General features: G+C 37.8%; 1 protein-coding gene across 5 annotated transcripts; it reads right to left on the reverse strand.

Moving 5' to 3' along the window:
• Positions 1-2,161: 2,161 nt before the first annotated feature.
• TMEM65 (transmembrane protein 65) lies at positions 2,162-49,962 on the reverse strand. Of its 5 annotated transcripts, XR_015140927.1 has the most exons (9): positions 48,370-48,797; positions 19,138-19,233; positions 17,900-17,944; positions 14,549-14,616; positions 13,636-13,661; positions 9,740-9,794; positions 8,815-8,857; positions 6,380-6,485; positions 2,162-4,818 (listed from the first exon to the last, which is right to left on the reverse strand). XR_015140927.1 is itself a non-coding variant. In XM_086337108.1 (8 exons), the coding sequence occupies exons 1-8, from the start codon at positions 48,659-48,661 to the stop codon at positions 4,717-4,719; spliced, it is 807 nt and encodes a 268-aa protein (XP_086193234.1). In that variant the 5' UTR covers positions 48,662-49,149; the 3' UTR covers positions 2,162-4,716. The 5 variants fall into 5 exon arrangements, 3 of the variants coding, with proteins under 3 accessions (XP_086193234.1, XP_086193236.1, XP_086193235.1); XR_015140928.1 differs by lacking the exon at positions 19,138-19,233 and having other exon boundaries at positions 48,370-49,148; XM_086337108.1 differs by lacking the exon at positions 13,636-13,661 and having other exon boundaries at positions 48,370-49,149.
• Between the last annotated feature and the right edge of the window lie 22,127 nt (positions 49,963-72,089).

The following is a 72,089-nucleotide window of genomic DNA, read 5'->3' on the forward strand; positions in this document are numbered from 1 at the left end:
GTGGCACATATATACAATGGAATATTATTCAGTCATATAAAAAGAGTGAAATAATGCCATTTGCAGTAACATGGATGGATCTAGAGATCATCATACTAAGTGAATTAAACAGAGAAAGACAAATATCATATGATATTACTGATACGTGTAATCTAAAGAAAAAGATACAAATGAACTTAAATAGACCCACAGACACAGAAAACAAACTATGGTTACCAAAGCAGAAAGAGAACAGAGAGGGATAAATTAGGAATTTGAGGTTAACATCAACAGACCACTACATAAAATAGATAACCAACAAGGACCTACTGTACAGCATGGGAACTATACTCAATATTTTATAATAAACTGTAAGGGGAGAGAATCTGAAAATATATATACATATCAATATATATATATAACTCACTGTGCTGCACATCTGAAACTAACATAGTATTGTATATTAACTACACTTCAATTTTTAAAAAAATATAAAGAAAAAAATCGTATAATGCATTCCAAAGTGAAATATGAAAGTATTTCATATAGTAGAGATTCTCTAAACATCAACTTTCTAGAACCTAGCATAATACCTCCTCTTCCCTGATAAATGTATTGTTTATTTCTTACTTCTTTCAGGTGCTCCCTGACCACTCTGTATAAAAATAACCCCCTACATATGACCACCGGTACTTTCTATCCTTCTCGTTTCATTTATTACTAAAGAACTTATCACCACTTATTTAAGGGTACAACTGCTTTCCTGTATTCTCCTCCCTCACTTCCGCTCCCCTACAGAATAAGTTTCCTAAGGATATATAGATGTTCTGGCTGTTCATTCAGAGATTTGAACAGTTCCCAGTATATAATATACAGTCAAAAACAAAAGATTTGTTAAATGAATTTGGAGAGTTTTAGTACAATTCCTTTAAGTTATAAGTGAGAAAATAACTCCATAAACACACAGGCAAAAAGAAGCCTGAGCAGAGAACAGCCATTACAGAGTCCATGCAACTGCTGTCCCGCCTGCATAGTAAGTAGTTAAGAACACAGACTGCATGCTTGGACAAAGCCAGACTTCAGTCCACCTATTAATAGTGACGTCCTGTGCAAACTAACCTCTCCACGTCTCCATTTGCTCAATATGAAATAAGGATAATAACAGTACCAACTTGACATTGCTATTACAGAGATTAAGTGTGATAATGTGTGTAAAATACTACAGTACAAAGCAACCAGTAAGTGCTTAACAAAAGGGAACTAACATTATATTTATCATCACCACCACTGCCATCATCATCTCACTTAGGCTCCATAGCCTATTTTCTAATATTTCTCAAATAATTTATGGTAAGACTGACTATCAAGTTTCTAAGTCCACACAGCCAAAAAACAGCAAATTAGAGAGAGAGCAATTGTCAGAAGAGAGAGCAGCAAAAAATGGGGGGAAAATGAAAAAGCTATAAAAACCAGATATATACCTAGTTTTCTGATTGTTTTTTTCACAAAAAAAGATGTATTTTGTCAAATCACTTTTCTGCAAGAATTGAGATGATCATGTGGCATTTTCTGCTTTGTTCTATTAATGCAGTGTATTACAATGACTGACCCCTTATACTAACCCACTATTGCATCCTAGGTAAGATCCCAATTGTTCAAGAAAAGATTATATTTAATATTAATGTAAAAAGATTATATTACATTTAATACACTCTTAAAATGGCAAGAAACTATAATTCTAAAACTGGGAAAATTTACTTCAAAATGGTTTGCACAAGTTTTTGGTATAAAAGATAAATTTTTATTACCTTCAAAATTCATTTTCTAGAGAAAATGAGTAAAGTAAATGATGCATTCTTATATAGAAGGCCTGGATATCTCTGCTGTAAATAAATAGCCATCAGTGTAATTTATGTCAATCTATCTAAAGTTTTTTTGACATCCTATTAAAGGTCAAATTGTCTCAATATGGGGTCATCCTGCTCTCATAATCTATAATGTATCTCAAGTGTGGACTTCAGGGAAACAGTAAATAGTTCCATTTTACTGTCTCAGTGACACTGGCAGAACCCTGTAACAAATCTGCATTTATTTATACTATTTCCTTTAAGCTACAGAATAACCAGGATTTTCTGAGATTAGAAAGAAAATCAAATTTCAAAATCAAAACCACATTCCAAAATTTCTTAAAAGGTATTTTTCTTTGTTCAATTCCTTTGTAAAAACATTGGTCACCATTTAACATACAGTGGCAACAAAATGCACCCAGTTTACATGCATAAATAAGTCAACAAATCATAATACACGGACAACATGACTTCAAATGAACAGTATTGACGCAGCTCATGTTGCATTTAACCATAGTTATAGTTGCTCCCAATAAAGAAATACTTAATGTGAGAAATAAGAATTCCAGTTTCAACCTGAAATAACATTCTCCATGACAAGTAACATTAAACAATGATTATATGAAGTCATTATCTTAAAGGGAACCATTTTTCAGACGTCACTTTGTGCAAAGCACCATACTAGAAAAAAACGTGTACCTTAGGTTAAGGATGAAAGGGCTCCATTCTTTTAAACTAATTACCTGAATTATGCAAATTGTATTGTGACCATAAATTAAAGCACTTTTCAATATGAAGGTTATATATTCCATATTTTGAAATCTTAAATAATTCTACAGATGCTCAGTTAAACTAAAAGATTCGGTAGGACTGTTATTTTCATGAGCAGAAAAAAAAAAAAGTAAAATCAAAAGCCCTTTCTAAACTCACAGGCAAGGTTTCTGCATCTAAGACTTAATAAAAAGAAAATTTAAGCACCACAAAAACATATATTTTTAGAGAACAAAAAGGGCTGGCAATATAAGTTAGGCACAAAAGCACTTAAACATTTACCAAAAAAATTTTTTTAAATAATCACTCTAATCCTATCATCTGAAATTAAAAAAAAAACAAATTTTGGTGTCTGTGCTGTTATGTGGAAGATACAAACCACAATTCTATTTAAGATGTTAAGTTTTATAATTTTAATTTGATCAAACGAGACTGTCACATTATTTGTACATAAGAAGAATGTTATATATTTATTTTTATAGCATATGATCTATTTTTCCCTCAAAAATCTATGATTACAGGATAGCTCTAAAATAATTTGGAAGTAAACAGAAAAGAATTTATCACAAACAGTCTTCTGAGAGAAACCAGCTCCTCTGAAAATAAGAATTCAAAGTAAATGTGCAAATAAAACTTTAAAATAAGGTAGCTGTAAATACAGCCATCTTTAAGTTTCCCTTCTTTTTCATCTATTTAACAAAGTAAATAGTTTCAGCGGCCCAAATAGTCATTTTAATTTGTTTTTCTCCTCTGTGATACATTTAAGTACTCTTATAATTAAGAATAATTTTTTAGCATGTATAACAGATCACATGCTAACAAACTTTACAGGTTCATAAAATTAAAATTTATGACTCACAAGTATAGATGTGAATTCTAGCTACACTTAAGTCAGATACACAAGACTGGACATAAGGAACTTCAATCTAGAATATGATTTAAACGCCACAAAAAAAGAAAGGGAACAAAAAATGGGAGAAAGAATTTCTCCTCATACATCTTTCGATTACTAGGCTATATATATATATAGCAAAAAGTAAAATACCAAATATTTATTTTTCACCTCAAAAGAAGTTATCCAGAAATAAAATCTGCTAAAGAAGATATAACATTAGGATTCAAATTCATTCAACTCAGATAAGGAGACAACATTTGGAGGGGAGGAGCATTCCCAAACAATATTATTTGTACTTATTAACCTTACGAACATCACCTCAACGTCACCAGTCATACCATAGACCTTCTTAACAGTTTCCATTTTATACTTCTGTGAAAAAAACATTTTTTTAGCCTTGTAACTTTCCAACTGTCATGCGAAACCTCTTAGTTGACCTAAATCCCACAATCCCCATTAAAAGCATTCTAATGACTTTCTTTCCAATAGGAGTCAAAAATCACTAGGTAATTATTCATAGTTGAGAAAATAAAAGTATAAAAACCAACTCAAAATAATGCAGTTCTTAACATATATGTTCTTATGTAGTAGGCAGACTAAAAATAATTGTTCATCCTAATTAATCTCTGGCTCTTGAGACTAAGAGGTCAGAAAATTAAAATGAGTGATAAGTACTTCATTTTGAATAGATAGGAGAGTTTTTAAAAAATGACTGAAACTATATGATTGTAAATGTTTACTGTGAAACAGTACAAAATTGATGTTGCCAAAAAGAGTAAAAAAGAAATATTCAACTGATATTAAACATCTTAAGTAATTTGGAAAAAATTTTAAGGTTGAATTGTAACTGTAGGGGACAACAACGACAGAAAATGCTTTCATGCGTGTACACATGGTAAGTAACAAACAGGCAAATCTCAAGTTAGCACAGTACATCAACAATTGATACTTAAACGGTATTTTGGTATATAAAGAAAAAGAAAAGGTAAAATGTTGACTGCCATTGATGAAAAAGCATTTTACCAATTTACACAAAAAATTTTTTTAAAAAGATGTCCTAAGAAAACCAAGCCACAATAAGTTAGTGTTTTCCATAATACATGCTGAATTATTTGATCCCGTTATCTATACACTGTTACTGTCTTAATTCCTAAATGCTGTTGACAGCATATTTGATAACTGAGGTACATTAGTTTACATCTTTTTAAAGGTATTCTATGTGAGTTAATTTTTCTTTTCCAGTTTTTCATCATCTTCACCTCCTCCAAAGAAGATCAAAGGGAACATTCCTAGAATGCAGCCAATAGTCACCCCGACAGCTTTACCCTACGGAAACAAAAGAAAACATTTTTTCAAAGTTATTTTATCCCTGTAAGAGGAACCTCTGCTTAAGTATCTATGATAAAAATTACTATGTACTATATAATTCAACTGTTACTATATTTCTTTTGATCATACTAACAAATTAAAAAATAACGTACAAAAAGGTTCTAGAACAAATAATATGTAAAGTTCAAGGCAATCAGGAAAAAAATTTAAAAATTTTTTCAAATTGTCATAAAAATAACATTAGAGAAGTTTTCAAAAAGAAAATACCTTAAAAATGTACATACATTTTAAAGTCAGAAGATAGAAAGGAATGAAAAATCTCACCCAGTACTCTCAATATATTTGGATTTGCTGTCCTTTGTACATATTCCTTTTCAGTATTTATCCCCATGTACACCTAATTATGAATGTAGGTCTAATCATTATGTAAACATAACTTTGTTTACTGCTTTCCTCCTGCCCCCCACCAGTCATATATGTTATAATAAACTCTTTTTCAAACTGTTTCATAAACTTAATACAAAAACTTCTAAATTCCACTGAATTGATGGGCCTATAATAAATGTAAAAGCTCTTCTTACCATTAAAAATCATCACTACTGTCAGTGATAGAACAATAAACATTTCGGTGTATAGTTCTTCCTCAATGATTTATTTAAAAATCAAATAAGATGAATATCTGTGCATAATTATACTGGTTTGCTGTCTATTCTAGACAAAACTGCAAATATATGTTTATACCCACTGCAATATATTTATATGTCTACATACACAGAATTTTTCTGTGACCTCACCTATATTATGAAAAATTTATTTAATTTTTATAAATGATTTTTAAATGTTGCATTCCTATGATGACTATTAAGGTTAAAATACTTATCAATTAAGTTTTACATCTTCATACAGACATTTATTGAGAATCTACAAAGTACCAAACTCTATGGTAGGTACCAGGGAGACAGAGATTAGTCAGATGCAGTCCCTCTCTCCACCAGGAACTTCCAGTTAGTTATCATCATACGTTTCTACTTGCTAATCAATATACTTGGAATTCTCTCTCCCACCTAATAAATGTTTCATCAATAATTTAAAAATAAGCTTAGATCTAATATGCACCAAGAAATCTCCCCGCTAAAAGAAATTTCTTTCCACAAAGAGTTATTTCTTCTCCTGGTGCTTCTGCTATATCCAGTGTACTATTTCTATTACTGAATATGTCACACTAAATTATAATTTGTTTAATATGTCTGATTCTTTACCTATACAATCCTCAAAAAGAACTATAGTTTATTACTCATTTTATGTCCTTCAGTCTCAGCACATAACTGATACTCCTCAACAGTAACTGAATCATATAAAGATTTTTTCAAAAATCTTTTTCAAGTATGCCTACAAAAAAAGTCAATGATTAGTTTTTCTGAAACCTACTAAGGTTTGGACAGTTTTTGTTAAAAACTCCACTCAGTTTTAATCTCAAATTTCTCAAGGGACTGAATTATATACAGTGTCTTGTTCTGGCTACCCAAATTCATTATCATAAACCACACAAAGTACTCACCAAATGTGAACTAACACGTGTTTGCCACATGTCAACTTGCTTTGGTGAGAGATCAGGAATTGATAGGCCTAACCTGGAAGCCAAAGCTTCAACATAGCCTGCAAGTCTTTAAAAATACAAGAGGACAAGTAAGTCAGAAAGAAAAACACCAATACAGTATATTAACGCATATATATGGAATTTAGAAAGATGGTAACGATGATCCTATATCAGTTCAGTTCAGTCGCTTAGTCGTGTCCAACTCTTTGCGACCCCATGGACTGCAGCACGCCAGGCCTCCCTGTCCATCACCAACTCCTGGAGTCCACCCACACCCATGTCCATTGAGTTGGTGATGCCATCCAACCCTATATGCGAGTCAGCAAAAGAGACACAGATGTAAAGAACAGACTTTTGGACTCTGTGGGAGAAGGCAAGGGTGGGATGATTTGAGAGAATAGCATTGAAACATGTATCTCATCATATGTGAAACAGATCGCCAGTCCAGGTTTGATGCATGAGACAGGGTGCTCAGGGCTGGTGCACTGGTATGACCCTGAGGGATGGGATGGGGAGGGAGGTGGGAGGAGGGTTCAGGATGGGGAACACATGCACACCCATGGCTGATTCATGTCAATGTATGGCAAAAACCACTAAAATATTGTAAAGTAATTAGCCTCCAATTAAAATAAATTTTTTAAAAATCAAAAAAAAAAAAAAAAAGAGGACAGAATATAAGTTTTTAAAGAGACACATACGAAAAACTATGTTCTCACATATGAAAAACTCATGACTATAACAAAGATAATTTTATATCTGTATACTCCAGAAATGGTGTAAACTTTCTTTTACAATTTTCATCTTTATTGTATATACATATATTTGGTTTAAAATTTTCCAGACTGACATATTTAATACACAGGTAAATTAACTGACTTAAGAGTAATTACTCTCTACCATTACTTTAAAAAGAACAATTTAAGGTATATAAAAATTTTACAATTACAATTAATGCATTTATTCCAAATTCAAAAGCAAAGCACTTTAACATATAATTTAATAACTGTCACCAGAAAAAAAGTTTTCTTAAAATTTATCAGACTGATATACTAAGAAAAACAGCCTATAATTTTCAGGGCAATTTCAAGTATCTTCTAAGTGGCCATTGCTTATTGGATACAGTCTTACTTAAAGAACTGGAATAAAGAAAAAAATTTGCCAATTAAATTATGCATACCATCAATTATAAGATGGATCCCAACATTAGATATGTTAAGTTCTAAAAACCTATGCAACTAAGACTGATAAAATGTGGTATTTACTACATAATGGTATTTTAAGGCAGAGGAGAGATAGTTCTTAGGTGGAAGAGTCCCAACAAATCTATAATATTATCATTATAAACCTTAATGTTGGAAACTGGGAAATGGAATGTTTAAGAGATAATATCACTACAGGTTTACATCAGAAATTCCAGGTTACAAAATTTCTGCTTTGGCCCAGAACAAAGAAACTGTGTTTTGAACAGTAGCTGTGGCCCCATACTCAAGTGCAGATGTCTAATATACAGAGTTAGATCATGTATAAAGCTGCCTTTCCCTAGATTATAGGGCTAAGTAGACTGCTCCTAGACCCAAATTCAAATCTCAAAACTTACCATCAAAATGAACCAAAAAAAAAAGAAGGAAGAAACAGAACCAAAGACTGAGCAAGATAGAGTATGTTTATCACAATAATTAATGCCAACTCTGTCTAATTCATACTTCCTAGGTTTCCCCAAGCTCAGGAAGCAGCCCAGGCCATCTGCTGCTTAGAAGAGAAAATGTAAAAACAGAAAGAGAGAAAGCTGGCCTTTTCTGAGTAGGCGCCCTCAGTTTGTTTCATCATTCCTTCTTGCCACATGGAATAAAAAGAGCAAAAATTAGCCAAGTCCATGTATGCTTTGGCCATTATTCGCTTTGAAAATTCCTCTCTCTAGAAAACATGCCCAGTCAGTGTCCTCACATTTGAGCCATATTTCTTATCTTTGGACTTAGTGGGAGGACGGGGTGGGGTATGAAATAATGATAGGGTTTCTTACTTTTAGTCCTGTCTCATCCCTAGAAATATTTATAAAATACATATAAACATTTCGGGACATGAAAAATTCAACTCTGCTTACCTTACGGTAGTTTTAGAAAAAAATTTACACATATCAGAATTGCTTGAGAAGATTCTTAAACTCAAATGTCAGGGCCCCATCCCTAGAGACACTAATTCTGCAAGACTGAGATGTGAGCTAGGCATCTATATTTGATGTACACCAAACATTTAGTGCTGCTGATTTAGAAACATTAATTTTAAAAATTTAGTTCTAAAACACACATGCAAAAATAAATGTCCCTTTTCAAAATCCTTCCCAATTAAAGGAAAATGGAGAATAGAGAGTAAGTATACACATGCACAAGTGAACCTACCCAAGACCAGCTAAATCTGACACAAGGTTTCCCAAAGCAGCAGCTAAAAAAATGAAAAATGGACAAGTGAATTACTACATAAAAGTCAGAAAAATCACTATAGTAGATCACCAGGTAATCAATAAAGCACTGGTCTGGAAGAGTTACCACCTTTCTAAGCTACAATGACTATATCCAAAGTAACTCATTGGATAGCTCTGAATTTCAAGATCTCAAAATAGAGATCTGAGATTATAGTCTTCTACCTCCATCAATTAGTAGTTTTTTTTTTTCTGATGTGGCAGCCAGTTTTCATTTTGGTTTCAATATTAAAAAATTTGCATAACATTCTGTAGTTCAACTTTCAGACAATATTTAAGGGAATTTGGATACTTGAAAGTTAAAGAGTAAAGTACAGCTAATGACATTCAAGAAAATCAAGGAGAGAAATGCCTCTTTCGTTACTCATCTACTTCACATGTTCCATAGTAATGTAACACAGAATTGTTCCCAAATTTCACCATCATGAAGAGTAGAGTGGTATTTGTGGGGAAAGAAGGAGACAGAACTAAATCAGATTTTTGATCTTGTGTTTCCTTCCTTGATTTTTCTTCCCAGCTTGAAAATACATAATTTGATAGAGAAATGGGTAGGAAGGTTTTAGGGTAACACTGAATTAAGAGAAAAAAAATTTTTTAACACAATCAATATAGCAGATTACTGTTACTCATTAACTAACATAAAGTACCCAAACATTCTCAGAAAAATGCATACTACATTTACCAAATTAAAAATTAAAGGACAGGATTAAGGAGATAAACTATTAATGACAGACATCTCAGTGAATAAATTCATTCAAATGAAGTATCCTCTTCTATACTTAACCTACTAAAATGTTTCATAAATATACAGACAATGGAATAATTACACTACTATTATTAAATACCTGCCATAGTTGAAATTCCCAAAATAATTCCAATAGACAATTCAATATGGGTTCCCTGAAAAACAATTACAAAGAAATTAATCTTACAAATTAAAACTGAAGTGGCTATAAAATAGTAAAGCATTAATTAAAACAGATAAAACAATTTTATTACAGCAAATTTATATATATAATATACATAAATATGCATATACTATAGCAAATCACTTATTTATTACATATATGCATTCATGCAGAAATAACATCAATATTTTATTCATTACAATTAAGCCTTCATAAAAATAAAAAATAGCAACACACAGAACAATACAATTCATCATTAATAATCTAGAATTTATATTTTCCTACTATGGAAAGGTGCTTTAATGCTTTTGAACACAAAGATAACCAACTCACCTAAATTTTAAATTCTGAATGATATAATTATATACTATTGGTATTTACCTTATAAAAGATGTAAAAGACTAGACCAGTTTCTAAGGACCCAAAAAATCAGACTTCAAAAATTATCCTTAAAACATTTAACTCTTTAATCACTAGATAATGAGACTATATAATTCATTTACAAGCAACAACAGCATTTAATACAATAAAGATACAGCAAAAATGAAGCTCCATTGAATTTACTTATTGAGAGTTTAAGACTCCCTCTAAAGAAAACAAGGGCTCATATTTTCACTTCTACTTTTAAAGATACGGAACTGAAGATTAAATGATTCTGATGGGTTACTACATTAAAAAAAAGAAATCCTAGAATCTATTGTGCTAATTCAGTTCTAACCCTTATGCAATGCTGCCAAAAATGGACTTTTCAAAAGTTCTCTTAAATATTGATGGTTGAAAATTTCTAAAAAAATTTTTTAAATCCCAATGATACTTGTGGAGGGAAAAAAAAACACCCTACAAATTTCAGTATTTGTTGAGGAAAAACAAAAGAGATGCCTTATCTGGTATACAGTTATATTGCATTACTCAATTATTTACAAAACTGAAGAGAAGTTAAATTTAACTTCCTCAATTTTCCTTCCCCTAGGCCTTTTGATTCCACTCCTTTCAAATATAATTCCTATAGAGTATGGACCAAATAGCCTGATGTAAAGGTCTCCCAGGCATTAAAGTTACAAGGTTGTAAAGGAACGCAAAGAAACAGATTTCTGAAGAAAAAGAAAACAGGCACAAAGAAATATCTTTATACATGGATGAAAAAACAGTGGAGTATTAATATAGGAGAGAAGCACCCGACAGCTACAATGTACAAAAAATAAATACAGCACCTTTAACAGCAACGACTCATTGGAAATTACCTAAAATGAATCTGTCTGCCAACACATGTATTTATAAAGCATTTACATGCTTAATCACTTGGTTGAATTTAAGAAACCTGAAGATGCTTCTAACAGCATGAAAGGCTTCATGTAAAGTCAAAGTTGGTTTGAAGGCAATAAAATCTCTCCTCTTTTCCTTTTCCCCATATTAACATCAAATTTCATGTTAACAGGTAGGGTAGAAATTATAAATAAACCTAGTACTAGTTGTCTTAAAGTTGTACTTGGTTCATCACCTCAATCTTATTCATCTATTCTAGAATTCTAATCAAGTCTATCCTAATTAAATTGTAAGAAGAATTCTGCCCCCTACTCACTAAAATATAAGTTATAATAAGCAATCCAACAACACAAAAATTAAAAAAAAACTATGAAATTAAAAGCTTAGTATGAACAGCAGCCAAGAATAAAGGTCAAATCTACTATGAGAAGTTATATAGGAATTTGTTTACATGATCGCAATTAGGGTAGCAATCAAGAGAGTATACCTAACAGGAAAAATATCAAATGACACGATACAAAAAAAAGAATCAGTTAAAAATTAAACATTAAAAAGAATGTTTTCTTAACTTACTATCTTCAAACAGTCACAGCTATCCTATAATGGCAATTAGTGTTTAACAAAAAAAGGTGAAAAACATTCTTAAGATAACAATGTTCACTTATTTTCCTTTTCATAGATTCTATAGTTATATTATTTATAGATTTTTAGTCTTAGCGGTCTATTAAAAAAGTCTCTCTGGAAAATTTAACTGTTTCTGAATTATTCTGCAATTATCACAGGCTATTTTAACACACCTTTTACTCTTAATCAGTTTTAAGCCAGTAGTTTACATACTTATTTCAGTACTATATAAATTAAAAATTGGTGATGTCTGTGAAACTGGATTTCAACATAAACCAGAAAAACAAATTTTACTGAGTTAGAGTCAATCATCTCAGGCCTAGAAAAACAGTCCACTCTAGTCACACTAACAATAAGACACAGGCCTGAGTAACACAAGATAGGAACATTACAATAATTTGACTTTAGAATGTGGCTGTAGTTGTTCTGTCTTAATTGGTATCTGTATTTAAACACAGATATCTGTTTCTTGGGGCTTCCCTGGTAGCTCAGCTGATAAAAAATCTGCCTGCAATGTGGGAGACTCCAGTTCAATTCCTGGGTTGGGAAGACCCACTGGAGAAGGGATAGGCTACCCACTCCAGTATTCTTGGGCTTCCTTGGTGGTTCAGATGGTAAAGTATCTACCTGCATTGATTGAGACCAGGGTTCAATCCCTGGTTTGGGAAGATCCCTTGGAGGAGGGCATGGGAACCCACTCCAGTATTCTTGCCTGGAGAATCCTCATGAACAGAGGAGCCTGGCGGGCTGCAGTCCATTGGGTTATAGAGTTGGGCACAAATGAGCGACTAAGCACAACACATCAATTACTTGAGATATTTATTTCAAAGAAATAGTAAGACCATACTGAAAGTTGATGAAAGTGAAAGTCACTCAGTCATGTCTGACTGTTTGCGACCCCGTGGACTATACAGTCCATGGAATCTCCAAGCCAGAATATTGGAGTGGGTAGCCATTCCCTTCTCCAGGGGATCTTTCCAACCCAGGAATCAAACAGGGATCTTCTGTACTGCAGGCAGTTTCTTTAACAGCTGAGCTACCAGGGAAGCCCCAAGACCATACTGTGAAGGTCTTATTCAGGATCTAAGAAACTACCCAGTTTCCCTATTCTGCTCCCTCTTCAAAATCTCCCTGCCCTCTCTCTTTAAGCAAAATATATCATCTCAACACTTCCCTTTAGGATAGCCTTTCATCATTTGAATATCTAAGGTTTGCTCAACTGAGGCAAAAAAAAAAAGATTTTTAAGATGTTAGAATGAGGGGATACCTGCTATCAATACAGAATTAAAATACTGAGTGTAAAATTGTAACAGAGAAGCTTTAATCCAATCTATTCAGGAATACACCAAGTCTTAAATGACAGTTTATAATTTAATCATAGTGTTTTTTTCTATAAATAGTAAATAAAATTAGACTTCATTTACACTAACAATTTAAATAATCTAACCAACTCAAGGCTTACTAAAGGTTTACTTCAGAAAAGGTAGTATGACATGGTTGAAAAAGTTTCTTTTATTCACAGATATATAAATTAATCAACTTGATTCTTGTATACATATTAGGAAATTATCATTATCAGCCAAAAAGCTAGCATTTTGAAATTATATTTTAGATGCTCTTACCAGACTACTCTGCTCAAGAATTATCCATCCAATGGGTGCTGATCACTTTCAAATTATGTGCATGCTACAGTATCTTCTATGACTGTTTACCAAGCGAGATACCTTCCTGACGTATAAACCTTGTGTTTCCTCAACCAGCTGAACGGCTAGAATTTCTGGATATCTGATCCCCATCAATCTGGACATAAAGTAAGACTATATAGCAAAGAAAACCATTCTTGAGCGAACCAATTTTAGATAGTCTTCAAGCAAATTTTATAATCTATACAATGTAAACTATACTTTCATCCCTATTTTAAAACCAAATATTCTATTTCTACCCACCTATAGTATATGTGACCGTCAAAACACTGAAACAAAAAACAAAACAAACAATGACAAATTAAAAAAAAAAAACCCTGGCATCTCTCAACTATTTTTTCCTCATATTCGATAATCCTAAAATCACCCCCCCTTTTTTTTTTTTTGAGTAGTTTCCTACACAATATTTATAATTTTTAGACTTTTTAAAACTTTGAGTCAATGAGGAGAACTGGATACAGAACTAGGCAGCTTCAGAAGACCTGCATTTTCCTCGTGGACTAATGATGGACGTGTATTTTCATCATGACTTTATAATCTAGACCCAAAATTGGTATATATTGACAAAAGATGTCATAGAAGAGTATGAAAGGTCAATTGACCATTCCTACGATTAAACAATACCTTTAAGAAACAACCTTAAATGAAAATGACTCCAGCAAAAGAGAATTTTTAACACTGTGATGGAACAAAGACTGAAGGCCTTATCATTTACAGTATCCTGAATTGAAACTTAAATCATCTTTGAGTTAAATGGATAGACTAAATATCAAAACACTCTTGTAAATATTTTTTGTATGGCAAAACTGGACAAGGAACTAATTAATAACATACACATATGAGAACTGCTGATAAAATTAGAGAACATCAGAAAATTTTACAAACTTTTTTATTTAATAAGAATGTTGAAACTAGAACAGAATAATATACTCAATAAATATCTGTTTATTATTGTCAATGCTTTACCAAAAGTCTTGATGATTAATAGATATAATGCCTTAAAATTGAGCTACAATCTAATTAACATGAAATACAGCTAAAAATAGTCTTATTCATTATGTTAACTAAAGCTTTACAACTATAATATATAAATTATAAGGAAAATTTAGACCACATTTCTTTATTAATTCAAAATAGAAGGGTTGAAAGAACTTACTGCAACAATCATAATTGCATTATCCAAAAAGCCAAACCCTATGAAAGGTATCGCATTGTGGATGAATACTGAAAAACATCAAAAACAGAAAAATATATTTTAAGATTTCTATAATTTAAAATGACAAAAAACAGATCATATGGTTAAAGTCTCATAAGTAGATATGCTTTAAGTTTTGGAATTTGCTTTCCATTTCCCACAGCCAAAAGACTCTGCTTCTGCTATGTTTATATACTTGGTAGAAGCTATAATGGGGAAAAAACAAAATAAAAAACACATAACATGTAAAATTAATTGTGTAGGCTTTTGTGTTTTCTTATTGGCAACACACACACGTGTACAAATTACGTACAGTTAATGACAGAACAAATAAATAAATACATATTATGAGTACCATATTTTACCTGTTAAATATCTATTGACATCAATCTTTTTCTCTCTTATACCTAAAGACTGATATCATAAAATTGATCTCCATACTAGAAATAATAAAAAATCAAACTTCCCTGAATCAAATTTCAGGGAAGTTATCTGGTCACATTTACTTATCAAACAATTTTTTAAACACTGTTAGGGAAATGTGATTACGTCATTTTTATTAGACATCTGGATTCAAAATCCTCTTTCCTTCCTCAACACATCAGTATCCCTGACTGCTTTCACAAACTAAAACAAACAATATTTGATTTAAATAAAAATGTAACTTGGCCTCTTCCTACCAAAAGCACACCATACCTTATCTACATAATCTGTACATAATCTGGATGACCTGAGAAAACAGAAATGTAACTAGGAAGAGCTAATGTCTATTTTAAAAATATATTTAGCTTCATCTTTTTTTCTATTTGCATCTTCAGCACATTGCAGAATACCTAGTGCATAGTAGATGCTCAACAAACATTAGTTAATTAAGTTGAGGACATCTACCTTGGAAAGGAAGAAAATTCCAAACTAAGACAACTGAGGGAAGACTGTGAAACAGATTAAAAGCTGAGCATAGTTAAGACTTTATTCTAATTACTCTATAAATCTGCCAAGGTATAGTCAACATCCACTCAACTGAGGGCTTTTTAAAAATAGGCATCAAAGCATTTAGTTTTATACCACATCAAAAAATAGTCCCTTAAACCAACTGGTTAGTTATGTGTTTAGTGACTTTACATCTTTCTTCTTTTAATGCAGTTAAGTCCACAGAAAGTACAATTAAAATATAATCTAGAAGTTATGAAAATTTGATACTACTATGGTTGAGTTCTGCACCAATAAGAGAAGGCTAATAAACAGTAAAACAAGAAATATTTCTACCCACAAGCACTATCAAAGACTAAGAAGCAAGGGGGAAAATGGTATATATTCTAGGTCATTTCAAAGTTCTTGCTACCACATAAGAATGTCCCAGGTAAAAAGCAGCATCTTTTTAATTATAAAGTATATTGTTTTAAAAGATAATAAAAAATCAAATGACATTAGTGAAACAGGGTTTCTTCATTAAAGGGCTGTCTTAATTCTTCAACTTTTTGCCTAGGTCCAGGTGCTTAATGACCAGACATTCAAAATTTTATAATAATCAGCTTCTAAAATACATATAGAATTTCAAAAAATACTACAAATTGGTAAGTCAAAGGAGTATAATGAAATTCTAATAGTTCACTATATGGAACATTTACAGTGAAGAGAGAGCTACTACTTAGATATATATATATATATGGAGAGAAGATGCCCAAACACCTTCTCAATCATCTTTGAAAAGTAAATATGGTAAAATATGAAACTTTTGGAATTATTATCCATTTTGGGGTTAATCTGATGACATGTCTAAAACTAGCTAGTTATACTGCTAAGCTAAGTCGCTTCAGTCGTGTCCGACTCTGTGCGACCCCATAGACGGCAGCCCACCAGGCTCCCCTGTCTCTGGGATTCTCCAGGCAAGAACACTGGAGTGGGTTGCCATTTCCTTCTCCCACGAAGGAAAGTGAACAGTGAAAGTGAAGTCACTCAGTCGTGCCGGACTCTTAGCGACCCCATGGACTGGAGCCCACCAGGCTCCTCCGTCCACGGGATTTTCCAGGCAAGAGTACTGGAGTGGGATGCCATTGCCTTCTCTAGCTAGTTATAATCATCTTAAAATTAGATGTCAAGATTACAAAACTAAGATTAAGCTAATAGTTATCTTAGTAGAAACTTGGTCAGTAAAACCAAAGCATGCTGCTACATTGCTATAATAATTTCCTGCAACTGTAAAATATATCATGTTTTGATGTTTAGATGTAAATAAATGTATCCCATAAATAAAAATTTATTTTCAACCCAAAGGAAAAATATAAATTTCAAAAAATTACATAACATGTACTGAACACTCCGTTGGGCACTTGAGATACAGAGATAGTTGATTCCAGCCCTCAAGAAGTCTGGGAACGATAACAGAGCCATATAGTTAACTTCAATATGAGCCCCTAAATGGTGATAGCATTATACAGTGTTATGGACTTAGAGTATATTAATCCAGCCTAGAAGTATCAGAAAAGATTACCAAGGAAAGAAAAATCTTAAAGAATTCTTAAATTGTTTTGATACATGGGAAAAGCTACTGATTTCTAAGATAAATTATATTCTACCTCTGAGAGAAAAAAAGGAACTAGCTACTAAATTTTAATCATATGTCTGCTCTCCAGTACATAATGACAGACTACCAATTTGTGATTTCTTCAGTTTCCTTTGGAAAATATTACTCTATAACTCAGCAGTTATTAGTAAACCATATCTAATATTTAGCTTTAATTTACAACCATTCAAATTCACTGCACTGTTAAATACTTCTCTTCTTCCATTGTCTTTATAATAAGACCCTAAACTGTTTTACATTACTTTGGTGTTGGCCCTTGAACAGTTATTCCAATCATAATACAGTAAAGAAAGCAGACCAGCAGCATTATAAGGTTCTTCTCTGGGGTGGCTTAAAATGAACTTTACTTTCTTCATTATTAGAAACAAGTCAGAGCATTTTCTCCACCAAAGAAAATAGTTTAGAAATTCTAGTTCTGAAATAATCCAACTTAAATCCAAACTGAAGTAAACATATCCTTTTTCCCGGGAACTAAGAAAACTTCTACTATAATTCTAACTCTAGATGGTAACAATATGTAAACACTGATAGACATGGTTAACAATCTTAGAAATTCCATAATATTATGTTTTAAACTAAGTTTACAAACCTTTTGCTTTAGCATAATAAATAGGATAATCTATTTTATCTGGAATGAATTAATTTATTAACCCTTCTGTACTATTAATGAATAACATAGTTATTTCAAGCCCAAAAGACAGATGCACAAATAATTATAGAACCATTACCATATCTCAGCTGTCCTGGGGTTGGTGGTTGAGCTTCCAACTTTTCTGAAGGGGAAAGAGAGGGTGTGGTCAAGAATTAGTTACTATAGCATGATTTCTTTTTTATTAGAATGAAGAAAACACTAGCAGAATTAAAAAATGAGAGAACATCAGAGTTTATTCATAAATTATCTTTAGGTGAATGAACCAAAGTTATCCATACAGGAAATATTTCTTGGTATAGATTAAATTACAAGGCTAGAAAAACAAATTCAGCTTTAGTTACAGGCCTACTATGACCCTATATCCCTGGGCAAATCACTTATTTTGGGGTTTTTGTAAGATAATGAGACTAATTAATATCCCTTGATAATATACTGAATATTTTGAGTTTTGAAAGCTATACTACTGGACAATAAAGAACATTTACACAACAAAATGACCCCAGAGAGTAGGGTGTGATTCACCAAATATAACATTACTTATATGTCATAATAAACACAGAAAGTTTTCTCAAGTATATATTATATCAAAGTATATTCAAGTGCCATCATTAAATCTAAAAATTAACAATTACAAAAATGCTATCTATCTCATAACAATAACCAACTCATCATTTGTATAAGAGTAAGTTACAGTAAAATGGCAGAGAATTCCACCTTCTTTATCCTCATTCAATCCAACAGAATTAACTGTTATACTATACAAAAGAACCCAAACCATAGGTTGCTCTGCAATAAAGATCTAGTATAACCAAAGTGTCCAAAGAAATACATTATAAACTGGATATATATTTTCTAAAATATTTATTTATGATCTATGACAACATAAGAACTGAAGAGTTTAGTTTTTAAAGAGTGAAAAGCCAATGAATCTCCATCAATAAGCTACATAAAAAGGAGTATGGCATATTTGTAAATGTTATTTTACTAAAAAAGCATATAGTAACATAATGACTTTATAATAAGAAATGTGCTAAAACCTAGGGTTTAGGCAATTACTGGATTATTAAGAAAGTTCTAAGAATGCAAGTTTACGTTTTGTTTTTCCTTTTCTAGGACAGTAAAGAAATAAAGATATCCTAAAACTTTGCAGTATTTTATACCTGCTTAGAATATAATCTTTAACTAGTACTATTACCTGAAAATCTACTTTGAAAGCATGCGAATAGTTTCCCAAACTTTTAACAAGGAATATAAGATACCACTGTACTCCACAGAGTTTTCTGGTGAAGTAAACATGCAAAAGTGGTTACATACCAGAACTATTTCCTAGTTGCATTACTCTCATCATCACTACAGTTCTGACACTGTGAGGAGAAGTCCTTGTCAGTTGACTGGAACATCTTGAAATACCTAAAAATTCAACAAGCAGGACCTTCCCAATGTAATGAGAATAATATAGAGTCCTTGCTTTTACTTCTTCAAATTCTCTACATACTGAGCAAAGTATTTTTTTTTATTTTATTTTTAAACTTTACAATATTGTATTAGTTTTGCCAAATATCGAAATGAATCCGCCACAGGTATACATGTGTTCCCCATCCTGAACCCTCCTCCCTCCTCCCTCCCCATACCATCCCTCTGGGTCGTCCCAGTGCACCAGCCCAAAGCATCCAGTATCGTGCATCAAACCTGGACTGGCGACACGTTTCATACATGATATTATACATGTTTCAATGCCATTTCCCCAAATCTTCCCACCCTCTCCCTCTCTCACAGAGTCCATAAGACTGTTCTATACATCAGTGTCTCTTTTGCTGTCTCGTACACAGGGTTATTGTTACCATCTTTCCAAAGTATTTTAAAATATTTTACAACTCCTAGGATGAAAGGATAAGAGCTAGGCAAATGTATAATGTGTAAAAAGTAATGAGGGGGGAAAAAATCAAATAATGTAAGCAATATTACTAATCTGTCTTTCTAAGTACTTACAAGGATTAAAAAATCGAAGGTAATGAAAAATAACTCTTTTTAAAAGACAGAGAAAAAGAAAATAATACAAAGTAAAGGAGACACAGCAGGGAGGAACACCACTGGCACAGAGGTTAAAGCAAAATCAAAGCACAGAGTTTTGCCTCCTGCATTATAAAGAACCCAAGGAGTAACAAGAGGAAACAGGAAAGGAACATTTCCTAGAAAGTGGAAATTTTATTGGAAAGTATCCATCAAAAATTGTGACTCATAAACTGACACTCTATCTTCTTTACTACATTAACGGAAAGAAGACAAATATATATCAGAAGTGAAAAAACATTAGGTGTATAACACACAATAAAACTCAACCTATGAAATAAGCCCAAGATTTCAGCAGTCTGTACCAATTTTAAAATGTGAGGGGAGCTAATATAATCCCCTTGAAAATAATCATAATAAATCCCAAAGCTTTATATCCCTACATACATATCTTAACCTTAAATTTTTTCTTCTGATACATGGTAAACTACGTACATTTACATGCAAATGTACTCCAATCTAATGTTGTATTAAGTGGACTGGAGTTAGAAAAACTAGTTCTTTCTGTTTCAGTGTGCGTGTGCATTACATGCATCATAATTTCTCTCTTTTTCTAAATATTTTAAAATAAGAAGACTCTTAAGATTGTACATTGATCTAGTCACAAAGTCGTATCCAACTCTTGTGACCCCATGAACTGTAGCCTGCCAGGCTCCTCCGTCCCTGGGATTCTCCAGGCAAGAACACTGGAGTGGGTTGCCACTTCCTTCTCCAAAGATTGTACATTACCACACCATATTTTCCAACCATTTTTAGCTTAAAAAGTCCTGGTTCTACTTCCAGTATAGGCTGAATTATCTTCAATCAGACCAATCCTATACAGAACAACTACAACTATAAATAAATATTTGAGAGCCCTGGAAAATGACCAAAAAGCATGTTGATTGTGGAAAGGAATCAACAATTACAAGGAAGAATGGAACTAAGTGAGTTACCCACTTTATGAAGCTTTTGGCCTAATCCATTCTTTAAAAAAAAACAAAAAAACAAACCTGCAGTCTTTCTGGCCTAAAGAAGCATTGGGCAAGGTGCAAGGTAACCAAAGCCACTGCAAAGTGAGAGAAAAGAGCAGAGTCAGAAAGGAGGGGCCTTAAATTCTGATATACATTCAGTTCAAACATATGGCTTCTGTGTGAAACACACCTGTGCAGGGAAAACCACAAAAATCCCAGCTTAAGGTAAAATAGAAAATAAAAAGAATGAAGAGCATCAGGAATGGTAAATACTGAGTAAATATCAAAGACTTCTTTCTCCCTAGTAAATTAAATAAACCTGATTGTCCAAAAATTCCAACACTGCCATGTGGAGTTTATAATGTATGTAGATATAATACATTTGACATCAAAGCATAAAGGATGAAGGAGGTCACAAATGGACCAATTTGGAAATGTGGTTGCAATGTTTCCACAATGTATGTGATGTGGTACAAGGTTCTAAGTAGAATTAGCTCTAAGCAGTTTGTAGAGTTCAAGGATGCCTACTTGCAATTCCTAGAGAAGGCAATGGCACCCCACTCTAGTACTCTTGCCTGGAAAATCCCATGGACAGAGGAGCCTGGTGGGCTGCAGTCCATGGGGTCTCTAAGAGTCGGGCACGACTGAGCGACTTCACTTTCACTTTTCACTTTCATGCACTGGAGAAGGAAATGGTAACCCACTCCAGTGCTCTTGCCTGGAGAATCCCAGGGACAGGGAGCCTGGTGGGCTGCCGTCTATGGGGTCGCACAGAGTCAGACACGACTGAAGTGACTTAGCAGAGCAATTATACATACAGACAAAATGCATTAAGGATACAGTTAAAAAGCTAAATAAATAATTTTGTGAAGGGGATTGCAAAAAATATTAAGTCAAAAGAACACAGGAAATGAGAACAGAAGAAAAGAAGAGGCACAAGCAGAAACCAAACAGTAAAATAGTAAACCTACTTACAACTCTATCAATAACTACTTTTGATGTTAAAGGACTAAACAATCCAATTAAAAGGCTGCTGCTGCTGCTGCTGCTGCTGCTAAGTCGCTTCAGTTGTGTCTGACTCTGTGTGACCCCAGAGACGGCAGCCCACCAGGCTCCCCCATCCCTGGGATTCTCCAGGCAAGAACATTGGAGTGGGTTGCCATTGCCTTCTCCAATTAAAAGGCAGAGGTTGTTAAAACAGATAAAAAGGCAAGACCCAACTATATGATATCTGCAAGAATTACACTTTAATAGATTAAAAGTAAATAAATGGCATAAGACATATTATACAAACAATAAGCTTCTAAGACTGGAGCTGCTGCAGTGCTGTGCTTAGTCGCTCAGTCACATCTGACTCTTTGTGACCCCATGGACTGTGGCTCGCCAGGCTCCTCTGTCTATGGGATTTCCCAGGCAAGAATACTGGAGTGGTTCCCATATCCTCCTCCAGGGGATCTTCCTGACCCAGGGATCAAACGTGCATCTCTTGTGTCTCCTGCAGTAGCAGGTGGATTCTTTACCACCTGGGAAGCCCCTAAGGCTGGAGTTGTTGCTAAGTAGTGTCCAACTCTTTGCACCCCATGGACTGCAGCACACCAGGTTTCCCTGTCCTTTACTATCTCCCGGAGTTTCCTCAAACTCATGTCAATCGAGTCACTGATGCCTTCTAACCGTCTCATCCTCTGTCATCCCCTTCTCCTCCTGCCTTCTATCTTTCCCAGCATCAGGGTCTTTTCCAGTGAGTCAGCTCTTCTCATCAGGTGGCCAAAGTACTGGAACTTCAGCATCAGTCCTTCAAATGAATATTCAGGATTAATTTCCTTTAGCATTGACTGGTTTGCTCTCCTTGCAGTCCAAGGGACTCTCAAGAGTCTTCTCCAGCACCACATTTCTAAAGCATCAATTCTTTGGTGCTCAGCCTCCTTTATGGTCCAACTCTCACATCTGCACATGACTACTGGAAAAACCACAGCTTTGCCTATATGGACCTTTGTTGGCAAAAGCTGGAAAGGCGATGTTAAAAGCAGATAAAGTGGACTTAAAGACAAAGAGTATTACCAGAATCAGGGACATTTCAAAATGCTAAGAGTCAACGCATCAAAAGGCATAATAACAATTTGCTTATTCCTAGTAACAGAGCTTCAAAATGCATGATGCCCAATCTGACAGAATTAAAGGGAAAAGAAACATTTCTACAATCATACTTGAAGATACAAAAGCTTCTCTCTCAGCAACTGATAGAACACTACTGGAAATTGTCACTAAGAAACAGATTATCTGAACAACACTACCAATCATCTCCATTCAACTAATATTTAAACATCCATACTCAGCAACTACAGAATGCATATTCTTTTCAAGTGCAGATGGTACATTTATCAAAATAGACCATATGCTGATCCATGCTGATCCACAAAACGTGTTAATAAGTTAATGATTACAATTGTAAAGAATATGTTCTCTGACCAAAATACAACTCATAGTAATAAGATATCTAGGGAAGAAAGTGGAAATTAAGTAACATCTTCTAAATACATGGACCAAAGAAGAAATCAAAGAGGAAATTAGAAAATATTTTTCAAATGAATCACAATGAAAATACAGTATACTGAAATTTGTCAGGACAGCTCAATGAAACCTTAGAGGAGTTTTAAGTAATATTAAGTAGTTTTAATATTTAATATAAAGTTTTAACTAATATTAAGAAGAAAGGCCTAAAATAAATAACGTATGGTTCTATCTGAAAAAGCTACGAAAAAAAAGAGAGCAAGGTAATGAAAAATAAGTAGTAGAAAGAAGGCTATTAACAACAAAAACAGCTGAAATCAATGAAATAAAAAGCAAACAATAATGGAAATAGACAAAACCAAAAGTTGATTCTTTGAAAAGATTAACAAAATGAAAAAATCTTTAGGTACACCAACCTAGAAAGAGAACACAAATTACTAATGTCAAGAATAAAACAGGGGACATCACTACAGATCCTACAGACATTAAAATGAGAATATTACATATAACTTTATGCTAACCTAGTCAACTTAGATGAAATAAACAAACTCCTTGAAAAATACAACTTAACAAAAGATATAAGCTGAAACAAAAAATCTGAATAGCTCTATCTAGTAGCAAAATCAACTTTGTTAACAAGCACCTTTCCATAACATTCACACTAAAAAAAAAAGAAACCCTCCAGACCCAGATGGTTTCACTAATGAGTTTTATTAAATACTTAAAGAAAAGCAAATGCCAACCCTAGACAAACTTACAAGTTCCTTCAGAAAAATAAAAAATGAAGAAATAGTTCCCAACTCATTTTATAAGGTCAGAAAAGTACTAAAAATAAAATCAAACCAAAAAATTACCAAAAAAAAGAGAAAGCTACAGACCAATATCCTTCATGAACATAGACAGAAAAATTCTTAACAGAATGATAGCTTAGTGGAAAAATAACTTAACAGTATGATAACGGAATGGAAACTGCTTTTCCAAAGTGTGTTTATTTACAATACTGGCAAAAATAACTAACATCCAGATTTCCTTATTTTTTTCTTTTTCTCAGATATTTTTCATTGTTTGAAGAAGCTGTACTTAATAGGGTTTCATGTTTAGAAATATATAGCTTAGCATATTAACGCATATATATGGAATTTAGAAGGATGGTAACGATGACCCTATATGTGAGACAGCAAAAGAGACACAGATGTAAAGAACCGACTTTTGGACTCTGGGAGAAGGCAAGGGCAGGATGATTTGAGAGAACAGCATTGAAACATGTATATTCTCACATGTGAAATAGATCACCAGTCCAGGTTTGATGCACGAGACAGGGTGCTCAGGGCCAGTAAACTGGGATGACCCTCAGGGATGGGATAGGGAGGGAGGTGGGAGTGGGGTTCAGGATGGGGGACACATGCACACCCATGGCTGATTCATGTCAATGTATGGCAAAAACCACTAAAATGTTGTAAAGTAATTAGCCTCCAATTAAAATTAATTAATTTAAAAAAGAAAAAAAAAAAGTAACAAGAGGGATCCCTGTGGGGTTGTAACTCTTCTGTATGTTGACTCTGTCAATGTCAATATCTTGCATGTGACACTGTATGATAGTTTTTACAAGATGTCACCGTTAGGGAAAGTGTGTAGTCTGTATTATTTCTTGCAATTGCATGTGCATCTGCAATTATGTCAAAATAAAAAGCTTAATTAAAATTAACGAACAGGAGTAAAAGAAGTTAGGCACTTTTGAAATTTGTTCTTAAAAGTCTTATGTACACAGGCAGAAAGGCAAATAAACTTTAGCTAAAAATGACTGAATTGATCTACTAATAATGAAAATCCAAACAAGACACACACACACACAAAGAAATATATAGGTTAGGACAATTATTTGTATGTGTCTATGAGATAATATTTACACATAAATTTTTTTTCATTTTGATTTCACATTTAAATCTTTACTAGCAGGAAAGTAAATAAGACATGATAGTTCTTACAAATTGCTAATTTATACTGCACCAAACCAAATGAAAATTATTTTAAGTAGGACTTTCTCTCCTTCTAATTTATCCTTCAGAACATAAATATATTCAAGTATTTTAATGTATAAACAAATTTTTTCTTAATTAAAAGCTCCCTAGATATTAACTATAAATCCTGAAAACTATAACACTTTGCATGTTTAAATATAAAAAATTTCAACACTTTCAACATTTTGTTTTGCTTTAGTAACCCAGGAAGAATAGAGAAAACAATTTAAAACATGCAATTTCACTTTTACGAAATGAAATTTTGATATTTTAGAATGTACAAAAAATGAGCAATTCCAGTTAGTCTTCTAATTAAAAAAAGTAAGCAAAGACCTGTTGTAGCTTACAAAATACTGTTACTACCTAAGTAATACTCAATTTTTTAAAGAAATATTTCCTTGATGAATTGGAATATTATAGTATATCAGAATCATTTAATGGTCAACTATTATCTATTTAGGAAATATAAAACTGAGGGTCACTGCCATTTAAAAGTCAAAAGAGAGTCAGAAGGAAACATAAATTAAGGGTTTTTTCTCCTATCTCAAGATTAAAAATGTATTTAATCCAGCAGCTTTTTATATTTTACTATATAAGTATAAATAATTACTTCATACTATATTCACTTAAAAGGAAGTGGGGTGGGAATCAGATTAGAAAGAGAAAGACAAAGGAAGAAATGAGAACAGAGCAAGGTAACAAAAACAGATGAGGAACAATTGTAGAGATTTTTTTAAAAAGAGAGAAAATTTTTGAAAGGACCCTCACTGAAGGCCACACAAGAAGGAAACTCTAGATCTGGGCGAATGGAGTTGCTGGCACATGGTTTTCTTCAGTCTCTCCACTGTATTTCTTCATTAAGTAGCCATTCTTTATTCATAATTGTATGTGTGTTAGTCACTCAGTCATGTTCGACTCTTTGTGACCCTATGAACTGTAGCCCACCAGGCTCCTCTGTACACAGAATTCTCCAGGCAAGAATACTGGAATGGGTTGCCATTTCCTCCACCTGAGGATCTTCCCAATCAGGTATCAAACCCATGGTCTCTTACATCTCCTGCATTGGCAGGCATGTTCTTTACCAGTAGTGCCACATGGGAAGCCCTTTTTCTATACAGAAGTGCACATAAAATTGTATTCTGTCATTTTCACAAAGCATTATAAGGTGAACACTTCCCCTTTTAACTCCTTAAGGCAATAATTGCATTGATAGTATTTTATTTCATTATATGATACACAATAGTTTAATCCCCTTAACTAGATATTTATTCTTCCTTATTTTTTGCTTTAAAAATAACACTTACATAAACCTGTACCTAAATCTTCTTATGTTTCCTTGAAAGTTCTTTAATGTAGATTATTCTTAAGTGGCATTACTGAGTCCAAAAAAGGCATAAATTTAGGGATTTTTAAAATTTTACAAAATTTCTCTCAGAAAAAGTAGGCCAAATTACTCCCATCTTGCTACATTTTAATTTTTTTAATGTTACACTTTTACTAAAAATATTCTTATGCTCTCAGAACGTAGGTAAAATGTCATTAAAACAAAATCCTTGAAAGAAATTTTCAAGCCCCAGTCAATTGCCAAGTTACTTTAACCGACAAAAGATTCCAATACAACGAATAAATAGGACAGGTTCAAGGAGTTTATTATGAAATTTAATTAACCTGCATATCCCTCCTTGATTATGTTGTTGTTGATCAGTCACTAAGTCATGCTGTGTCCAGGTCTTCCTTAATTATATTTTCCCATAAAAATAAGTTTTAAAAAGCTTCAGTCCAATATCAACAAACGATTCTATAATATCTTTTAGGATTGTAAGTCATTCTAGTAAGAAATATATATTAAACTGAAAATCAAAATACTTTGGTAGAAGAAAGTAAGTGGAACACTTATAGTTTCTTTAGTCTCCACTATAAAACAATGTGTTTACAAAGTGGTGGGCTTCCCTGGTGGCTCAGATGGGAAAGAATCTGTCTGCAATGCAGGAGACCTGGGTTTGATCCCTGGGTTGGGAAGATCCCGTGGAGAAGGGAAAGGCTACCCACTGCAGTATTATGGTTTGGAGAATTCCATGGACAGAGGACCCGGCAGGCTACAGTCCATGGGGTAACAAAGAATCAGACATGACCGAGCAACTTTCACTTTCACTAGAAAACAAAACTACACCCCTTGACTACAGTGTGACATATTATTTAATTAAAACTCAATTATTTTGTAATAATCTAGGAGAGAAAAGAACAGATGTACATACAAACATAAACTGCTTAGACTTTTAACAGAACCAAAAGTTCCAACAGGTAAGGTTAAATTTACAATAAATATATAATGCATTAAAGAAGACAAACTTAAAATGCAAATCATGCTGTTCAAAATAATTTAAGCAAAGCAAATCATACCAGGTGCCAAAAAATCAAACATGCACCAAAAGGGTTTATAAAGCTACAACACAGTATTTTTTAAAATAAATAAATTAATATGGTTGAGCAATATACTTACAAAACCTGACATTCTGAACTGAACATTGAAATACTTTAGAAACTAAAAAAAACTTAACTTTTTAATTTTGTAAATTTCAATTAACAGGTCTTGTCTTTTAAAATAATGGCTATTAATTACAAAGCGATGTTGAGTTTTTTAAACACATTCCTTAGCTGAGACCAAAAAAAGTATTTCAGTGTGATTTTGTTATTTAGCATTTAAAAGTTTACTGCAACATGCAAAGAAATGTTTACTTAGATCATGTAATACTGTCACTCACTAAACTTCAGGGGAACACAGCATGCAACCTGGGGCTTCAGTGCAGTTTACTCAAGGGAGACTAACAAATTCCTGGTCTGAGGCAGTCCAGTGGTACAACAGATGACAGGAGTTGGCCAGTACTAATGACGAGGAAGGTGATATGCGCATGCTTATTCAGTCCTGTCTGACTCTTTTCGATCCCATGGACTGTAGCCCACCAGGCTCCTCTGTCCATGGGGATTCTCCAAGCAAGAATACTGGAGTGGGGGCACCATGCCCTTCTCCAGGGAGGGGATCTTCCCAATCCAGGGATCGAACCCAGTTCTCCCACATTGCAGGCAAATTCTTTACCCTCTAAGCCACCAGGGGAAGCCCCGGGAAGATGATGGTGCCTAATTGATCATCACCTTTGTTAACTTCATTAATGTTGGCTTCAGTTCAGTTCAGTTCAGTCGCTCAGTCGTGTCCAACTCTTTGTGACCCCATGAATCGCAGCATGTCAGAAATAGTAAATACTGGGACTTCTCTGGTGGTCCAATGGCTAAGACTTCTTGCTCCCAATGCAGGGGACCAGGGTTCACTCCCTGTAGGGAACTAGATCCCACCCACTGCAACTAAGACCTGGCACAGCCAAATAAATAAAAACAAATCTAAAAAATAGTCAATACTAGATGTACAGTAATTTATTTCTCTTGTATCTGTCATTTCATGAGGTGTTTTTTTTTTAGAATAATCAAACATACTATTGCTCTGTGGTTGCTTTTTCATGTCTAAGTTGTGTATTTAGAACAATTATATACACTGCTTAACTCAGACACTGTATTCCTTTCCTTCTTTCATGCCAAAAGAAAACAGACAAAGAAAACAATTACTATATATAATGATTTTCCTTTTTAAAAAAGGCTAAGATAGTAAACTAACAGTACAAGTTTTTTAAAAAAGCAGATCTTACTTTTATGTTTTAGGTATAGAGACAGCACTACACAACTCTAAATTGTAAAATTACATAACTAAGTATATATAACATGGGTACAATATATTATAGATGGAAAGCTTAAAGTGAAGTAAAAAAATCATCCTGGAACATCATAAGTGGTTGACATGTGTGTGGGTATGATGACATAAATTACTAGAAAACATTCCTTTAAAAAATAAAACTGCTTAATATTAGGAGGGAGAAGAGTTTTTCAGTCAGTGTATTACGTTTTTCTCCTTTTAATCATTCCCGAAATAAGAACTGTTTCGCAGAATGTTAGAGCTGAAAGGATCCTTAGAAACAGTCTGCCAGTGGTTCTCAATATGGTGCCTCACTTAGAAGATGCTGGGAAATGTGGGGTTGCTTTTGGATATGATAATGACTGAGAGGATGGGTCAGATGGTAAAGAATCTGCCTGCAATGCAGGAGACACAGGTTTGATCCCTGGGTTGGGAAGATCTCCTAGAGAGGAAAAGGCAGCCCACTTCAGTAATCTTGCTTGGGAACTCCAATGGACAGAGTAGCTTGGCGAGTTAACGTCCATGGGGTCACAAAGAATTGGACATAACTTAGCGACTAAACCACCACCAATGACTGAGAAATGCTACTGGTATTAGGGATTCTACACACCCTACATGCAAGAAAGACTCATTCCTAATGAAGAATTATCCAGCCCGTATGCGTACTATGCCCACATAGTAGTGTACTGACTTATTTCTCCATTTTGAAGATTTAGCCACTTAGGTCCAGAGACATTATTAATAAGTGCTTACTTAAGGACACACAACTGTGTCTAGAACCCAGATTCTCTTCCTCTTTTCTTCTCTTCAGTGAGTAAATTCTTAATAGGAAAACACAGCATTTTATTTATATATATATATATATATATTCATTGTACAATGAATATATAAAACTGTCAAAACATTGGTCAAGCATTAATATTCAAAACTGAAGTAAAACCACAATTATCTAAAATACTAATACCTTTTCCAATTGCTTTTTTTCTCTTCTAAGAAATCATTCTTTTTCATATAAATCATTAAAAAAATCCATCAAAGTTGAAAGAGAGGGGAAGAAATCAACTCATCTATTATAGTTACCAAATAAAACATTTTCTGAGTGGGAAAATTACATGGTTTCTGCTGGTTTCAGAACTGGATACTCTTTGTTGTTGCTGTTGTTCAGTTAGTTGTGTCTGACTCTTTGTGACCCCATGGTCTGCAGCATGCCAGGCTTCCCTGTCATTCACTATCTCCTGGAGTTTGCTCATACGCATGTCCATTGAGTTGGTGATGCCATTCAAACATCTCATTCTGTGGCCCCCTTCTGTTCCTGCCTCAATCTTTCCCAGCATCAGGGTCTTTTCCAATGAGTTGGCTCTTTGCAACAGGTGTCCAAAGTACTGGAGTTTCAGCATCAGTTTTGCCAATGCATATTCAGGGTTGATCTCCTTTAGGATTGACTGGTTTGATGTCCTTGCTGTCCAAGGGACTCTCAAGAGTCTTTTCTAGGACCACAGTTCAAAAGCATCAATTCTTCAGCACTCAGCCCTGTTTATGGTCCAACTCTCACATCCGTACATGACTACTGGAAAAATCACAGCTTTGGCTATATGGACCTTTTGTTGGCAAAGTGATGTCTGCTTTTTAAAACAGTCTAGGTTTGTCATAGCCTTTCTTCCAAGGAGCAAGCGTCATTTAACTTTGTGGCTGCAGTCACAGTCCGCAGTGATTTTGGAACCCAAGAAAATAAAATCTGCCACTGTGCTCATTTTTTTCCCTTCTACTTGCCATGATGTGATGTGACTAGATGCCATGCCATGGCACAGAAGTCAAGATGGTGGAGTAGAAGGATGTGCATGCATCTTCTCTTGCAAGAACATCAAAATCGGATACCCTCTAGTCTAGCACTAATCTCCCCTGCTAACCCTAAAGTAATTTATTACCATGAAAAGAGCACTGAACTAAAAATCCAAAGGCTGGGACATCCCTGGGGGTTCAGTGGTTGGAACTCCATGCTCCCAATTTGGGGACCCAGGTTCAATCCCTGATCGGGTAGCTAAGATCCCACAAACTACAACTAAGAGCCTGCACAAAGCAAGTAAGTCCCAGTGCAGCCAAATAAATCAATAATAATAATAATAATAATAATAATAATAATAAACTCAAAGGCCTTGACACTAATCCCTGCTCTGATATACACATACATACATATAAAACCAGTCACCAAACCTTGACTACATCATAAACCCTAAACCCTCTATATCTCTGTTTCATGTTACATAAAATGAAGATTTTAGGTCTCTGCATCCCTTATAGCTCTAATATTCTGACTCTATATTGCTTCCTTATTGTATAACTAGTAGGATTAAAAAAATAGAGGTGTACCACATAAACATTTATGAAGAAGCACATTACGGTGAGTAGGGACATAATTAAAGACTGAGTATCAAAAGGTAATCACTGACAGGTTAAAGCCTATTAGTTATCGTTCAGCAGCATGTTTCCTCCTAGTGATATCATTTGCCATTATCTATAGAATAAGTCGGAGAAGGCGATGGCACCCCACTCCAGTACTCTTGCCTGGAAAATCCAATGGATGAGGAGCCTGGTGGGCTGCAGTCCATGGGGTCGCTAGGAGGTGGACACGACTGAGCGACTTCACTTTCACTTTTCACTTTCATGCATTGGAGAAGGAAATGGCAACCCACTCCAGTGTTCTTGCCTAGAGAATCCCAGGGAAGGGGGAGCCTGGTGGGCTGCCATCTATGTGGTTGCACAGAATCGGACGCGACTGAAGCAACTTAGCAGCAGCAACAGCAGCAGCAGCATAGAATAAGTATCATTCCTTTTCCCTACATTGTCTTAAAAATGAGGGTTATTTAAAAACAACCTTCAGAATAATCCAAAATTGAAACTTTCTTCTCCAAAAGACATTTTCATTAAACGTTTAATTTCTCAATACACCCTGAGACAAAATTTTTAATTTTAGAATAACATTAGAACTGGCAAAGTAGAGCAAATTGGAGGATTTCTGCACTGCACTGATATGTTAAAATATACACAAGTGTGCATGCTTGTACATACACACTACATGCCTCCCCATTGAGAAATCAGGATCTTTCAGTTTATCTTTTGCTCCTGACACTATATATACAGTCTAAGAAACTTTTTCTTACAAAATTTCAATTGGTGCGTAAAACAGTTCTTATTCCTTTCCATATATTGTGTTATACTTCTGAGGCAATTCATCTATATTAAATAGTAATCAAAAAATAAAATATGGACAGAGATATTTATTCTTATTTCTCCCTCCATCCCACGCACACATACACTCAACACAATTCCTCCTCCTCCTCCACCACCACCACAGCATACAATGTAAGTCAGATATCAAACTGTATGGAGACTTAATCTATAAAAAGTTCATGAATGGCCTAACAGTGAATGTACATAACACTTTCAAACTATTCAAGAATACACTCTTAAAATATATTTTACTGAAGTTCATTACTGAAACATAGTTTCTCTTAGAATACTCTGAAGGTTTCTCTGTGTGTGGTCCCTCTGTCTTACTCATTCATCCTAAAGAAATTCATCATCTTTGTTGCTTCTGATGTCTCACTTTGCTGTGGTTATTTCAACAACATTTAAAATATGTTATTTAAATATTAGTGATTCTGTCTTTTGTTAAGATCATAAATGCAATCTTTCAGTCAATTAAACATGCAATTATTAGTCAATTATGTCCACAGGTCTAGGATTAGATAATAAAAATAGATGTTCCAAAGACAATGGAACACTGAAACACTGATGTAAACAAACAAAAAAAGACTATCACTATAATCAAAACATTCTATTTCAAACAAGCAAGAAGTCCTGTCAAATAGATGCTCTTCCACTTGCAATAAACATCTGACAATCAATACTGCAATACTGTACTGTACCAAAACTATCAGGGGTCTCTGCTGATGACACCTCCTTCGCTCGCTTCACAATGGCAATCTCAGGTTTGGGATACCTGCATGCTAAAAATATTTTAAATCAATGTATTCAAGCAATAACATAAATATGTATAAAACTTTAAATGTATATGAAATTTTGAAGTGAAACATGCTAGTATATGGGCAGTCCTCACTTTGTACAATATTGTGGGGACATAAAAATGACAATGTAAGTGGGAAAGAAATCTTAGTAACTGATGGGGAAAATCACCATTGTTCTGTGATTTTTAAATTTCTTTTCAAAACATTAAAAAATTCTCTTACTAGTAGTTATACATATAAAGGGAAAGTTTTTAAACAGTAAAACTATTGACTAAAATATCTGTAACTGAAAATATTAGACACACTAAGAATTACAGTACAGTGTTTTATTCTTTGTACTCACAGATTTAGAGAAAGAACTTATGGGAACCAGCAAGGAAGGGTGGTGACTAGGGATAGTTAGGGTTTGGAATTGACAGGTACCCACTGCTATATATAAAATGAATAACCAAGAAAGACTTTATAAAAAAGTGCTTTATTCTTTGTAAAATAATTAAATTATCAAAAGTTGCTTCAATAGTGCTAGCACTCTTTCTCATCGTATAACTTACAATATGAAGCAAGCAACTTTCCTATGCCTTGGTGAACTGCCACATTCCTTTTTAAGTCTGGAATTGCTTACATTTTACCTTTCATATTTTCAATATTATGAAATAGCTCAGAGAGTTCCTTGAATGTGAAAATTTTACCAGAATCACTTCCTCCCTAAGTCTTCATCCTTCCACCACAACCTTCTCACTTTCCTCATTTATGTTCGTAAGTTTGCCTTCTCTTAGCTCTTCTGGCTAAGTATCTGGAGTCTCTCAAATGGCAGGAGTTCAACAGCAGTATGAATATTCCCAATGTCAGCTATTTCTTCTATAACCTCATTTACATTTGATTAAAATATCACATCAGCATTACCACTTTTAATTTCTTTGTTGCATTTTCACCCTTTTTTTGGTCAATTCTCTTTTGATTATCTTTTTTTTTAAATGTGAAGCATGGGACAGTTGGAAGGTCAAAAATGAAAGTAATAAACTGTAACCTATTAAACAATAAGAATTTATGAACATATATTGATATGAATTCATAACTTGAATAGTTGATGAGGACTGGGGTATTTCATAGACTTAAAGTACCTCCCCACAAAATACTAATCACAAAAGGGAAACAGAAACTCTACAGTGGATAAATCAGACTGATACTACTTAGTCCAGTGTTCAAAGGACATGGTTAACCAAGAAGTGGTTAATATCATCAGGAATAAATAAAAATCATGAGCAACTGACAGGATGGAAAAAAGAACATAAAATTACTTCTGTGATATTCTTGCCTAAGATGCTTAACTGGAAGGTATTCATGAGGAAAGAGACCAAACCAAATTGAAGTACTGCTACAACATAACTAGACTATAATCCTCAAAAGCATCAACGTAATCAAAGCCAAGGGAAAGACTGAGAAACTGTTTCAAATAAAGGGAAATCTAAGTGCAATGCATGGTTCTGGACTGGATCTTTCCGATGTAAGGGAATATCAATGGGGCAACTGGTAAAAACTGGAATGACATCAGAGTATAAGAGGGAAGGAATCTATCCATGTTATATCGTGGCTTATATAGGACAATGTTCTTGTTTGCAGGAAATATAAGCCAGCTGTAGTGGGTACTGTGATGCAGTCAATCCCTAGATGCCTGAAGTCTTTCCGAGAGATACTTCTCAGTGACAGTCTTATGAGGGGACTGCCTCAGCTGAAGAACGTTGCCTCACTCAAGGCTCTGGTGAGGATTATAGACCAGTTATGTTGTAGCAGTACTTCAATTTGGTTTTGTCTCTTTCTTCATGAATAACTAACAACGCTATGCTATGCTAAGTCACTTCAGTTGTGTCCAATTCTGTGCGACCCCACAGACTGCAGCCTACCAGACTCCCCCGTCCCTGGGATTCTCCAGGCAAGAACACTGGAGTGGGTTGCTATTTCCTTCTCCAGTGCATCAAAGTGAAAAGTGAAAGTGAAGTTGCTCAGTTGGGTCCGACTCTTAGCGACCCCATGGACTGCAGCCTAACAGGCTCCTCCACCCATGGGATTTTCCAAGCAAGAGTACTGGAGTGGGGTGCCATTGCCTTCTCCGAATAACTAACAAGGACCTTTAAAAAAAAGTGCTTTATTCTTTGTAAAAAAAAAAAGTTAAATGATCAAAAGTTGCTTCAATAGTGCTAGCATTCTGTCTCATCATGTAACTTACAGTATGGAACAAGTACCTTTCCTATGCCTTGGGGAATTGTCATACTCTTTTCTAAGTCTGAAAGAGCTTACATTTTATCTTTCATATTTTTAATATCATGAAATAGCTCATGATATTAAAGTATTGAAGTATCTTCCTGGTGAGGATTGTAGACAGCACTCCCAATAAACTCCTTGCATGTTAAGCTTTGTCTCAGAGACTGCTTCCCAAGGAACCTACCCTGTGCCTGGGATGACAGGGTATCATGTCAGCAATTTATCCAAATGATTCGGGGGAAAGGAATTAAAAAAAAAAAAAGCTTATACTGTACTATATGCGAAACTTTTCTAGAAACTTGAGGTTGTTTCTAAGTTTTAAAAAAATTAATATAAAATTGAAAAAGAAAAGAAAAAAAGCAATATAAAATTGAGTGGGGAAAATATAGAAAGAACAGGCTGATGAAAAGCCGAAAAAAAACGTATGACAGAGGGCATGGTTTACCAAAGAAATGAGACTAACCAATGAACAGCATATTCAAGGTAATAACGCAAAAGAAAAAGAGATGAGCAACAAGGAATAAATCTCTTATACAGTATTTATCACTCAGTGATCGCTGCATAACTATAAAATCAGTGTTAACAATGCACATTTTCTGTAATGTCCTTAACAAACCCTTTTGAGTATTAAAAATGTTATAATAATGTTTTTGAAACCATAAGATCTTTCTCACACACAAACATAAAATTTTGCAAACTCACAAAATATGCCACATCTTACATTATTGCTCTCGCGCATGTTTGCCTGTTTCCTTTCAAAATGCAAGCATGCCTGAGTTTATCTACATGACCTCAACTCTCTCTCACCTTAAAAACAAAACACTTGCTATATTGTTACTCAAAATGTTGCCCCCCTGGACCTGTAGCACTGAACCACTGGGAAACATAGAAACATAGAATTGTCAGAAACACAGAACTCAGGTTCAAACCTATACCTACTGAAACAACATATGTATTTCAATAAGATTCCCACGTGATTTTATAAGTACATTAAACTTCGTGAAGCAGGTTCTAGTTTTCACTGTGGAATACAGAGAGCTACAAAGAGCATTGCTCCCACCCTTACAGAGAAATAACGTCAAACTAAATTCAAATTTATGATTTATTTTTAAGCTTTAAGGGAACTCAAGTCACAAAACAAATAGCTGGGCCTAAATCAAAAGAGAAGAGGCCCCTGCAAGGACAGAGGAGATGTCAGCACATGTTTATCTGAGACAGATGCAACCGGACACCATAAGAACAGGACGGCTAGAAGAGTAAGGGAACAGGTGAAAGCAGGCTGATGATCAGTGAGTCATTGTGAAGGATTCGGGTGCGAATACTCTGTGGGAGTCTGCACCTACCTGCAGGTTCTTTCACTAGAAATCTCACCAGACACAAATGATAACAGAGGGAGCCCTAAGAAAGTGTCCAGTGGTTCAGATCTAGAGGAAAGGAAAGCTGCAGAAGGGACAGGAAACTATCTGAATCCCTTTTTCAATCTCTCCTATGAGTCAAGGCCTTAATCTATGAAAAGGGAAAAAATACTGTCACCCTTAGGGTAGGTTTTGCCTCAGACTAATTCAGTTTTAGCACTCAAAGTCCCACATTCCAAGAAAAGAAATGTTCCCCCTAGTCACTGGGTAATTTAATTTGAAAGTGGAGTTTCAAATCATCTTCCTGATTTCTCTAAGCTTCCTACCAAAGGAAATGAAAAGACATTACTTGCTAAATGGTCTGCATATTTTCTACACCATGCTGTTAAAAAGAGGTGTAATTTGCTTACCCATGGTATAACATTTTTCTCTGATAAACTAGAATTCTACACAGGACTCTGTAAAAAATGAGTAAACTGGTACCATATGTTTAAATTACTTTCAGACTCCTGACTGATGGGGAAAGAGATAACCTCAGTATTACTCAGGATACTGCCCAACACCCCCTGCCCTCCACATCCAAAGTTCACTTTAAAGAGTTGAATTCTTTATTGGTACTGCCTCCGCAGTCAACTAAAATCCAGCTTCTCCCCACATAATTCTTACAAAACCGACAAATACATCACTCTCTTTCTTTTTTTTTTTTCTCTTTCAAGTTATTATATCCAATAAACCTTCTATACCCCCAGCACCCACCCCTCTCCCCAGTCTTCCTCTTATTTGAACTATCTAAAGCATCAGATCATCCCCTCTTTCTTGAAATGCTCTCTTCTTCACTTAGCTTCTGGAATACACTATTCTTGTTATTTTTCCTAACTTTGTAGACATTTCTCAGTCTCTCTCTAGTTTTCATTCCTTTTAATTTCTTTATTTTTAATTAGAGGATAACTGCTTTATAATATTGTGTTGGCTTCTGCCATATATCAACATGAATTGGCCACAGGTGTATGTATGTCTCTTGATCTTCATCTTCCCTTCCAATAAACATCACTGTTTTTCAGAGTTCTATCCTGGATCTTCTCCATCTACATACAACTGTTGACACCTACACTTACATCTTCGGCCTAAACTTCAATGAGCTCTAGATTTAAGTATATAAATACACACACACACACACACACACACACACACACACACACACCCCTACTCCCTTGACATCTCCATTTATATTCACAGAGGTATCTAAAACTTCAAATCCATTCTTTCCCCAGTCTTCTCCCTTGCAGTAAATAATATGTTTTACTGAGTCACTGTAGTCAGAAACCTAAGTCATCACTTACTATTTCCTTTCCCTTAATTTCCTTCCCATCAGATCACTCTCAAAAGTCTATTTGGAATCTATCTCTTCCTCTTCATTTCCATGGCCTCCTAGTCTCAGGCACCAACACTGCTAGCCTAGACCACTGTAACAGCTTCCTAAGTGGTCTCCCAGCTTATGCATTGCACTCTCCAGTGTGCTCACTCAGTCGTGTCTGACTCTGCGACCCTAGCAGCCAGAGGGCTCTTTAAATACCATTACTCCATTCCTATTTAAATGGGCTTCATGTGGTTTACCCAGAAAGGTCCTGACTAATCTGGCTTCTGCCTACCAACATCTCATCCCATACTCTTCGTTCATTAAGTTCCACTCATATTTGCCTTCTTTCAATTTCTATAACACGCCAAGTCCCTTCCTTGATACTTGCTTCTCCTTCTGAGAATGCTTTTCCTTTATGTCTGATGAATGGCTTCTTCTCAATCCTTTATTATTTATATTTATCATCTCAATCTTAAATATTACCTAAACAAAAGCCTTCCTAGATCACCTTTAAGTAAAGGTCCTTCTGTTTATACTTCTAATAGCACACACTATCTATAATTATTTCATTATTTACTTTATTTCTCATATCTTTCTGCTCTTCAAAAATGTAAGTTTCATGAGAATATTTTCCTGAATTAATTCTCTGACGCACCTGCAATATCCAGTACCATGTTTATGATATGGTAGGAGATTAACAAATATTTGTTACATAAATAAATTTTCAAAGTTTAGGAAGGTTTTCTTTGAACAGTATGCTAGGTACGTTTTTTAAAAGCTCATTCAAAAATCTAAAGGAAAATTACAGTAAAAGTTAGAAAGTTAAGAGATTTATTATGACAGGTGGAAGTCCCAGATACTAGTTTTTTTACTTTTTCAAAATTCTCCCACAATTTACAAACTTTTTGCACATTGACTTTGATCTGATTTCCCTTGTTTTAAAACTAACAATGCCATATTTGCTTTTGTATTGAATGTGTATATTATGCAAACATATAAAAGGTAGACTAAGTTATGTTACCAGCACAGGTGACTTTTATCAAGAATTTGAGTTGTTACCTTTTTTCCAGCATGTTAAAAATCCCAGATATGAATATCTGTTGTCATTGTTATTTAATCCTTAAGTCATGTCCAACTCCTTTGTGACACCATGGACTGTTGCCTGCCAGGTTCCTCTGTCCGTGGGATTTCCCAGGCAAAAATACTGGAGTGGGTTGCCATTTCCTTCTCCAGGGGATCTTCCCAACCAAGGGATCAAAACCAGGTCTCTTGCATTGCAGGAGGATTCTTTACCCACCAGGAAAGCCCTGTGAATATTTAAAAAGGTGCAATAATGAAAACAGGGATTTTAGAGTCAAACAAAGCTAAGCTAAAAACTTACTCTACTTACTCTACTCTGCCACACAGGTTTAAGGATCTTGGGCAAGCTTCTCTTAGCCTCAGCATCTTAATCCAGAGAATGGAGATGATTCATTCTCTCTCCAAGAGAAGTAAACAGAATAATTACATGAAAACTCACTTAATTAGCTCAGTATGTCTATAGCAAATATTCAGTAACTGCTAAGTAATGTAATGAAAATAGTGTCAGCAGCAGCAATAGGGGAGCAGTGGGATGTCTACTATAAAATATAATAACCATTATACAACAGAAATTCAGAAGCTATATTACAAAAATATCATGCTAATTTTAAAATCACAAATGTTTTAATAACCTAATGCCCTAAATAATCTGTACTAAGACTTAGAAAGAAGACAGAAAATCTAAATTAAGCCAAGTAAAGAACACCATTCTAACTTCAACTAAGTACCTTTTAGATATTTACAACAATCCTTTGAATGGCCATAATTGTAATGTTAGCACAAATACAAGATCTTCAATGTGAGATCTGAAGAGTCAAAGATCAGTTAACAATGTGATAGGCACAATGGGCTAGCTGGAAAGACAGGAGAGAGTAGTGGTCTGTGTCACTGAAACATCTATCAAGATTTCTTTAGAGTGAGGTAAGTTAGAAGGAGAAAAACAAATAATGTATATTAACATATATATATGGAATTTAGAAAGATGCTACTGATGAAATTATTTGCAGGGCAGAAATGGAAACACAGACATAGACAACAGACTGTGGATACAAGGGGTGGGGGTGGGGAAGGAGAAGGCAGGATGGATGGAGAGAGTAACATGGAAACTTACACTACCATGTGTAATGTAAATAGCCAATGGTAATTTGCTGTATGACTAAGGGAACTCAAACCGAGCTAGAGGGGTGGGATGGGGAGGGAGATTCAAGAGCGAGGGAACATATGGTATACCTGTGGCTGATTCAGGTTGGTGAAGCATTTATCCTTCAAGCAAAAAATAAATTAAAAAAAAAAAGATTAAACTCTACTGAAAAACCTAAGGGTGAAGAGAGAGAGAGAAAATGAAAGAAAAATAATAATAAGAAACCACCATGGAAGAGTGACAAAAAGCAGACATTAGAAACCGTAACAGATGCCAAGAAGCAGCCCTCCTTACACAGCAGCAAAGTTTACCACAACCACAAGGGATGAATGAGAATAGAGTGGCACAGTCTGAGGGCACTGGAGATAGGATGGGGAGCGGCACAACAAATCCAACACCTTTCACCAGCACTGAGACACAGTCTGAAAAGCGTGCCAACTGAAACAGCACAGTGTTCTGGAGGCACTGAGTGTGATGACTAGTACATCTACAAATAGAAGTAAGTAGCCCCAGAGAAAAATCACTGTATTAAAATACAGTAAACAAAAACTCTGACATCTGGTAAAAGCAAAACTGTGCTCAATATACTTTAGTAAGGCAGAGAAAAATGCAGTATGTTCAGATATGTTGCCATCAAAAATAGTCAAAGTAAACATTTCAGAGGTTAAGAGAAATGACATTTTGCTGCCTGCAAAGTCCTTTGTGTAGAAGAGTCTCTCATTTACCAGATGGTTTCAGGTAACTACATTATTATATTTTAACAAGTAACTACTTGCTTTTATGTGGTTATTTTCATTAACTTAGAGCAGACATAAACCTTTGAGTCAAGGACAAGGCTAGAGTTTTACTAATTAATTCAGCTGACTAGCAAAATGCTAATAAACTTTGCACTCAGGAATTTAGCCCCTATTTGTCCCAGTTAGCTTTATACTCTCCCATGCCAAAGAAACCCAGAAAAGAGTAGAGTTATGCAAACTCATCACTATTTTTAGAAAAACTAAAACAGTCATCATTAATAGTGGTTCAATAACAGATCATCCCTAACTTTCAAGGTCATCCATTATCGTTAGTTCTGCCTGACCCTTTGGATGACCCTATAACACCGCAGACTTTATATTATTTCAATTTTCCCATCTATAAATTTGTTTATAAAAATTTACTTGTCACAATTACTATAAAAAGTAAGCAAATAGTCACTACTGAGAGGACCACCACCAAATTACTGGTGAATTCAACTGTAGCAGTGTTTGACTTATCTGGAAGTCCTATTTTCTAAGTGTCTAACTTTTAGAATTTAGTTAAGAACTTAGAAGTGAAAGGACATCGCAATCAAGGAAAACAGTTATTTCGAAGTTCATTTATGATAATGAGGTGAAGAGTCTGATAGTGAACATGTGCTCAGTCACTCAGTCGTGCCTGACTCTTTGCAACTCCATGTACTGTAGCCCACCAGGCTCCTCTGTCTATGGAATTTCCAGGCAAGCATACTGGAGTGGGTTGCCATTCCCTATTCCAGGGGATCTTCCCAACCTAGGGATCAAACCCATATCTCTTGAGTCTCCTGCCCTGCAGGCAGATTCTTTACCACTGATCCACCTGGGAAGCCCCAAAGAGTCTGACAGAGAGGTAAGGAATTACTCTTCTGTCCTTATCCAGAGAAAAATAAACGTAAAATGGAGGAAATGAGCTAGAACAAAAAGAATATACTGAAAATAGCAAGTATCAATGGATGATAGGCAAAGGGGAGAGACAGGGACAAAGAGCGAAGAAGTAATTGTCTTTTCTATTCATATATTTATATGAAATACAGCATTTCATATGAAGCAATGGCCATTGATCAGACTGGTTTTTATTTTGCTAAATTCCTCCCCTTCCTCCCATCCAATGTCTCCTCCAGGGACAGTTGGCAATATCTAGAGACATTTTTCAGAGAAGGCAATAGCACCCCATTCCAGTACTCTTGCCTGAAAAATCCCATGGGCGGAGGAGCCTGGTAGGCTGCAGTCCATGGGGTCGCTAAGAGTCGGACCCAACCGAGCAACTTCACTTTCACTTTTCACTTTCATGCACTGGAGAAGGAAATGGCAACCCACTCCAGTGTTCTTGCCTGGAGAATCCCAGGGACGGGGGAGCCTGCTGGGCTGCAGTCCATGGGGTCGCACAGAGTCGGACACAACTAAAGCCACTTAGCAGCAGCAGCAGCAGAGACATTTTTGGTTCACAAAACTTGGGGTGAGGAGGGTGGGAGGGGGCTACTGGCATCTAGTACCTAGAAGACAGGGATGCTGCTAAATATCCTATGTGAAGGACAACCCCACAACAAAGAATTATTCAATCCAAAATGTCAATATTGCCAAAGTTGAGAAATCCTGATATAGAGAAAAGGTCCTATACATCTCTCTGTCTCTCTCTATATATATATTAATCAATATATCAATATATAACAATCAAAGGAATCACTGTCACTACACTGGCACTCAGAATGTTCAAAAGTCTTAAACAAAAATCCAACATGTTACTGGTGTACATTAATAAAGAACGATGCAACATAAAATTTCTAACAGAAACGATTAATTTTTATACATAACTAATAAAAAGGAACAAACTACAGTTATCAGTTATGGTTACTACTCAGAATATCTCCTCCTAATTTTCCTTCCCTTGAATCTACACTGGCCTTAGCAATTTGCTTGATCAATAGCATGCAGCAGAAATGACATTTGGGGACTTCCAAGGCTAGGTCATACAGAGAAGGCAATAGCACCCCACTCCAGTACTCTTGCCTGGAAAATCCCATGGACAGAGGAGCCTGGAAGGCTGCAGTCCATGGGGTCGCTGAGGGTCAGACACGACTCAGCGACTTAGCTTTCACTTTTCACTTTCATGCATTGGAGAAGGAAATGGCAGCCCACTCCAGTGTTTTTGCTGGAGAATCCCAGGGATGGTGGAGCCTGGTGGGCTGCCGTCTATAGGGTCACACAGAGTCGGACACGACTGAAGCGACTTAGCAGCAGCAGCAGCAAGGCTAGGTCATAAATCTGTGGTAGGCTGAATAATATTACCCCCCACCATATGTCCACATTCTAATCCTTCAACCTGTCTTCACAGGAGAGTTTGCAGATGTGACTAAATTAAGGATTTTGAGAGAGAAAGATTATCCTGAATAATCCAGGTCAGTTCTAAATGTAATCCCAAGGGTCCTTATAAGAGAAAGGTAAAAAGGTCAATGATGTGACAGCTGAAGCAGAGATTAATGTGAGCAGGAACGAGCACATGCCAAAACCTGGAAGAAACAAGCACCAGGTTCTCCACTAGGGCCTGGAGGATAGAACCTTGGTAACACTTTTATTTTAGCCGCTTAAGTCTAATTTTGGCCTTCAGACTTCAGGAACTCTAACTGAATGAACTTGTGTTGTTTTAAGCCACTATATTTGTGGTAATTTGTTACAGCAGCAATAGGAAACTGATACAAAGTCTTACCACATCTACTCAGCTCTCTTGGAACATTTCCTCTGGGAGTCCTGATTCATTTTCAGACTGTCATGCTAGTGAAATCAAATGCATCAGGAGTTCCATTTGAGCCCAAACTCCCAGTCACGTCCAACAAAGTGCCAGACAAGCGAGTGAAGCCATCTTGGATCCTGTAACTAGCTCATCTGCCAGCTGTTTACTAAGTGACCCCCACAGATACTGCATGAAAGAGACAAATCACCCAGCTGAGCCCTGCCTATATTCCTGATCCATAAAACCATGAGATATAACACAATGGTCACTGTTTTATGTCACAAATAACTCTAGAGCTCAAGTTACATGTTAAATGATGATTAAAGATTGTTAATAGAATATATCCATTTTATAATGGAAAGGAAAAAAATCCTATTTATGTTATCTGTTTTCTAGGCAGAATCCCTAGTTATAGGGCTAATCCAATATGTTCATTAACTCTTAAAACTATTCACAATTAAGGCTGTTGGAATATACTGCCATAATGAGGCTCTTCCCATATTGGAAAAATAACTGATAGTAACAAAGCTTCATTTACTTATCCAGGGCCAAGATATAGAAGTTCCCAGCTTATTAGAGATGACTCACTCCTCCTGATTCAATCCACATTTCATATCCTCATCTGTTCTCCTCTTGGAGGTCCAGTTATTCTTTTATTTTCTTTTACTGTTTCACCAAGGCACTGAAATATCTTTATTCGCAAATGTTAAACTGGAGTATGAAATGTTTTCTTGCCCTCTTTCCTATTCTCTCTGAGCAAAAGCCAAGATTATCACCAATTCATCCCAGAGGCTAACAGCTTAACAGCTTTGCTACTTATATAATCCTATACAAAGGGTTGACAAAAATGGGAATACTCTTATTAAAGAGTCCAAGATCCCTAGTGGATTTGAACTCCAGGAAAAGTCATATTTGTTTTTATGTATTCTAAGGCATTTGGTCCCATCACTTCATGGCAAATAGATGGGGAAACAGTGGAAACAGTGTCAGACTTTATTTTGGGGGGCTCTAAAATCACCGCAGATGGTGATTACAGCCATGAAATTAAAAGATGCTTACTCCTTGGAAGGAAAGTTATGACCAACCTAGAGAGCATATTGAAAAGCAGAGACATTACTTTGCCAACAAAGGTCTGTCTAGTCAAGGCTATGGTTTTTCCAGTGGTCATGTATGGATGTGAGGGTTGGACTGTGAAGAAAGCTCAGCGCCGAAGAATTGATGCTTCTGAACTGTGGTGTTGGAGAAGACTCTTGAGAGTCCCTTGGACTGCAAGGAGATTCAACCAGTCCATTCTAAAGGAGATCACCCCTGGGTGTTCTTTGGAAGGAATGATGCTAAAGCTGAAACTCCAGTACTTTGGCCACCTCACGCAAAGAGTTGCCTCATTGGAAAAGACTCTGATGCTAGGAGGGATTGGGGACAGGAGGAGAAGAGGACGACAGAAGATGAGATGGCTAGATGGCATCACCAACTTGATGGACGTGAGTTTGAGTGAACTCTGGGAGTTGGTAAAGGACAGGGAGGCCTGGTGTGCTGCGTTCATGGGGTCGCAAAGAGTTGGACACGACTGAGCGACTGAACTGAACTGAACTGAATGTATAACTAATACAATGAATCCTGCTCATTCTTGAAAAACTAAATTGATATTTTAAATGTTTTTTAAAATAATTACAAATAGAAATAGTAATTGTAGAAATTTGAAAACAAATTCGGTTTAAAAAGCTCAGCTAGAATTAAAAGGCAATAGTAATAATATCAGCACAACAATGTACTGTCAGGAGAATACGGACTCTATCTGGAAGAAAGACAACAGGTTGAACAGATAAGTTGAGAACATAACATTTACTTTAAAAAAAACTTGGCAGGAAATCAGTTTGTAATTTAAAAATCACAATATCTTACTTAACCATAACAAGACATCCCACAAAGTTTGCTTTATCTATTACAAATTGATTCTAAGGCTTTATCTTGCCACAGACTATAACAAATGCCTACTGATAAACACATAAGAAAGATAAGGGCCAATGTGACAAATTTCAGCAGTAGATCCACTTCCATTTCAAAGCATAGATGTTTTCTTGTAATGTTTCCACACCAAATCCAAAACACTACATTAGATCATGCAAGCACCCGCTTTCCAAAAACATGTAAGATTTCCTATTATAAGAAACAGCTCTTTTAATGATTTATTTCATTAGAAAGTGCACTTAGTACACACACATTTAATACACAGGCTGAGTATTTAAAAACACTCAAAAAGCAACAATAAAAGAAAAATATGACAATTTTTCATTTGTCTGGGGAAAAAATTTATTTCAGCAATAGATTGAGCTGTATGCATTCTTGACATAAGAAATCTCTTTACCTTAAGTGGTTAATGACTAGGGTAATTTACTAGTTATGATCCCAGTTATCTCCCTCAAAACTATATGCACTGACTGGTATCAAAAACTGTATTAGAATTAATTCTATACTAAAAATTAAAGCATCATCATCAATAAATGTCACATGAGTCAAAAGGCACTAATTTAGTCATTAACATTGGTAAAATTAGTTGACTTAAACTTTACAATTGTTTAGCTTATAAGTCAAATAAGCATTTGACTACTACATTGTTTCCTATATCCTTGCTTGTTTATCTTGAACAAACACAATTTAAATTACCAACTTCTCTCTCATATAACTTATATTATTATTAAGTTTGGCACTAACTGATCTCCATTGACTGAAATTTATAGGTCCTTTCCAGTATTTAAAACCATGTTAAATTTTAAAGCATTACCTTCACTGGAAAATGTAGCATTCCTACCACAATACTATTGGCATGTGCTAAAACTATTATTATTAGGTACAAGGTAAAATTTATCCATGTGTATCACAGAACATGCTTTTCATGAACTGTTATAAAATCATATTAAGAAGGCCCTCCAATCTTGAAACAATGTTAACGCAGAATTTCTAAGAAATTACTTAGAAAAGGCCAAATGTGAGTTCCAACAGTCTTATCCATGGAGAAAGATTCCCAAAACTAATGCTCTGGCATGGATGTCTTTATAGTTTTTTCCAATGGTCATATTTTTGGAAATGATTATTTTAAAACCACACACTGAGTGCACATATAGCTTACAAATATGCTAATATCTGATTATGACTTCATATAATATCATGATTACATATTGAATAACCGAATTGATTGGGATGTTACATTTTTCCTATAGAAGCACTGTGAGTAGACAATGTCTGGAATGATCCAATACCATAAATTGTTCCACAATTCCCTGAACTGCAGAAAAGAAAGAAGTTAAAAGTTTTCTTTACTGCTAAAGAAATAACTAATAAAAAGTTTCTGAAAAAGTAGTATAGAAAAATCATGCTTATGAGATACATAATTCTTTCCTCCATTCCTATCCACAGATCAAAGAAGCACTTTCAAGTGCCTCTGGCAAATGAAACGTCTTTTTCCAAATAAATGGGCTCGTAACGTAAGGAATTTATGAAATGGTTATTTACCTACCAACCCTGAAGGAGGAGAGGCATAAACTTAGAGGAAAAAAACACAACTTTCAAACACACCAGAATGTAATATAAAACAGCAGAAATGTATTTTGTTTGTATCAGGGTATTTAAATGGCAAAGGTATTTTAAGAATGAGTGATTGATCACTGGTCCCTTTCACCTCTTCTGGTTTTCTGACTTTTTAGCTCTTTCACTTGGACTCAAATTCTGACCTACCAGCATTCTGCACTAGTTTTAAAAATATCCTCTTTTAACATGTTAGCTTAAAAATAGCTTGGTTTTCACCATTCCAGATTATTTTTAAGCAGAAGTCTGCTTTTTATTGTAGAGTCACAGATTTCCAGAAAAAAAACCCTTCCTATCTACTGCATTCTTTCATCCTCTGAGGAAACAACAGAAAGGGGAGTTTAACTTGGGTAGCACCAAACCTATGATGGACTGACTTGCCAGTCTGTATGTGCTATTGTTGGTCTACTCCACTCTTTCCATTTCCCAGGAAAATGTTTCCTTCGGCTGTTCAAATGAATCCAACTGGAGGCGTGTACAAACAGGCAGCTGAAAGTATCTCTGCCTTAAGAAGCAACATCCCTTCTTTCGGACCCACACATCTTCTTTTGATAACCATTCAACAAAGTTTCCTCCTGCCTGTCGGCTTAGCCACCTGCACGGCTGCACGTTCCCAGAAGCAGCACGAGCTAGGGGACAGGACGACTAGCGGGTGTGGGGGTCGGGGGAGAGTGAACACGGCAAATCTAAACAAAATCAGATTCTCGTCGGTTGGTAACTGGGGCTGAAGCTCCGAGGAACCTGCCAAGCGTTGGCCCCGGCTGCCTGGCACGATCCGCGGCTGTCCTACCTGCCCCGGGGACACTCAGGAGGCGGAAAGTTCCCCCTCCTCCGACGTCCCAGGCGCGAGGCCAGGAAGGCGAGGGGAGTGGCGGCCAGGGGCCCAGGCCGAGGGGCGAGCGGGGGAAAGGAGGGCGCCAGGCCCCCCGGATCTCCCCCCTGGGGTCCCCCTTACCTTGGGCGATGGCGATGGACTCGAAGCGATGCAGCTCCTTGAGCAGGCAGCTCCTCTCGCTGGAGTGCAGGCTGTAGATGAAGTCGCGCGCGCCCTGCGCCGTGTTCAGCGCCTCTATGGGCTCCTTCTTGGGGTGGGTGCCCAGCGCCCGGGGGCCGCCCGGGGCCGCGAGCGCCAGCAGCCCCCGCCCGCAGCAGCACCAGGAGGGCGGCCGGGGCGCGGCGGCGGCGGCCGGGCCCGGCCTCAGGCTGCGCGCGGTCCGGCTCCTCAGCAGCGGCAGCAGCCGGGACATGGCGGGCTGAGGAGCGGGGACCCCGCGGCAGTCCGGGAGGGCGATTTCTGACGAGGCCTCGGGAAAGAAGGAGCTGGCCTCAGCCCGACCCCGCCCCGACGTCCTCCTGATAGGCGGCCGAGGCGCCGGGCACCATGCACTCCCCGGGCCCGCGCGGCTGAAGCCTCCTCCTGCGTCCTCCTTCCCTTCCCCGAAGGCCCGCGGCACCTCCGGTCCCTCCCGACGACGAAAACTTTCTCTGAGGCGGCCGGGCCGGGAGAGCGCTCCCGGAGAAGACTGGCTGGCGGGCGGGCTGGCGGCGCGGGCGGGCGCCTCCCAGCCGACCCGGAGCAGCGCGGCCGGGCGGGCGGGTTCGGCAAGGGTTTGCGTCTGTCAGTCTTATCTTCCAGAGGGATGAGTCAGCCACGCGCCGCCCTTCTCCGGCACCGCCCTCCCTTATCGCCGGTTTTCCCAGCCTCTGGCCGGCGCTCGTCCTCACTCCTCAGGTCTGTCTCAAAGGTGCCGCGCTCTCGGACCCCAGCCGCCGCCGCTACCCCTAGCGGCAGGGTAGGGGGTAACAGGGCGGGGCGAAGGAAGGGGGCGGGTAAGGGGCGGGGCTGCGCAGGCGCAGTGCGCAGGCTCTCGGGGCGCGCGCGCTCCCGCGTGAGGCGAGTGCACGCCCGTCCTCCCGCCCTCTGGTGATTGAAGGTGCAGGAAGAGGGCAGTGGCTGCCGGCCCTAGCCTCCGCCACATTTGAGTCCAGACTGAGGGGTACGGAAGAAGAGCCTTGAGCCCCTCGCTGGGCTGGGTAGTGAGACTGCCACCCGTCCCGCCCTAGCGTCATACCTGAATCTGAGGCTGGTTCTGAATGATGGTCCAGCGTGTGGCCCCCTTCGCTTGACACGGGCCTCACCACAGCGCCCTGCTCAGCCTTTGGGTTGTTGAAGAGCTCAAGCCGCGCCGTTTGCCAAGTCACCGCACACCCCGGCTTCCGCCGGAACCCGATCTCTGTAAAGGGAAGGCGAAGCCATGTCTACCCCTTCCCAAGAAGGCTTTGAGACCTTGACACTGAGAACACTTTTCCCCGTTTTAATGCAAGCACTTTGCAGATTGTTAGTGCTGGAGCCTGAGGCATGAATGCCGCAGACCTTTTCCAGGTGTTTGTTCAGGTCTGTTGGGTTGATTTTTTTTTATCTATGCTGAGACGGAAAGAATTCTGCAATTTTCCACCATTTCCACGTGTCCTAGGCATTTTCGGAGGAGTCACAGAGTCTCCTTTTACGAGCTTTATCTTTTCCCAAGGGAGGAGATCTCTGCTCTGTCTGAACTGACACTTAGGCTTCCTGGCTTCTTAGAGAATAGATCCACTTAGAGAATAAATCTGCTCAAGTGTAATCAAGACCTAAATCCTATCCTTATATCCGCTGCTGCACCCAGCCCAAGACCATATATGCAGTAGATGTGCTGTAAAAATATAAGTACAAAAAATGTGAGTCATTGGAGGAACCTTATCACCAAATCCTTCTACTGCTCTGACTCAGTGGTTCTCAGAGTATGGTCCCTAGACAAAAGAACTTGTTAGACATGCAAATTCAGGTGCTCCACCAGAGACATCCTGAGTCTGAAACTGGGTTTTGGACTCAGTCATCTGCGTTTTACAGACCCTCCAGTTAATACTGATTCCTTCCCTGGTGGCTCGGATGGTAAAGAATCTGCCTGCAATGCAGGAGACCAGGTTTGATCCTTGGGTTGGGAAGATTCCCCTGGAGAAGGGAATGACAACCCACTCCTGTATTCTTGCCTGGAGAATTCCATGGACAGAGGAGCCTGGAGGGGGCTACATTCCATAGGGTCACAAAAAGTCAGACACGACTGAGTGACTAACACATCACACACACTCACAGACAAAAGTTTGAGAACCACTGCTCTAACTTGGGAAAGCATTTTTAAATTTTTTAAATTTCAGGGCAATGCTCCTGTTGTAATGATAATTAAGAATGTTCTCTTTGGAAAATGCAAGCTCTTAAGAGAGAGACTTTCTTTTCTTTGAAACCCCCTACATTTCCCATGGTGTGTTGGAATCTTCTACAGAGTTATTTAAGTCTCAAATTCTTGGGATTTCTACCACCTCCCCCCATATATACCTTTTACCTCCAAGAGATTCTGATTCATTGGGTTTGGGGTGGGGCCTGGGAAGAGAGAGATGAAAAAGCAGTCTCCAGCAGTCTCCAGGACACCAGTTTTGTGTGTCGGCTCCAAAAGCATAGAATGCTGAAAGTTCAGTAATTGGATCAATCACTTCCTAGCTGTGTGTTAGTGTCCGATTGTTCCATTATGGTCCCAGTGAATCATGCCTTGTGCTATACACCCCCCTGTGTAGACTTGCACCATATGATTGTGGGCTTGGCCATGTGATACTTTCAGCAGTAAGTGGGACATCACAACGATAAGTGCTTGTTCCTTGAGGCTTGCTGAAATGTGTTTGCTGCATGCTTTATGAGTAATCAGCTCTGCCTCAGAGAATAAGAGAAACGAAAACATAGACACAATTTGCTTATAAGACATGTTACACATAGACTGAATGGGTATGTGTTAAACAAAAAGGATGGAACAAATGAAAGCGTTACTTTAGGGACTTACCTGGTGGTCCAGTGGTCAAGAATTCACCTTCTAATGCAAGGTTCGTGGGTTGGATCCCTGGTTGGGAAACTAAGATTCCACATGCTGAGGGGCCGCTAAGCCCATGCACAGCAACTAGAGAGAAGCTGCGTAGATCCTGCATTCCACAGCTAAGACCCAATGCAGTCAAATAAATAAAGTTCTACTTTAGATAGAAAGAGATAGACCAAGTGAACTTTAAATATTAATAAGGCATGGAACATACTACCTCTAGACTGACAGCTATGTTATCACCAACTCGTGATATCCATTATGCCCACATTATGGCCTTATATAGTCTCTGCACAGATAAATGTAGCAGATAAATTATTCTAGCAGATGAATCCTAGCTACTCAGCCAGCTGATGGCCAACTATAGTTTTGACAAGACACACTTGCCTTGTGTTGATTCCAGGCCCCTTCAGTCTGCTGAAACCCCTCACTTCCTCTCCACTCTGGTCCTTAAAACTATGCCATCTGTAGAGAAGACTGGCAGAGAGTGTTAACACATATAAGTGTCACATAAAACAAAATGGTTTTTACAATGGTCCTCCACCCTGCCTATGTCTCATCCTAAGCTTGTTTATCTACTCCATCTCTTTCTCCTTGCTTCTCACTCTGTTCTAAGTTGGTTGATAAACTGGGTTACTCTTGCTGCTCTTTGAGTGAACATGTTAAACCAAACTTAGTGGCTTAACTAGGCAGTTTATCCTGCTCATGATATTGTAACAGGAATTCAGGAAGGACTTGCTTGGGCAGTTCTTTGTTGGAGTCTCTTATCAGATGTCACTGCAACTGCAGTCATTTAAAGGCTTATCAAGTCTGGATATCCAAGATGGCACAGTTATGTGGCTGACAGTTGATGCTGACTGTTGTCTGGCTGGAAGCTCAGCTGGGACTGTGAACCAGAGTACCTTCACATACCCCTCCCGCAGGTCAGACTTCTCACATGGCAGCTGGCTTCCCGGAGAGCAAGTGTCTGGAGAAAAAAAAAAAAAAAAACAGGTTCATGACCTTTAATGACTTATCTTAAGGAATCATGCAGTATCACTTCCACTTATTCTACCAGCCACCAGCAAGCCACTAGGGCCAGCCCATGTAACAGGGAGATGGTGAAGAACAGGGGAGCCTGGCATGCTACAGTCCATGCGGTCAGACACCACCAAGAGACTGAATAACAATGGACCTCCAACTCTCAATAGAAGAAGTGTCAAAGAATTTAGGGACATGTTTTAAAGCTGCCACCTAACAATGTGATTCACGCATCTTAATTTGATCTATAAGTCTATCTGTTCCATGACCAATGGTACAATCTCGAAATTCAGCTGCCACGTAAAGAGGTTTGGAGTATCCTCCTGGAAAAGCAGCGTGGAGGAGGAAGTGACAGCCAATAGCCCCAGCTAACTACCAGACACATGCATGAGGCCATCTTGGACCATTCAGTCCCTGTCAAGCCCCAGATGACAACATTGCAAAGTGGTTGAGATCATTCGCTCTGGAGGCAGACTAGGTTTTGAGTCCCCACTCTACTACTTACTAGCTGTAAATGTATAACCTTGTATAACCTGGCTGTATAACTTCTCATGTCTTTGATGGTAATAAGAACATGTTGCTAAGTTTGCTTATATGTTAAATGGAGGTAAGGGGATCTGCTTTAGAAAGTTACAGTGAAAGTAAATATCTGTAAAGCATTTCAAACAGCACTTGAAACATGTAAGTGCTCAATACATTATTATTACCCTAATTCCTGTGGACCCCTCAAACCTCTAGGGTTAGGTCTTTGGACCCTAATTTGGGAAATACCTACCTATCATCATTTGATACATATATCATGTGTACTAACTGGATCACCTATCCACTGTTTCTCTGAACACTTGAATACCCTAAATATGAATAAATGAAGGAGATGGGGCAGGGTCTGTGCATGGAGGTATGGAGAAGGGTAGGATAAGGCAGGTCTAGCTGTGGGCAGCAAGAGGAAGGCTGTGAGGAAATGGGAGGGTGCTGAGCAGGTAGCTTCAGCAGGTTGGAGAAGGTTACAGAAGTCAAAGATGGAGAGAAAGAGGGCTCAGAAGACAGTTTTGGCCTCAGCAGAAGCTGCTCTTCACTTTTCAAGATGACAAAGATGAAAAACATCATGCCTCAGTTAATAATCACTGTCTCCTCCTCATGAAAAATTGTTGCCAAATCAGCAGTCCACAATAGGTTACATCATGCAGGTGCTCTCCAGAACTCCTGGCATCCCTGTTCATGGTATGGCACAAGGCCATGTTCTGTCTACATCTTATGATACCTTATACACCCAGCTATTGCTGTCCACATTATTTTAAGAATTTTTTTTTATGTGGACCATTTTAAAAGTCTTGTTACATATTGTTTCTGTTTTATGTCTTTTTTTATTTTTTTGGCTGTGAGGCATGTGGGATCTTAGTTCCCTGACCAAGAATTGAACCTGTGGTCCCTGCATTGAAAACATGGAGTCTTAACCACTGGACCTCAAAGGAAGTCCCTTTTGTTGTTTGGTTTTGAAGGAAAATAAGGCATCAACTCAGACTTTATTGAATAACTTTTAAATAGATATTTTATTAAATTATCTTCTAACACATTGTTGTTGTTGTTTAGTGACTAAGTCATGTCTGCCTCTTTTGAAACCCAACAGACTGTAGCCCACCAGACTCCTCTGTACATGGGATTTCCCAGGCAAGCATACTGGAGTGGATTGCCATTTCCTTCTCCAGGGAATCTTCCTGACCAAGGGATCAAACCTCACTGAGTCACTACGGAAGCCCCTTCTAACACAGACCTGTGTTATCTGATATTCAGATAATATTGACCCTTCCCCTCTCTGTACCAGCTACCAAGCTAGGACTGGAAGTATAAAAATAAAAAGATATTTTGTTTAAGGCCAGATTTTCCATTTCAGACCAAATATTTTTGCTGTTATTAATCACTACTGCTCAACAATTGATTCTCAGGGCCTGAGAGGATTATTCTTCCTTGTCCCCTTAAAGTTGAGGGTTGCCATGTGACTTGCTATGGCCAATGAATGGAAACCTGACTGACACATTTTCACCTCCAGATACAGGCCCTTAATTTCCTGTGCTTGGCTCTTGCCTGGAGAATCCCAGGGACAGGGGAGCCTGGTGGGCTGCCATCTATGGGGTTGCACAGAGTTGGACACGACTGAAGCGACTTAGCAGCAGCAGCAGCTATGCAGCTCTGTCCTCCCCTAGCATGTAAGATTCACAACATGTGTTGAAATGGAAGTTCCATGAAATTGAGGCGGTAAGGAGTAGTGAGACAATATAGGAGGACAGCTGCCCTAGAGAGTTGCCCCAATTCACAGCAGATTTTACATGACAGATAAACTTTTTTTGTGTTGAGTCAGTGTGATTTAGGCAAAAACTTCCATATCGTGATGACTAGTACAGCTCCTCCTTTGTTTCTTACCTTGAATGCCTTCCTTCATTCCTTCTACTTTCTTTAAAAGGATATTTTGGCTCCCAGGTGTTTGATTTTCTTCAGGCTTAAGATATAGGGAAACAGGATCCTCTTTCCCTTTGTCTGGTTTCTGTGCTTTATGTGGGCCTGGGGCCACAGATAAATATTTGGGAGTCAATAGCATTAAGGAAAAAGTAGGACATGACTGAGCAACTGGTTCCAAATGGGGAAATGAGTACATCAAGGCTGTACATTGTCACTCTGCTTATTTAAGTTATATGTGGAGTTCATGCAAAATACTGGGCTGGATGAAGCACAAGCTGGAATCAAGATTGCCAGGACACATACCAATAACCTCAGATATGCAGATGATACCACCCTTATGGCAGAAAGCGAAGAAGAACTAAAGAGCCTCTTGGTGAAAGTGAAAGAAGAGAGTTAAAAAGCTGGCTTAAAACTCAACATTCAGAAAACTAAGATCATGGCATCCAGTCCCATCACTTCATGACAAATAGATGGGGAAACAATGGAAACCGTGAAAGACTTTATTTTGGGGGGCTCCAAAATCACTGCAGATGGTGACTGCAGCCATGAAATTAAAAGACGCTTGCTCCTTGGAAGAAAAGCTATGACCAACCTAGACAGAATATTAAAAAGCAGAGGCATTACTTTGCCAACAAAGGTCTGTCTAGTCAAAGCTATGGTTTTTCCAGTAGTCATGTATGGATGTGAGAGTTGGACCATGTGGAGAGTTTCTGGCCAAAGTATTGGAGTTTCAGGTTCAGCTTCAGTTCTTCCAGTGAACATTCATGGTTGATTTCCTTTAGGATTGACTTATTTGATCTCCTTGCAGTCCAAGGGACTCTCAAGAGTCTTCCCCAGAAGACTTGGTTCATTCTAGTAGTGGCCTCAAAAAAGTACAGGAATTGGAGCCATCAGGGATCTCTGAAGGCAGAGAAATAATTGAACTAAAATCAGAAGATCTGGGTGAAAATTTTTAATGGAGCAGTTATAAACTCAGATTCCATGCAGCTGGAAGATTGCCATTCCTTCACCCCAGGAGAAATCTAGATATTCACTAGTGGAGAAACACTAGCTTGGGGGCTCCAGGAACACCTGAGGGTAAGGGAAGCCACCCACAAACAAGGAGGTTAAGTGAATGCCACAGATTGACTTATGAATCACTTATCTCTCTCCTGCTCTACTTCAGCAACACCATTAGCCATACTGTTGTTACAAAAATGTGTGGGATCCTGCTGCTCGCCACTTAAAAGCCAATAAACAGGCTAGGCTTGTGGAAAGGAAAGTTTGCTTTATTTCAGATACCAGCAACTAGAGGGGAGTAACAGACGTCTGTCCAAAGGCCTACTCCTGCATTGACAAGCAGGGTGTAAGAGTTAAAGACAGAGGAAGGGTGTTACATGCAGAAACAGCACAGTCAGCTCTGACAGTCATCTTGAAACTGGTCTTGCAGTGTTCTGACCAGTGTCATCTGGATTGTTTTAGGTACAGTTAATCTTCAGTTCCAGGGTCAGTTTGTTTCCATTTCCTTGAGGCCAGTTTTCAGAACTGTGGCAGCTCATGTCATGGCTACAGTCTGGTCATCATGTAATTAGCTTCACCTGGTGGGGGGGGGTGGTTTCAGTATCTATAAAACAGTTCATAGGATATGGCTTAGAATATTATCTATAGCCCTTGAGAAGGAACTAAAGGTCCTTGACTTTGCTTAATGACTACGTTATTATTATTTGGTCTCCTTTGACTGTTTTCCTTTGTTTCTGCATTTTCTCATTTCTCTGATAATACTTATTCTTTGACTAAAGTTTTCCATAGACAAAGGGCAGGCAGAGGACATGAAGGATGTATCATAGGTCCTGTTCTGTTTCATTTCTCCACTCAGAGAATCCAGTAAGAGAGTACAACCAGGCCACCTTCAGTTAACCAGGCCACCAGTTAACCAGTTTCACTCATCTCAGTTTCCAGCGTTTTGTTGTCTTACTCTTAAATACAAAATATGAACTAACAACCTAAATTCACTAGTCAGCTGATGAAAGCCTTCAAGATGGAAAAACAGAACTGAATAAAAAAAACAAAGGACCTCTGAGGACATGGGGAGCAAAATAAAACTTTTGAAAATGCATAACATTAACATGTTTGCAAAATAAGGAAAGAGATACCGCATCTGTGGGAAAATAGGAGTATGTAAAAGTAAGAACATCCAGGAACTTTCCTGGTGGCCCAGTGGCCAAGACTCCATGCTCCCAATGTATGGGACACCAGTTTGATCCTTAATCAGGAACTAGATCCCACATGCCGAAGCTAAGAATTCGCATGTCACAACTAAAGTTCCTTTGTACTGCAACTAAGACTCAATGCAGCCAAATAAATAAAATACAAATAAATAAGTATTTTTAAAAGTAAGAACATTCAAAAAACAAAAAATCTGACTTGAAAATTAAAACATGACAAAGTGAAAAATGTAGCAAAATTAGAAGATAAACTGAGAAAAAACTTTAAAAGTAGATGATAGATAATATAACAGATATAAAATAGAAGGTAAGTGACAACATTATAGAATCAGGTCAGGAGGTAGACGAGAGCTAAAGAAGATAAAATAGTTTTTTAAAAACATAAGGGAGAAAATTGTCAAATCTGAAGGAAAGTTCCTAAAGTTAAGGTCATTTGTTCCCAGATCAAGAGTTCACTGAGGGCTCAGAACACTAGATGAGAAAAAGACCCACTCCAAATCCTGTCATGATGACATTTCTATTTACTAAGAACCAGGAAAAGATTCTAAACGTTCCCAGCAGCAAAGTCAAAGGTTGTCAAGGGAAGTTCAATAAAAAGTAATCTCATTAGAATGGCATCCAGATTTTCAACAGCATTGCTGAAAGCCAGAAGTCAACAGAGAAATAACTTTAGAATCCTGAGGGAAGTCATTTCCAATCTAGTATTCTGTATCCAGCAATCTAGTGTGAGGGTTGTTTCAGACACTGAAATCTCAAAATGTCTATGTCCCATCCATCTTATCAGAAGACACTGGAAGATGCACTCCATCAAATTGAAGGGACAAGCCAAGAGATACAGGAAATGAGAAGTCACAGGGTGTCTAGAAAGCATCAGGTCTGCCTGGGAACAAGGCCATGGAAGGTTTTGGGAGGTGGGCCTCTAACAAAGAGATGGACTTAATACATTTTTCTGATGTATTTGAAATATTAAAGGAGAGTTACACTTCTGGGAGAGAGTTTGGGAGTGGATGAGCAATACAAAAGTAAGTAAACTGAAACATTATTAACTATAATAATAAGTTACATTAGGGAAAAATTATCATTTAAAAGTCACAGGTAAATAGTATATACAGGGTTATAATAATAGCAAATACTGATCTAACCAAAAATTATAATAAATCTAAACTAGGCAGATGGCAAAGAGTCAGACATGACTTAACGACTGAACAACAAAAACAGCAAGGCGGATGGGCAAGGAGAAGGATCTTAGTCAACTCAGACTGCCATAATAAATGCCACAGACTGCATGGCTTACACAACAGGAATTTATTTCCCTCGGTTTTGGCAGTGGGAAGTCCAAGATGAACGTGTCAGCAAGGTAAATTTCCTTTAAGACCTCTTGTCTTTGCTTCCAGGCAGCCACCATCCAGCTCTATGCTCACATACCCTCTTCCTTATGCAAGTGCGTGAGAAAAAAGCTGTCTTGTGTCTCTTCTTATAAGGGTGCTCATCCTATCGTGAGGGCCCCACCCTCATGACCTTATCTAATCCTAATTACCTCCCCCAAACCCCACCACCAGATAATATCACATTGGATCTTAGAGCCTCAACATATAACTTTGTGGGAGACACATTCAGTTCCTAATAAAAAGTGTGTTTAAGTGTTTATACTGGACAGGTGTTGTGGGACAAGGAAGTGGGAGTGAAAAAGCTAAATCTTTCTCCTACTCAGCATAGCAGGTAGCGTCACAATAGAACATGTGGTGGTCCCCTCTAAATAGGATCACTTGAGGAGGGTTTATTTGCAAAGGAATGGATGTAGAGAAATCACAAGAGAGAGTGTAGTAACCCAGGGCTTAGAAGCCAGTGCACTGTTACCAGCCTTGGGCTCACAGGGATGAGTGGAAAAGTACATGGGGATCACAATCTAGAATGAGAATCTAGATTGAAAGAGTTTAGAAAGTCTCCTGTTGAGGACACAGCCTGCTGGATTAGGTGGTCAAGGAGGGAGTCAGGAGACATTCTGATCTCACAGTCTTTTCTCTCTCGCTCTGATCTCCTCTCCAGGTTCTCCCAATAGAAGAAACACAAACTCATCTGGAAGCCAAAAGGCCCATTCATCAGCCCACTGATGTGCTCCATACAGATGAGTTTCTCTGAACAGAGAGCAAGGAAAAGGGTAGAGAATAGATCCAGAGGACACAAGGGAGATAGCCAACACAATAAGAAAGTCGAAAAACAAAGAAATCAAAGGCATGATCCTCTTATGTACCCAGCAGAGAATTCTCAAAGAGTTTAAAATAGTTGCCTTTGTGAAATAAAAATCAGAAATTAGGAAATCAGGGTTGGGAACTGCTTTATATATGAGTGAGTGAGTGAAAGTTGCTCGGTCGTGTCCGACTCTTTGCAACCCCGTGGACTGTAGCCCACCAGGTTTCTCTGTCCATAGCATTCTCCAGGCAAGAATACTGTAGTGGGTTGCCATTCCCTTCTCCAGAGGATCTTCCCAAATCAGGGATTAAACCCAGCTCTCCTGTTTTATCTTTTAGTTTTGCTTCCTTTTGGTCTTTATCCTACTGGGGTCTTTGGGAACTGTGCATATGTGTAACAGCATCTACCATACCTCTTCATTTTAGCTTAGGCTGGATCTGAAGAGCCAAAAGAGGAAAACACTTAAGGAGACCTGAGACTCTCACAGAGGAATAAATTAGAGCTGCTGTTTCTTTTAGCTTTGCTTTCCTGTTCTTTATTATTATTTTTTAAATGTAATCTCTTCTTTTATCAACTTTCATCATTTCATACTGTAAGAAAGTGAAATCACTCAAGGCAAATAAGCTTATGAATCTGCTGAGTGTGAAGAGAAAAGGCCATGGTATAGATGAATGGATTAGGAGGGAGACACCTAACTCTAGGGGTTTACAGTTGGTAAAAACTCAGGCTTTGTTGTACAATAAGGATCATTATGTGTTACACAATGACTGGGTACTGATTATAAACTTTGTAGAACAATTTGATTTTTATAAACTAAATGTAAATTTGACAGAAATAATTTTTAAGTGCTCTTTGGATTTGGAATGAGAAAATCATTGATAACCTTTTGCCATGCAATTTCAGTTAAGTACTGGGAGTTGAGGTCAGATTATAGTGGGTTAAGAAGAGAGGCTAAGACGAGTGGGAGATGAATTCTAAAAGGCAGCCAAATGTTATTAATCAAATGTTTAAATAATGTCTTTAATAGCTAGTCTTTTAGTTTAGCTAGGTCAAAGGTGTGGTGCATGGATTTGTGTTTAATGAGCTCTGCATATTGGGCCCACATATGTAATTCATGTGTCTAGTATATTCATGTGAAGTTTTAGGATTCAGAACTTTGTTTTGTGCTTTTAATTATTAAAATGGTTTCTGGCTGTTATTTCTTAACCTGTCCCTGAAATAATACCTTGCCTTTGACATCCATTCCTCCTGCTCCATTTTCTTTGTACACCTTTGTATACCTTCTCAACTCAAAGTCAAAATTTGAACCTTCTTTGACCTCTTCTTTCAATTCTAACATGTCCTTGCCAAATGCTATACATTCTACCTATTAAACGTTTTCAGCTCCTTCTTTCCACCCTGGCCAACCCTGACAGTGTAAGCCATCAGGATTTGTTGATGTCAGTATGAGACTAACTCCTCTGTAAGCCTCTAAATTCCATCTCCACTAGGTCCCCTTGTTAAATAAATTTTCCTGGTCTTATTAAAAACTATTCTTTCAGCCACAGGTCTTATTACTTCCCCTTTCTTGAGCCAAATGCTCCTTTGGTGCTTACCAAGAGTTCCACTCCCCAGGACTGCGTTCACACTGCCGCTTCTGCTTGCAGCACCTCACTCTCGTTTCCTCTGTGTACCAAATCGTTCCCAGTCTTCAGGGCCCAGTTCTGATGTCTTGAATTGGCTTCTGGAGATGCTTTCCAGGAAGGCGTGAGCACTGTTTCCAACCACCCTCCCCCCCACCAACCCCACCCACCACCATCACTTTCTCTGAAAGATCCTTGTATTCTGATCCTTGGGGTGTTTCACTTAAAAGCAACTTGAAGAAAACTTCCCTAATTCATCTTTGTTTACCTTGAGCAGATAGCATGGCATCCTGTACATACACACACTCAATACATTTGTTGAATTTTAAATAAAATAGCCGATCAGTATTTTTCCTACTTTATTGATAATATAACTGGTATACCAAAAATTTCACATAATTAATGTATATCTTTTGGTGTGTGCTTAGTCGCATCAATCATGTCTGACTCTTTGCAACCCTATTGACCATACCCCACCAGGCTCCTCTACCCATGGGAATTCTCCAGGCAAGAATACTGGAGTGGGTTGCCGTTCCCTCTTCCAAGGGATCTTCCCAACCTAAGGATTGAACCTGCGTCCCTTATGTCTTCAGCATTGGCAGGTAGATTCTTTACCACTAGTGCCACCTGCGAAGCCCGTATCATTTGGTCAGTTTGCAAAATTTATACACTTATGGAACCATCACCAAAATCAAGGTAATAAACATATCCATCCCCTCCAAAATTTTCCTTGTATCTCTTTGTTTTAGTTTTGGCTTTTGGTAAGATGACCTAACATGAAATCTACCTTCTTAACAAATTTTAAGCACATGACATCTTATTGTTAGCTATAGGCTTTATGTTGTACGGAAGATCCCAGAAACTTACCCATCTCATATAAATGTAACTTTATATGCATTGAATGACTCCCCTATTCCTGTCCCCATGTCCCTTGGTAACCACCACTCAGCCAGTCAATATTTGACTCTATGATATACCGGAGTCCGGCTCCAGCAGCAAGGGGATCAGCCTGAAGGGATGGGCGGTTTCAGTGGGAAATAATGTAGCCTCTGACTCAAGGTATGGGACTACATGTTTATTTCAAGCATCAGGTTCTCTTTTATACTTTTTCAAAAGCATTAGGTCAGAGGTTTGACATTTTCAGTTCCCCCTCACCCAGATTATTGTCTCCTTGTTGCCCTTCAAACAGAGTTCCTGCTTCAGCTATTCTCTCAGAATCGTGTTTACTTGTGATTACATTGTAACTCATGCTTATGTCTGGGCTGCGTACCACATTCCTCAGTTTATTTCTTATCTTTCTAAATCCTGCTTGCCCCTAATATCTTAAGCTCAGATCAGATCAGATCAGATCAGTCACTCAGTCGTGTCCGACTCTTTGTGACCCCATGAATCCCAGCACGCCAGGCCTCCCTGTCCATCACCAACTCTCAGAGTTCACTCAGACTGACGTCCATCAAGTCAGTGATGCCATCCAGCCATCTCATTCTCTGTCGTCCCCTTCTCCTCCTGCCCCCAAACCCTCCCAGCATCAGAGTCTTTTCCAATGAGTCAACTCTTCCCATAAGGTGGCCAAAGTACTGGAGTTTCAACTTTAGCATCATGCCTTCCAAAGAAATCCCAGGGCTGATCTCCTTCAGAATGGACTGGTTGGATCTCCTTGCAGTCCAAGGGACTCTCAAGAGTCTTCTCCAACACCACAGTTCAAAAGCATCAATTCTTTGGCTCTCAGCCTTCTTCACAGTCCAACTCTCACATCCATACATGACCACAGGAAAAACCATAGCCTTGACTAGACGAACCTTTGTTGGCAAAGTAATGTCTCTGCTTTTGAATATGCTGTCTAGGTTGGTCATAACTTTCCTTCCAAGGAGTAAGCGTCTTTTAATTTCATGGCTGCAGTCACCATCTGTAGTGATTTTGGAGCCCAGAAAAATAAAGTCTGACACTGTTTCCACTGTTTCCCCATCTATTTCCCATGAAATGATGGGACCGGATGCCACGATCTTTGTTTTCTGAATGTTGAGCTTTAAGCCAAATTTTTCACTCTCCACTTTCACTTTCATCAAGAGGCTTTTGAGTTCCTCTTCACTTTCTGCCATAAGGGTGGTGTCATGTGCATATCTGAGGTTATTGAGATTTCTCCCGGCAATCTTGATTCCAGCTTGTGCTTCTTCCAGTCCAGCGTTTCTCATGATGTACTCTGCATAGAAGCTAAATAAGCAGGATGACAATATACAGCCTTGACGTACTCCTTTTCCTATTTGGAACCAGTCTGTTGTTCCATGTCCAGTTCTAACTGTTGCTTCCTGACCTGCATACAAATTTCTCAAGAGGCAGATCAGGTGGTCTGGTATTCCCATCTCTTTCAGAATTTTCCACAGTTTCTTGTGATCCACACAGTCAAAGGCTTTGGCATAGTCAATAAAGCAGAAATAGATGTTTTTCTGGAACGCTCTTGCTTTTTCCATGATCCAGTGGATGTTGGCAATTTGATCTCTGGTTCCTCTGCCTTTTCTAAAACCAGCTTGAACATCAGGAAGTTCACGGTTCACGTATTGCTGAAGCCTGGCTTGGAGAATTTTGAGCATTACTTTACTAGGGTGTGAGATGAGTGCAATTGTGCGGTAGTTTGAGCATTCTTTGGCATTGCCTTTTTTTGGGATTGGAATGAAAACTGACCTTTTCCAGTCCCGTGGCCACTGCTGAGTTTTCCAAATTTGCTGGCATATTGAGTGCAGCACTTTCACAGCATCATCTTTCAGGATTTGGAATAGCTTTAAGCTCACTATCTCCTAAAAAGGCTTCTAGCTATTCTTAATTATTCCTAAACCCTAGGCTCAGCAAACTTCCTTTGCCATAAACATTTCCCTCACAAACAGGTCTCAGATAACAATCCTTCCCATGACCTCAAGCTGCGGCCTATGTGCTCATCCTGGGACATTCTTTGTAAAAATCCTTGAACAAATGTCAATGGTTACTTTATAGATTATTTTCTGGGAACAACTGCAGATGGCTTTGTGCTTTCTCGCTTCTCTCAAAAACAGTAAGCACCTTTACATTCTTTCCAGCCAACTCAACTGAAGAAAGGAAGAAACAAGTCAGAATCACAAGAGCTAACTCCTTCATCCTGGGCCCATGCCTGTGAATGAGGAGAGGGGACTGGAGCTGTGCCTCCATTTTGTCAGTAATGCCTAACGTGGCTCCCGACAGTGATATACTGTCATTTGAAAAGGCAAAAAAGAGCAGTGATCTTAAGAACTGCTGTCATAATAAGACCAGCTAACTTCAAACCCCAGGTCCCAAGAAGACAGGAAAATATTATATGGTTCTTAAGGAAAAGATAAAGAGTAGGGGAAGTGAAAGGTTCTATTAAAACTGAGAAGCCAAAACCCCATACTGTGGCCGCCATGTAAATAAAGTATGAGTACAAAGGTATTGGAGTTAGATTAACCTTAGTTAAAATCTTGCCTCTGCCCCCAAGGGCTGCATTTTCTCAGACCAGTTAGCTTCTTTGAGCCTTCTTTCCTCGGTTTCCTTCTTGGAAAAATTTATACAATAATGTTATCTACCTCCCAAAGTCATTCATATATTTAAGTGAGATACAGGCATAGTTCATTTTATTGCACTTTGCTTTATGGTACTTCGCAGTTACTACATTTTACAAATTGAAGGTTTGTGGCAACCCTGTGTTAAGCAAGTCTTCTGACACCATTTTTCCAACAGCATTTGCTCATTTCATGTCTCTGTATTTTGGTATTTCTGTCAATATCACAAACCTTTACATTATTATTATATATACTATAATGTTCTGTGATCTCTGATCTTTGATATTACTACTGCACTCACTGAAGATTCAGATGATGGTTAGCATTTTTTAGCAGCAAAGTATTTTTAAATTAAGGCTGTACATTGTTTTTTAGATATAATGCTATTGCACACTTAGTATAGACTATAGTATAGTGAAAGTATAACTTTTATATGCACTGGGAAACCAAAAATTCATGTGACTTGCTTTAGTGAGATATTTGCTTTATTTTGATGGTCTGGAACTGAACTCATAATGTCGCCAAGGTATGCCTGTAATACACATGAAGAGTTTTGCAGAATGCCTGGAATACATCATGTACACTTTGTAAATGATAGATTCTTTTTTTTGTTATCAGTGTTGAGAGCTGTTAGGCAGTTGTCAAGAACACTCATTAGTTTTTAATCAAACAGAGCTGGGTAGTTCTTATTAAAAGTGATGAGGGAGGGGACTTCACTGGTGGTCCAGTGTCTAAGAATCCTCACTCTGAGTGTAGGGGCCCAGGTTAGATCCCTGGTCAGGGAACTCATCACACACATCACAACTAAGAGTCCACATGCTGCAACTTAAAAAGCTTCTGTACAGCATAGGAAACAATCAACACATGGAAAGGCAATTTGTAGAATGTGAAAAAGTATTTGCATACCATGTATCTGATAAGGGGTTAATAACAAAAATATATAAATAACTCTTATAACTTGATAGGAAAAAAATAAGAGGTAAAAATGGGTAAAGGGCCTGAAAAGACATTTTCCCAATAAAGACATTCAAATGGCCAATAGGTATATGAAAAAGCATTTAATATCACTAATCATCAAGGAAATGCAAATCAAAACCACAATGAGATATCACCTCACACCTGTTAGCATGATTAGTACCAAAAGGCAAGAGTTGGCAATGGTTGGATAAAAGAGAACCCCTCTTGCACTGTTGATGGGAATGTAATCCAGTCCAACAATTATGGAAACAGTATGAAGATTCCTCAATCTGGGTATATCAAAAGGAAATGAAATCCGAATCTTGAAGAGATATCTGCTCTCCCATGTCCGTTGCAGCATCATTCACAATAACCAAGATGTGGAAACAACTAAAGTGTCCTTCAACAGATGAACGGATTAAAAAAAAGGTGGCATATTGCTAAAATAAAATAAAATGAAGACTGCTTGAAAATCCTTCAGGCAGAAAAAACCATTTAAGCCACATAAGCAAAACTCAAATGCAGCTTATATGATGTATGTAAGCAAAACTCAAGTTAATTCTTCCTCCACTCTTTCCAGTTGCTATAAAGTTAAAGAATTAGTTCTGCTGATCAGTTTCATAGTAATAGCTAATCATCATTTAGTATTCACAACACGGAAGACACTGTGCTAAGTACATGCTTCATCTCATTTAATCCTGTTAGCCTTGCAAAAGTAGCTTTTGTTATCTTTGGTTTGTAGATAACAGTAATAACAATCCTTATAGTGCAAACATTTTTGACTGCTTGGCATGGCCCAGGCACTATGTTAAACCTTTAATATAGATTGCCTCTCTTTATTTTTTATTAATAACACTATGTGGTAAGAACTAGTTTTAATCCCCATTTTTTAGATGAGAAACTAGAAGTACAGGCAGGTTAAGTAACTTGCCCAAGGTCATACAGCTAATAAATGAGACAGATTCAGACCTCTGGTCTCTGTGATTCTAGAGTTCAAGCTTATTCCCCTCAAAAGCCTGGCCCAAGTTTAGGCACAGACATATCTCTGTGTAAGTCTCAAGGTTCCTCAAAATCAAAAAGTCTGTTATCCCTCTTGATAGCTCCAGCAGCAGTTTCCTTCAATAAATCATCTGTTGCCTGACTAGCTTCACATTTAATGACTTTATTAATCTCCAGTTTGAACTTCCCCTTATCAACCTGTTTTAACTACCTCAAATGATTTCTCCATGTAATGTTGTCCCTGAGGCATTGGAAAATATATCATTTGAGAAAAAGTTGTGTAAGATAATATACAAAATATGTTTAGGGTATTATCTTAGTCTCCATTAGTCTCCATTGAGACTAACCATAGCACAATACGTTAAACAGGATTAATATATTTCCACTTTTGCATTTGCATGTATTTATTGGCAACTTCCTCTCTGCTTAGCATTGTACTTGACATTCTGACCTCTCAGATCCATGACCTCATTCCCCCCCAATGATTCTTTACTCCTTCTCTCTTTAGCCACTAATCCCCATGGTCATACCTGGCCTGGCCATCACAAATAATGTCAATACTTTGGACTTCCCTGATGGTCCAGTGGTTAAGAATCCGCTTGCCAATGCAGGGGATACAGGTTTGATCCCTGGTCCAGGAAGATTCCACCTGCCGCAGAGCAATTAAGCCTGTGCACCACAACGAAGAGTAGCCCTCACTCACCGCAGCTAGAGAAAGCTCACACAGCAACAAAGACCCAGTGCAGCCAAATAGTAAATAAATAAATGTTTTTTAAATGTCAAAACCTCAACGTTCAATTAATGCACTCCTGTCTCTGATCATCATGTTCTATTCTTTTAGACATTCTTATTCTTACTCTTCCTCACTCTAGTTTTTGACCCTACAGGGAATCCATTGACTCTACCACTTTTTTATTATCCATCAATCATCTCGTGTCTTCCCTTCTCTTTGAGCCCATCTTATATTACACAGCCTTACCATGACTCCCTTTGAAACACTGTTAACTTGCTTGCCTTTCTCTCTCTCCATACTCCTTGTTTGGCAAGTTGTCAACTGGCTAAACTCAAATATTTGCCAGGCATCCACACCAGCTCCTGAGTTTTTAAATTTTTTGACTGCACCACGTGGCATGTGGAATCTTAGTTCTGCAACCAGGGATCAAACCCTTGTCCCCTGATATGGAAGCACAGACTCTTAACTACTAGACTGCCAGGGGAGTCCCTCTCCCTTTACAACAGAAGAGGGGTTCCTTCTCTCATTAGAGGTGTGGTCTATGGATCTTGCTTGTTCAGGCAGACCACTGCTAGTGTGAATCCCCAGTTTCTTGCATCTTTAAGTTCTCCCCACTGGATAAAGCATAAAGGCATCTCCCATTATCTTTCATCTTTAAAATAAATCTCTTGAGCACACTTATTTATAGCTTCTGCCCATTTGTCTGTTTCACTTCAGACCAGAGGTGTTCGTGCTCAGCATCTCCACTTCCACACTTCACACTTACTCTTTAACCTGCTCAGTTATACCCCCATCCCCACCACTGCCCTGAAACCACTTTTATCTGACAATAAGGGCAGTGTTGCCAGATCCAGTGTTCACTTTTCTGTTTTGATTTTCCTCCAAATCACAAAGGTTTGTGAGATGATGAACTAGCCCCCTCATGTTAGAAATGCTCTTTTTTTTTTGATGGTGCTAGAAGTCATGTGGGATCTTAGTGCCCAAACCAAGGTTGAAACCCGTGCTCTGTTGTGGAAGCATGAAGTCATAACCGCTGGACCACCAGGGAATTCCCTATATTTATTTGTTTTTTGACATCTGAGAAAATACTCTTCTGGTTTTCTTACCATCTCATTGGCTGTTCCTTCCTCTAAGTGTTCTTTAAAGGCTTCTCTGTAGTACTCTGGCATATTCCAGGGATTGTTCCTCAGCTTATTTCTCTGTCTACCTACACTTGATCCTTAGGTGGTCTCATTCAGTCCCACAGCTATAAATGCTATCTATATGCCAATGATTTCCAAATCTCTGTCTCTAGACTAACATGTCCAGACTCCTGTATCTAGCTGTTTCCTAGACACCTCCAGTTGGATGTCCAATCTGCATCTCAAATGTGACATAGGTAGAGAACTCTTGATTCTACACGTTATCCCCAGTCTAGCCTTGGGTAAGCAGCACTACTATCCACCCAAATTCTTGAGTCAAAATCCTAGAAGTGGAAACTTCCCTGGTGGTTCAGTGGCTAAGACTCTGCTTTCTCAATGCCTGGTGTGGGATCTAGATCCCATATGGTACAACTAAAAGTTTGCGTACCATAACTAAAGATTCCGCATGCTGCAGGGAAGATCAGAGGTCCCGCATGCTGCAACTACAACCCAGTGCAGTCAGGTAAATAAATACATTTCCAAAAACCTTGAGGTGAAATGTCTACAATATTCAAATCTACTGAGACAGAAAATAAAGTAGTGATTTCCTAGGTGTCCTGCATTGAATGATGGCCCCTAAAACGATACGGCTGTGTCCTAGTCCCAGGAGTTTATGAATATGATGTTGTTGGAAAAGAGTCTTTGCAGATGTAATTGAGAATCTTGGGATGCAGGCATCCAAGATTCCCCAGATGGGCCCTAAATCCAATGATAAGTGTCTTTATAAGACAAGAAGAGAAGACATGGAAGAGAGAAGGCCACATGAAGATGGAGACAGAGACTAGAGTGATGCAGCCACAAGCCAAGGAATGCCTGAAGCTTCCAGAAGCCAGAGAGGTAAGGAAGCATTCTCCACTCGAGCCTTGGGAGGAGCACAGTCCTGCTGACAGTTGATTGTTGACTTCTGCTTTCCAGAACTATGAAAGTAAGTTTCTGTTGTTTTCAACTATTGAGTCCTGGTAATACACAGGGCTGCCAGGTGGACAGTATTTATGAATGACTGCCAATAGGCGGGAGGTTTCTTTTTGGAGTGAATGAAAATGTTCTAAAATTATAATAATGGTTGTACAACTCTCAATATACTAAAAAACCATTGAATTAAGGCACCAAATGGATGAATTTTTTGGTATATGGAGTATATCTCAAAAAAAAAAAACCTAAAAAATGTCTCAGAGTTATTTTTTCACTCTGAAATTTAAAAACTAAAGATTTCTTTAGGCTCAAATCTAAATCCACCAGCAAATCTTTGGACTGTCTTCCAAAATGTGTCTCAAATATAATCACTTCCCTTTATATCCATGGCCACCCTTTTAGTTCTGGCCTTGTCATCTCTGGACAATATAACCACAAGAACCTGTTTCCCTGTTTCCACTCATTTAATCCCTAGTCCTTAAAGCAGATAAAATGGTTCTCTTACAGTGTAAATCAAACCATGTCACTCTCTTGCTTAACCCCTCTCTACCCATCCCCCATGGCTTTCCTTCATATTTGGAATGGAATCAAAACTCTTCACTTGGGACTTCCCTGGTAGTCAGGTGGTTAAGAATCCCCCTTGCAATGCAGGGGACACAGGTTCAGTCCCTGGTCAGGAAACTAAGATCCCACAGGCCTACACACTGCAACTACTGTTGTGCACCACAACTAGAAAGTCCATGGACTGCACGAAAGATCCTGTATGCCACAGCTAATGCTAGAAGCAGCCAAATAAGTAAATATTAAGGAAAAACCCAAAACACCTCTCCACTGAGTCCCAGTGGGCCTTCTATGACCTACTGGGCCTCTGTCCACATCTGATAGCTCTTCTCCTTACATATGGCCTTTGCTCCACACTTTATCTGCACAGATGTCCCTTTAAGATCCTGGTGGTTTAGTCACCAAGTTGTGTCCAACTCTTGTGACACCCTGGACTGTAGCCCGCCAGGCTCCTCTGTCCATGGGATTTTCCAGGCAAGAATACTGGAGTGGGTTGCCATTTCCTTCTCCAGGGCATTTCCCAACCCAGGAATCAAACCCGCATCACCTGTTTTGCAGGCAGATTCTTTACTGACTGAGCTATGAGGGAAGCCCCTTATAATCCTAGGACAGATAAATCTTGTTTTTGCCTCAAGGCTTTCACCCTTGCCATTTCTCCCACATGTTGCACTTGGCTTCCCAGTTGCCCCACCACGTCTTTTTGTCAAAACCATTCTGACCACCGTGTATAAAGTTCAATTCAGTTCAGTTGCTCAGTCGTGTTCGACTCTTTGCGACCCCATGAACCACAGCACGCCAGGCCTCCCTGCCCATCACCAACTCCCGGAGTCCACCCAAAGCCGTGTCCATTGAGTCAGTGATGCCATCCAACCATCTCATCCTCTGTTGTCCCCTTCTCCTCCTGCCCTCAATCTTTCCCAGCATCAGGGTCTTTTCAAATGAGTCAGCTCTTCGCATCAGGTGGCCAAAGTATTGGAGTTTCAGCTTCAACATCAGTCCCTCCAGTGAACACCCAGGACTGATCTCCTTTAGAGTGGACTGGTTGGATCTCCTTGCAGTCCAAGGGACTCTCAAGAGTCTTCTCCAACACCACAGTTCTCAGCTTTCTTTATAGTCCAACTCTCACATCCATACATGACCACTGGAAAAACCATAGCTTTGACTAGACAGACTTTTGTTGACAAAGTAATGTCTCTGCTTTTTAATATGCTGTCTAGGTTGGTCATAACTTTCCTTCCAAGGAGTAAGTGTCTTAATTTCATGGCTGCAGTCACCATCTGCAGTGATTTTGGAGCCTAGAAAAATAAAGTCAGCCAGTGTTTCCACTGTTTCCCCAATTGACTCTCACTCATGTCACTTTGTGTTATTATTCAGCAGTTTTTATGTGAAATAACCTTGTTCATATAGTTAGATACTTTTTATAGTCTATTTCTATTTTAAAGATAAGTTCTATGAAAATAAGGACTTTATCTGTCTTGCTCATTGCTAAATCCCTGCTCCTGCCACAGGGCCTGACAAAACAGATGCTCAATAAATATTGCAGATGTGAATAAATGAAGGATACAAATCATATTGCACAGCCTTTTGCCCTGGAGATGCTCACAGTCTATCAGAGAGCTAAGACATACTTGTACTCTCAGGAAAGATTCAACAGCATGGGACTTCCCTGGTGGTCCAGTGGCTAAGAGTATGTACTCCCAGTGCAGGTTCGATCCTGGTCAGAGAACTAGATTCCCACATGTCGCAACTAAGAGTTTTCATGCCGTGACTAAAAATCTTGCATGCCACAACTAAGACCCAGCACAGCCAAATAAATACATTTAAAAAATAAAGATTGAACAGCAGTGTAGAAGTGAAAACTGCCAATATGTAAATAGAATTATCTTCTGGAACAAATCTGATGGCCATCCCACAGTAAGAAGCTCTGGGAAACATTCTTTCCCAAGCCTGCACCAACTGGGCAGCTGGGGAGACTGAAGCGGGTGGTGAGGTCCATGAGCTGTGCAGGTGCTCATGACTTTTGATGACCTCTGCTAAGATGCAAAAGAAAGTTCGGGGACCCGTGGCCCCTTTGGGCCAAATTCCAGGACCAGTTCCTGTGTCTTTACAGCATGTATTCCTCATTCTTATCCTTTGCACCTTCTAGATTTCAGTCTCTACACTGTGAGTTCAGTGTGTGTGTCTGGCTCAACAGTCTTGGCTTTTGTGGCATTTTGAAATGTCCCTCTGTTGGCCCAGTCCTTTACAGGACTATCCCCTGAATCCTGGAGCGAGAAATTCCCTTCCCCAACTCTGGTCTCCCAAATGCCCCTCTTTTCCCCTAAAATCTCCTCTCTCTACCACAGAGGAATTCAGGCAACTGATATCAAGGTTAAACCAAGATGTGGTATAGAAGAAAAAA

The sequence above is a fragment of the Bos grunniens genome, chromosome 14 (assembly GCF_055505025.1).
Source record: "Bos grunniens cultivar Pamir isolate PY7600 chromosome 14, Bosgru_T2T1.0, whole genome shotgun sequence".
Classification (NCBI taxonomy): domain Eukaryota; kingdom Metazoa; phylum Chordata; class Mammalia; order Artiodactyla; family Bovidae; genus Bos; species Bos grunniens.

Coding starts and splice junctions, on each gene's coding strand:
- TMEM65 (XM_086337108.1), bottom strand. CDS start 48,661: ATGTCCCGGCTGCTGCCGCTGCTGAGGAGCCGGACCGCGCGCAGCCTG. Junction 6,486..8,814: donor TCAGATTTAGCTGGTCTTGG/GTAGGTTCACTT, acceptor GTATTTTTAAAG/ACTTGCAGGCTATGTTGAAG. Junction 4,819..6,379: donor CACGTGTTAGTTCACATTTG/GTGAGTACTTTG, acceptor TTGTTTCCGTAG/GGTAAAGCTGTCGGGGTGAC.